This window comes from Chanodichthys erythropterus, chromosome 20 (genome assembly GCF_024489055.1).
Source record: "Chanodichthys erythropterus isolate Z2021 chromosome 20, ASM2448905v1, whole genome shotgun sequence".
Classification (NCBI taxonomy): Eukaryota; Metazoa; Chordata; class Actinopteri; order Cypriniformes; family Xenocyprididae; genus Chanodichthys; species Chanodichthys erythropterus.
In genome coordinates this window covers 7,952,430-8,024,518 of record NC_090240.1, presented here as the reverse complement: position 1 = coordinate 8,024,518, position 72,089 = coordinate 7,952,430, and the positions used below count along the sequence as shown (strand labels likewise).

The window sequence follows — 72,089 nt, the reverse complement described above, 5'->3', positions numbered from 1 at the left end:
GCAGCAATGGCATCGAGCGATTTTTGCAGGTTGTGCAAAAAAAAAACGAAAGTGAGTGGTATTTACACCCAGACGAGCGATTTGTTTGCTAAACTAAAGAAGTAATTTAGCATCATTGAGAGGTTAAAAGGAATTGGATTGACGGTCGTGCGAGAGACGTCATCGTGTTATACCCGCCCAGAGCCATAGAAAGAGCTCTGTACCCGCCAATAGCGAGCAAGGTGGATAAGCCAGTCTGTGATTGGTTCCCGCAAAAGTGTAACAGATGCAGCAGAAATGAATGTACGGGTTTCCAGACTGAATTGCCGGGCGAAATCAAATCGCCGGCAGATCAGGCTGGGTTTACCCAGTCTAATTTCCAACCATCTACAACCGTGATTCCAGTGTACCAGATGAACTGCCACATCCAGAATCTTGTTTCTCATGGCACAGGAATATGTGAGGTTAAGCTTGAGGTCAAGGATTAAAAAGGTGGAACACTGAGAACATGCAGTGCTATTTCATAACAGTGTGTCAAGACCGGACAAAGAGAATAGAACCCATTATAATCCGTGATAGTGATTCTACACTGAACACAAAACGTCACTTCTGTTATGAAGGACAAACGGACTTGCAATGGTCTGTCAAAATGATTGCATCCAGTTTAAACACAGTGCAACATCTGTAGTCCAAATTCTGGCGTGCTGATATTTGTGTGCAGCCCAACTTACCCATCCTTCAAACACATTCTCTGACATTACACTTGCATGTGCAACTGTCACATCCCATTACATATTACTTAACAATTAGTTAATAGTCATGTGCCTCAAATCATAACAAAGTCATAACATACTGATACATTTGCAAATCATTAGTTAATGATTAATTAAAGCAAACAACTGAAAGTTGAAGTATATGGCTTCAACCCATTGTGGCAGTTAACACATTAATTTACACTTTGAGTTAGTAAAATACGTTATTAAGGAATTAATACATTATGACACATTTAATTAAAAACTATTTATATATTACTTAATCTATTAATCATATAGAATCTTTATTAGTTGCTGATGCAATAATCATTAATTACTGGTTTAGTTCTTTATGAGTCATACATGAACCCATGATTATCTGTGCATTAGTTAAGCATGAATTAATGCACATTAATGCACCCGTATTGTAAAGTGTTACCATTAATACTTTGTCAGAACCTCTAGTAAATTACATGTCATTTTGTTTAGCTGTCTTCAGAATCATGGCAGAATCGTGATCTCTCTTCAAAACTAAACAATCATGATTCTCATTTTTTCCAGAATTGTGCAGCTCTATGCTACTTTGAAATATGTGAATCATAAAAAAAAAAAAAAAAAGCTCTCAAAATTGTAATATGGGAGATTAAATTGTGCTTGACTGAAAATATCCTGAAAATAATGGCAAAAGAACACAAGGAAATGTCATTTTCTTTATGCAAAATATAATTCCTTGTAGTAATGTAAATATCATACTAAAACAGATATAAAAGTTTTATGTTCTATATTGTATATTCTTCAGATAAATAGATCGTGTAACATTCTCATATATGTGTGGTTGTATACCTGCTCCCCTCTGGACCGGCACAGTGAGGGAGCTGTTACAGGTTCCATCTGAAGCCTGCGCAGTGAAGTTGTACAGTGTCCCACACGTCAGCCCACGGAGGCTACATGAAGTGCTTGTGGTGTCGCAGTGAAGCGTGTGTCCATCCATGGTTTGGGCCCATGTGAAGTACTGCAGCGAGCCTTGGCTCTCCACCCAGGAGAGTGTAGCAGTCCTGGTGTCACACTGCACCGCTACACTCATGTTTTGTGGAGCACAGGGCACTATGTAGAGCAGATGGAATACAGTGTGTCATAGATTTCATGCCAAAATTGAATGCTTTTCATTTAAAGCCAACGTGTGGCTTTAGCATTTCAAAAAAATGCTAAAGACGTATCTTTTTCGTCAGCACTTGACCCAGTAGTAGTAGCACTTACCTTGACTAATATTCTTCTCCTATCTGTGTATTTATTTATTTAAAAAAAAAAAAAAAAAAAAATTCCCTATGAGCACTTTACTGACATAACTGTGACTTCACTCAGCACTTACATACTGTTGTTCTCATGTTGATTTAATTGATTCTACTACTCTCATTTGTAAGTCGCTTTGGATAAAAGCGTCTGCTAAATGACTAAATGTAAATGTAAATGTGTGGTCTCACCAGTATGGAAGGTGACCTGCTGACTGGCCAAGCTGGTGCAGTTTCCAGCCGAAGCAGTTATGCTAACGTTGTAAATCTGTCCACAGTGCAAATGAAGCAAGGTGCAGTTGTTCGTGATGCTTCTGCAGGTTCGCACATCTCCATCTTTGCCGCTGGCCGTGAGCGAGTACGACTCGGCAACCAGAGAGGGTGACCATGATGCCATCATGCCTTTTGAGTCACATACTGGATTCACTGTGACATTTTGAGGAGCACAAGGTGCTGTAAGAGAATTAAAGAGAGAGGAGGTAGATGTGAATTATGCATATTTTGTGCAGTTCTCAAATCTCACACATATGCAATTCATCTTCATGTGTACCTGTGCGCATCTTAAGAGGGGGACTCCGCAAGCTGCTGCATTTGTCGGAGGACGCAGAGATTATAATTGTGTACTGCATTCCACACTTCACTCCGGTAAGGTCACAGGACGTGCTTGTGCTGTTGCACATCAACATGCTTTGGTCATGACCTTCAGCTGTGGCCACATATAAGGAGGATCCTTCATTCAGCTGCCAGCTAACTGTTATATGGCTGCTGTAACAGTCCGTGTGTGCAGTGATGGAGGTGAGGGCGCATGGAGCTGCAGACAGAAATAACTGAGATCAGTGACTGACAGACATGGACAGTTGGTGGATGCAGCTTGGAAGCTCTGGGAGTTACAGTCTGTATTTTTAAATGGAAGGTTAGGTTGTTTGAGTGCGTTTGCACCTGTCTGAATCTGGAAGGAGTTGCTGGGTCTGCTGCGGCAGAATGAGTTCACAGCAGTGATGTAGAAGGTGTACGTGGCTCCACACAGCAGGTCGGGAACATTGCAGTGCAGATCTGTAGCTGAGCAGCTGGAGTTAGTTCCGCCTCTTTCCACTGCCAGCACAGAGTACGACTCTGCCCCCATCGCTTGTAACCATGTCACCCAGGCTGAGTTGGTAACGCAGTCCAGGTTTCCTGCCTCTCCTTGTGGAACACAAGGAGCTAAAACATGCAAAGGCAATCTGTCAGCTTGCTAGGATGGATCAATAGGCATTTCCACAAAGACATCCTTTCCAGTAAAAAAAAAAAAAAAAAAAAAAATTCTATAGCTTCTGTGACAATACACTACATAGGGTACAATGCATAACTGCAAAACTAATCTATATGAATCAAACAGTTTAGTCCAAACGTTCTGAAGAGACTTGATCGCTTTTTATGATGAACGGATTTCATTTAGACTTTTACTCACATGTAAACATTGTGAATGACATGAGGGTGAGTAATTAATGGCAGAATTTTCATTATGGGGTGAACTAACCCTGGATATTTTGATAATGTTAATGTTATGATAATGTTATGTGCCTTTGTTTATTCGGTAACACTATAGAATAATGGTCCGTCATTAATAAGTAACTATGCAGGAAGTAATGCAGGATTAATGAGTAGTTCTACATTAACACTTCAGCTGCTACTCTTAACTAATATAGAAACAAGCTTAACTAATCAGTAAGTAATATCAAATTTAGGACTAAGATAGCTCATTATTAGCAAATCAATAATTAGAGAATGAGATTGGCATCATTAAGAACTAATAGGTAACTATGACAAATTATAAAGAATTACTAATTAATTACTAATCACAACATTAAAGTGTCTGAGATGTGAGCAGTTGTCTTTTTTTACTCTCAACGTGGTCATAAAATGCATCATTAAAGGTACAATTTGTGATATTTTTTTCCGCTAGAGGTCGCTAGAAGCCTATTCAAAACAAAGGCGTAGTTTGATGACGCCAAGTTTTAGAGCGGAAACTTGGGACATGTGGTCTCCATCTCAACAGACGATGCAAAAGAATAGGGATTGGAGTCTATTATTAACGTTACTGTAGTATGAAGCAGAGCAGGACCGAGTGTTGCGGGAGCTGAACGAGGAGCTGAAGCGATTGATCAACACACGCCTCACGAGCAGTGGTTCTTTTATTATGACACAGTCGCCGGCGCCGCTTTTCTCATGATTTACAAGTAACGTTAGTTGAAAACATTAGAGATATTGTTTGTAATCAGCTGGACAAAATATATAACACTAGTGGTTTTTGGATATTTTACTGCAAAAATGTTACATATTGTATCTGCTTAATTGCTCAACTATGCAGGAACTACTAGTAATCAGCACCATTATTTTAAAGTGAAAAACATCTTTTTCACTTTAAAATAATGGTCCAGATCATTAGTAGTTCTTGAAGATTGTTGTTTTTTACTCTCGACGTAGTCATAAAATGCATTACTAATTAATCAAGTTCCTAGTCATTCTTCAAGAACTACTCGTGATCTGGACCATAATTTTAAAGTGAAAAAATATGTTTTTCACTTTAAAATAATGGTCCTGATCACTAGTAGTTCCTGCATAGTGACTAGGTAACACTTGAGTGATTAATGATGCATTTTATAACTATATTCAGAGTAAAAATTATGACTGATTACGTCTCAGACACGATAAAGTTCTTTACAATTTGTCCGTTAGTTAATAGTTATTAATGATGGTAATCTAATTAGGTAATTATTGATTAGCTAATAAGGAACTATCTTCTAAATTTGATATTACTTACTGATTAGTTAAGCTTGTTTCTATATTAGTTAATAGTAGTAGCTTAAGTGTTAATGTAGAACTACTCATTAGTCCTGCATTACTTCCTGCATAGTTACTTATTAATGACGGACCATTTTTCTAAAGTGTTACCGTTTATTCAAGTGCGAAAAGACGCAAAAAATAGCTAAATTCAGTACCTGTGCGCTATCTGAGAGGCGGCTTTCTGTGTGCACACAGAAAACCAGACTGAATTGAGCTGTCTTTTGTGTCGTCACTCTTCACGCTTTTTCAGATTTATTCATATGTCTGCTCTGCTCTTTCTCCCAGATGTTTAAATTTTTTAATGTTTTGAGACATGCAGCAAGTGTATGCCAAATTATGACCAGTCATATAGATCAGCACCTTACAATTCAAATGTGCACATCTACCACGCAAGACATCAGTCTGACTGGATCTCTTCCCAAATCGTCCCTCCCTATCATTTTTATCTTGCTTTTATTCATTGACGAAAATGTCAATAGATTTTTCTCATAGTTTTTGTCATTCAAAACTGGTTTTTATTTAGTTATTATCTTTTTTTCATCAGTGAAACAATGTCGTTGACCAAAAAATATTCGTCAGCGAAATTAACACTGCCATGGATATAACTGTGATCTGCGCATCACTAATATCTGCACCTTGTATCTTTGGTTTATTGGTAATTTTGTGTTGTTGTGAAAGTTACCTGAGGCAACATTGACAGCTGTGCTGGGCTGGCTCTCACAGCCACCCCTGACAGACGTCACAGTGATAGAATATGACTGTCCGCATGGCAAGCCAGTGATTGAGCAGCTGGTGCTTGTGGAATTACATGACAGCAAAGCTCCTCCACTGGTCGCTGCTCTCACATGGAAAGATTCTGCATCTGGATTGGCTTCCCATGTGACGGTCATGAAGCCAGCAGAGCAGTTCATCTGCACATCTACGGCCTTAGGAGGACAGGGCGCTAAAAAAGAAAGACACCTTTCATACACCTTGTTCATACATCTTGTTTCTATGCATTGCTAAGTGGAGGTTACTGTGTTGTTATGGGGTTGCTAAGATGTTCTGAAGTGGCTGCTTTGAAAGTGCCACAGTGTTTACACTAGGAGTTTCCAACCCTGCTCCTGGAGAGTGACCTTCCGGCAGAATTCAGTTCTAACCCTTCTCTAACACACCTGCCTATGATTTTCAAGTAAACCTGAACACATTTATTAGCTGGTTCAGGTGTTTGATTGGGGTTGGAGATGAACTCTGCAGAATGGTATCCCTCCAGCAGCAGGGCTGGAGACCCCTGGTTTACACTCTTCAAAAAGCTACATGGCTTACTTTAAAAAAAAAAAAAATCACACATCATCTTTAACATAAAGTGTGCATTTTGACAGCCTGAGAGTGCCACTCACCAGTGTGCACTTGTGTGAACAAACTCTCTTCGCTGCTGCATGAATGGTCCATGGACAGCACAGACACATTGTATGTCCGTCCGCAGAGCAGATGCTCCAGGTTACAGTGAGTCATGCTGCTACTGCAGTTGGCCATATGGGTGCCATCCACAGTGATGCCCTCAGCCTGGTAGGACAGTGCCCCACTGGCACTCTGCCATGTCACAGCCGCATAGTTAGACAGGCAAATGAGAGATGCTTGCACGTTGGTAGGTGTACATGGAACTGAGGAAGTGGAGGAAGATGAGGCATAAATATCCATAAGCATGGTGAAGATCAAAGACAGACAATTACATCAGAAAAGCTACTGTCTCTAGATCTGATAGTGGCACAGTGCTGCTGTTGAACAGCAGTGCAGGAAACACTGTCATATTCTGCATTCCCATTTGTGTGATTGCATGTTGATAAAAGAGTAGTGTTATTTATGGGGAAATTCCTAACCTGACTTTAATGTTGAAAAGGCATTTTGGCTGTTGCAGTGGCTGTCCTGGGCAGTGATTGTGAGGTTGTAGGTTTGACCACAATGCAGGCTGTCTAATTTGCAGCTGGAGGTGGGACTGCTACAGTGTGTTTGGTGCCCATCTGGACTGGATGCATAGACCAGGTAGGAGGCAACGTCCTCTCCTTGTTCCCATGACACTACACCTTTGTGGCTGCCACACTCCATTTGAGTGATGATTCCCTGTGGCTTGCATGGAACTGTTCGGTTGCAAACAATATGATCATAAATATAATGATAGGAATGGACAATACAATGAGTTCAAGTAAATATCTGTGAATTATGTGTGTACTGTCATCCTACCTGTGTCCAGCTCTATGCTTAGACTCTGTGCACTGGTACACGTGTGGTCGGAGGCAGTCACGCTGATGCTGTATGTGAGTCCACATAGTAGATCAGTGAACTCACATGTGGTTCTGGTGCTGTTGCATGATGACGCAAAGCCCCCGCTGCCCTGAGCGACAGCAGTGTACGAGAAAGCTCCTTGGCTAGGCTGCCAGGACACATCAACCACACCAGATTCACAGCTCAGGTTTGCTTGGATCTGGTTGGGAACACATGGCACTGGGGACAAAATGGGAATTGATATTTGGCACTGGAATTGTGGTGGAAGATGCTGTCACTTTCATACGGAAAAAGTTCAACTGCATTGTATTGTGCTTTATTAGAGGTCACCTACCTGAATGCAGTGTTGTGATCAAACTCCTTGACACATTACATTGGTGGCCAATGGCAAGCACACTGATGTTGTAAATGGAACCGCATACAAGGTTGGGCACAACACAGGAATTATTTGTGGTGTCACATCCTGTCATCTGGCCACCTTTGCTAATTGCATGAACCTCATATGATTCTGCCCCCGTACCGGTATTCCACTGCACATGAGCCGAGTTTGAAGAGCAGAGCATATTTGACTCCACTTGCTGAGGTGGACAGGGTACTGTTCATATGAGAAAATAATGAAATAATGTTTGGTGTCCTGTTAATTATACTAGTAGTCAATCATATGGACATCTCTAAAAACATGATTACTACATTGGTACATATAGGTGTTGCATTTTAATTAATTTCCCCTTTCATACCAGATGCAACTTCCAGGGCTGTGCCAGGTTGGCTGTGGCAATGTCCATCATGTGATACCATGGTAACATTGTATGTTTGTCCACAAGCTAGTCCCCTCAGTTCACACTTAGTGGAGTTGCTGGAGCAGTTGGAAATAAGACCCCCGGGTGTCCGGGCATCAGCAGTGTAGGAAATGGAGCCATCAGTGGGAGTCCACTGCAGCAGTATGGAATGAGTGTAGCAATCCAGGTGTGTAGCAGTAACTTCTGGGGCACAGGGAACTACAGGAAACAAACATATCATCTGTTATACAAAGAACAACTATTTAAGACAAAAATAATATAATATAGAAAAATCAAAAGACAGAACGGATTTCTTTGATCTAGAACAGTGGTCTCCAAACTCGGTCCTGGAGGGCCACTGTCCTGCAATGTTTAGCTCTAACCCCAGTTAAACAAATCTGAACCAGCTAATCATGGTCTAATTAGGCATACTAGAAACTTCCAGGCAGGTGTGTTGAGGCAAGTTGGAACTGAACTCTGGAGAACATTGGCCCTCCAGGACAGAGTTTGGAGACCCCGATCTAGAACAACAAAACCAAAACTAGATAGACATAACTGTACCTGTGCGGAAGTGTTCTGACTGACTGGGCAAACTTGAGCATTCATCTCCAACAGCAATCACCTGAATAGTGTAATCATCTCCACAGATGAGATCACTAAGACTGCAATGTGTAGCAGGCCCAGCGCTATCACAGGATATGAAATTGAATGTACTGCTCCAGGCGTAAGCAGTGTAGTACAGCGCTCCCATGCTTGCGTTCCAAGACACATATGCCTCAGCAGAGGCACAGTCCAGCACCACAGACACATCTGTAGGAACACAGGGCACTGCAAAAGAGAGAGATACTCAGCCTCATTCACCAAAGACAGGAGCATGTGAAAAATCTAGCACAACTTTACTGAAAAAATGCAAAAGCATATTAAGCTAAAAAAAAAATGATCCCAGGATCCAACCATAGTAACATTACCAGGTTCAAGTTCACGGTAAAGCTCTGACAGTGTGCATGAACAAAATCACGCAATGCCAGAACAGGTACCAGAAAATTTTGATCTGGACTCTTATGTGTGAAAGAGGCTTTAGAGTACAATACAGGGCTTTCGATTGGTTGTCAGTTACTAAGTATCTAGTTGTAACATTCTAACACTTCATAATTTCATACTGTACAAGTTTGGCACCACCATGCAGAGTTAACACCGCAAAAGCAGAGCACGGTTTCATAACCCCAGGTAAAAGCAGTGCTAACTTCATAACTCTGGGTAAAAAGTGGTGCCAACCCCCTACGATAACCTGGGGTTAAGCGCATTGTGAAACGCTCCTTTACCCAGGGTTGAAAGCAGTGTTTAGAACAGCAATAACCCAGGCTTAAGCGCAGTGTGAAAAGCCCTTACCTGTGTTGAGGTTTGTGTATTTGTGTCTAATATTTATGTTGCGGTAGGTCTGTTTGTGTGCATTACCTGTGTTAATAGCACTCAGCGCACTGGGTGTTGAGTTACATTGGCGACTGGAGGCAATAATGCTAACGTTGTATGTTTCGCCGCAGGACAGTTTGGGCATGCCACAGCTCGATGACCAGGACATGCATGTTCCCAGAGGCCCATCTGGGCCTTGCACTGTTGCTGTGTAGTATTCTGCACCATCAGCTGCCTCCCAGGTTACTGTAGCAATGTTGGATATACAGTCCATAAATCCAATGATGGATGTGGGAGTGCAGGGCTCTACAAAAAGACAGAATGACACAATCCAAGTCATACAACAAACGTGACATCATTAAGTCAATAGTCAAGACTGTTGTCCTTTCAAAAGAGTTCGTAAGAGGGTCCTAACCTGTCTGTAGTACTGAAGCATTGCTGGGGTGGCTCCTACATACTTGTCCCACAACTTGCACAGTCAGATAGTATGACTGACCACAGTTGAACTCTGAGAACTGTGCACTTGTGTTATTGGTGGAGAGTTCCATCCGGTGACCACTGCTAGATTCTGCAGACACTAGGTACATCTGAGCAGTTTCAATTGCTTCCCAGGTGAGGGAACCCACTCTCATGTCACAGTTGAAAGAGGACACCAGTTTCTGAGGGATGCATGGAGCTATACACAATACAGGCCATCTCGATTAGCCATTTCTAGAAAGTTGTTTCATTTGTTGAAACATTGAAACATTGTCATTCATATAATTATACCTTTATTTTTATGAGCAACTCACCCATGTTGATGATTGTTCTTTTACTTGGATTACTGCTGCAGATTTGTGCATTGGCAACGACCTGGACCGCATAGATTTCTCCACAATGCAGATCCTCCCAGATACAGAAAGTTCTGTTTGTTATGCAAATGTGCGAGTGGCCATCCTGTCCTTGGGCAATGGCGGTGTAAATCTCTGCACCATCACTGCCAGCCCAGCTGACAGCACCCAAGTTAACCTCACACTCTGCAAAGGTCTCGATGTGGTATGGCACACATGGGGCTATAGGAAAAAAGCAGTATTTGAAACACAACGCAAGGACACAGCTCAAATGTGGTATAAATGTCAGAAACCTTTTCTGTGGCATTTTTGTCACTTGTAAGTTCGGCCTTTCAGTACAGCCTTTATGAGTGTAGGGTCATACCAGTCGTAAAATGGGCAGGAGCACTTGGTATGCTGTCACAGACATCATTTTCCCCCACTGTAGTGAAGGTGTAAGTCTGTCCGCAGAGAAGCTCCGCTGTTAGCATTGATGCAGACGTCTGGGACGAGTTGGAATATCCTAGGTTGCTTGAGATATGCACCATGTAACTCAGTGCACCTCTGCTGTGATTCCAGTTCAAGAGAACTGTGTTGTTATCACATGATCCTGAAACTGTCATTTGGGTTGGCTGACAAGGTTCTGAAGAAACAGACAATGCAAAGGTTTAATTGTAATGTGACAGCAAATGAAAACACTAAAACACATTTTTAGTACTATTTGAATAAAGGGTGAAGATATCAATTTTCCTTTGCCAGACATCAATTTGGCCACTTCTATATAACAAAAATAAAATTTGGAAGATAGAATGATCTACCTGTTTGAATGTATACAGTGCTGCTGACGTCGCTGTGGCAATATGTACTGTATGCCGTGACGGTGAAGGCGTACTCCACTCCACACTTCAAGCCACTTGTTTCACAGCTGTCAGTTGTAGAGTTACAAACTGTAGCCACTTCTCCTGTGCTGAGGGTGGTGCTAACAAGGTAGTATAGCACATCGTCCCTTTGCTCCCAGGTCAGTACAGCTGTTGTAGACTGGCACTGAAAGTCTGCGTTCACATGCAAAGGAGCACAGGGGCCTAGAGTACAAAGGACAAAATAGGTCAGTTTGATAGTCCAGTTATCAGCTACAGTATATTCATTTTGTACTGTTACATTGCGAGTGTTTCATACTTTTCGCAAAATAAAAATATGGTGACTCACGTGTTTGGAAGGTCACTCCCGTCTCCTCTGTAACCTGACATCCATCATTGATTGCTGTGAGCCTGACCGTGTAAGTCTGTCCGCAGACAAGCTCACTGATATTACAGTAATTCTCTTGAGAGTTGCAGGTGGCGATGTAGCCATTGTTACTGATAGCAGTGAGCTCATAGGACTCGGCTCCACCACTCCAGGCCCAGTTGAACAATGCCATTTCATCTTCACAGACCATGTTGACAGTGACTGAACTGGAAACTGGTAGACAGGGGGCTAGACACAAAGACACAGCAGCAAATCACAATTCTGCTATGGACACTTAGAGCTGGGCAGTATGCCATTAGACCATTAAATATTTTAAAATGTATACTGTGGTATATATATCTCTGCAGCTGTAAGTAGGCAGCACACTGTGCTCTAGTGATGGGTGATTTCGAAACACTGCTTCATGAAGCTTCGAAACCTTTGTGAATCTTTTGTTTTGAATCAGTGGCTCGGAGTGTGTATCAAACTGCCAAAGTCTGTTCATACTGTTCAAAGTATGTTTCAATATTGCAATGAATCATCGCTTTTATACATTTTAAGATGTTTTCTATGAGACATTAGTATAATTAAAAGGAATAATAGTTGTTAAAGGTCTCTTATTGGCCTGTTTAGCTGAGCCATCCATGCAACAAACAAAACAAGCCCTGAAAATTGATAAAAGAATACATATTTTACAGACACACTTAAGATGATTAATTAGATAGCATTTGATATGTTTTATTTTCAATAAAGCATTTGAGTCAAACACACCAATTGGCTGTTTTAGGAAATGTGGTTCTCTGGTCTGGGACATGTTCAAGCTCAAACCGGTGCGCAACGTTTTGCTACGGTTTCCGGGTTGAGTGACACGTTTTCTGGAAACGGTGTGCAACGGTGTGCAACAGGTTTGATATATGTTTTCTCTTGTTTGGTGGGTGTGTCAAAAATGTCAGCATCAACATGCATATAAACCACACTGTATTAAAGAAACAGCTCGTAAATGTAATAAACATCAAAAAAATTCACAAGAGCAAGTATAGATCTGGAACTTCTGTCTGTCTAAATGTCATTTAGTAATTGCATGTCTTCCATATCCTTTCCTTAGGAAGGTGTGCTAAACACTGATTAATGTAACATAACAACACTATACTTATATTGCTATATTTATATATAGTACCACTAACTATGCAAATTTGCACTCATGTTTATGTTAATAACTTTTGAACCGTAAGAGCTAGAATTTTTTTTTTCCCCCTCTGATCCTTGATTCGAGGATTTGATTGCACATCATGAAATTTTTTCCTCCAATTTGAATGATATGAAAAACTTACTTTTTCAAACTTTTCCAAGGCTGTTGCTCCAATTTTCACAAAAAAAAATGTAAACACCATCTTCAGACCATGCCAAAGAAAGGTTCAAATAACATGCAAATTTGAGAATGCCAAAATGGATGTGAGGCTATATATCCTCAATGCTTTAGCATACTACCACCAGATTTGGTGTGTTTTATGACACCCATGACCTGAGGCTACCTACACCATTTTGGTGCAGTACCACGTAGTGGTCAGGGAATATGAAAAATGGCAATTTTTGCTAATAACTTCTGAACAGTTTGGCAAAACTGGTCTCTTTAGTCAAACGATACTCAGTTTTCCCATATCGGCCAGCACCGCCTTGTGGTCAGAAGTTACAATGAAATTTCCAGATATGCTAATAACTTTTGATTAAATTAGCCTTTTATAATGAAAGTGGGCTTAACATATTCCTTCAGTCATGCTGAGATAGATAATGTTCAGCCGATCTTCCTGTCCACCATTTTGATTTTCTTTGAAAACCTACTTTTTCAAACTCCTCCTAGACATAGACCGTTGGTCTGATTTTCCCCAAAATGGAATCATATCATCCTCAGACCATGCCCGAAAGAAGTTATGGATTTTGTGTTAATAGATGAAACTGTGTTTGTTTACTGCATCAACAAATTTGATGGCATGATGCCAAAATGACTCTGAGGCTGTATCTTTGTAATGCATTGGCATATTGACAACAAACTTTGCATGTTTCATTACACTGATCACACCACATCAATTTGGTCACAGCACCATCTATTTGTTGAAAGTGATAAACCATTAAATTGACCCCACATTTTGCCTTAAATGATCTTAATGTGTTTTTAATTGCTCATTGTTGCAGTTGGTCTGATTATGGCATGACTTATCATACCTTCTTTGTCCTTGGCCCCTTAATTGTTGCTTGCATCTATATTTTTTTATTTTTTTTGAAAAACAATACCTGGCTCTTAACCTAGCTCTCGCCATAGAAGCTGGCATGGTGTTAAAAAGGAAAGAAAGAAAGATGCCCTAACCTGATGTGAGAAGAACGGTCTCACTGTTCGTGCTGTTGTAAGTTCCTCCAATGGCGCGTACTTGAGTGCTATAAACAGTGCCACAGACCAACCCCGTCACACTGCAGCTGGAGCTTGTGGTGGAGCAAGACAGGCTTTGACCATTACGACCCTCCAGGAAAGCCAAGTATGCCACTGCCCCCAAACTCTCTTCCCAAGACACAGTCCCTACATCACTTGAGCAGTTCAGATGGGTTTGAACGTTCTGGGGTGGGCAGGGTTCTGGTGGAGCACATATAGTTGTTGGACGCATGTGCAGAAAGCACTAAAATCATTGGCATAATGGCAAATTGAATGCACCTGTGTTTAGAGTAGTTGATGCAGACACAGCAGTTCCTTGGCAGACGTTGTTATGTGCTGTCACAGTGATGTCATATGTCTGACTGCAGGACACATTGTAGAGGACACAGGAGGTGTCACTGGTGGAACAGGACAGCACTGATCCCTGATCAGTGACAGCCTGCGCAGTGTATCTGGTAGCACCTCTGCTCCTGTCCCAGGACAGCTGGCCAATAGTCGGGCTGTACTGCACTTCAACATGCTGAGGTACACAGGGACCTGAGTTCATAACGAAGATAAAGAAATTCATCATAATAGTGCAAAATACAGTATTGTAGTGCAAAAGTCACCACAACAGTGCTGGCAATTGTGGGTGGTTGCCTGGATGTTAGATGTTGTTTCTGCTGGTATTGTGGGCAATTGCCAGGAAATTGTTAAGCAGTTGTTGAGGTGTTCTGAGTAGGTAGGGGTGGGAATTGCAGGGTACCTCACAATGCGATACGATCACGACGCGTGGCTCACAATAACGATAATATTGCGATACAGTGATTCTGCGATAATTAATATATTGCTAGACAATCCTATAATGATACATTATGATATCTGTCTAATTATGAAAACAAAATGCCCATGCAGGTTTTCTCTCTTTATTAAAGCCAAAACTGATAGAAATCAACACAAAAAGTTTTTCAGTCTGTAAATTTAATTTAACATTTTAAGTAAATTAAACATTTTATGCTTATACTTGTTAAAAGCTTAAACTTGTCTTTGCGTGTAAACTGACACATTTAGTTAAATGCTTATCGACTTGTTTTATATACTTGTGTATTTTAAAATGTTAAAAATGTGACGATACCAGCATAGCCTAGCATTTTGTGCGCTGTTGAGCGGATTCCTAAACACCTCTGATTGGCCATTGTGTGTTCACGCGCTCAACATATATGTCTGTGATTGGCTAAAACACTTCTAAAACATATTGTAAATAGAGTGCCTCAGGGATGACGCATTTTTGTAGGCAAAACCCGGAAACGAGTTAGCATTTTAGGACTTCCGGTTCCAACGCCGTAAAGTCTATGGGTTTTTTGAATGGGTTTTTGCTAAATCTCCTTAAATAAGGTCTGTGGTTAACAAAGCCTCTAAATACTAAATAAAGTTGTTTTCTAAATAAAGTTTGAAGAAGCTGGTGGTGGTGACGTTGATCCGCGACTATGGTGTGCTGTAGTCCGTTTATAGCCTACTGTTAGCCTTTTATATCTGACGACTTTATTTAGGCTTCAAAATCTATAAATATTGTGTTAACTTATAAAGATTATCTTGATAGAAAAAACATGTAAGTGTCATAACCCTTTGTTAAACACAGAGCTTATTTTCTGCGATTTTTCAAAAGTCTATGGGGAAAATGCATAGGCTTTCAACCGAGGGAACCCGTGTGCCGCTAACTTCCAGGTTGGCCTACAAAAACGTGTCATCCCTGGGGCACTCTATTGGCATCTTTGACATTCTTCACCGAGCGCTTACAGATTCACGTGTGAGCTTTGAAAGCAGGCATCTGTCAGCGGATCCCTAATATATCTGCTGATAGATGCCTGCTTTCAAATGCTCCCATGTATATCTGGGGAAGTGCTCGGTGAAGAATGTCAAAGTTGACCTACTGATAGCACATGTACATCTCGGAGACATCTATTTTATGTCTGTTTACATCTGGAAGATGTATTTTTTAGAGTGTTTGCTCATCTGCAATATGTCTATAGGAAGTTTCATGTCAGATGTCAAATAGACGTTTAGAAGATGTCTTTAAGATGTTTATGATTTAGAATCTATGTAAAACTGACATCTTAAAGATGTTTATCAGATGTTGGTAAGATGAAGTGATCTTTAACATGCATCTTGCAGACGTACGTGTGCTATCTGTACAGTACGTTTGTCACATCAATGGTATAAAAGCCTGAAAAACTTAAGCTTGGCTGAGGCATCTTTTATTGTACTCACACTGCTGTCTTGCATCCTGTTAAAAAAACTATTTTTCTTAGGCTAATTAACTTATGTTCACGTTTCCCTCATTCATGTGTTGAGAGCCGCCTTCTATTTAATCTATCTAATCTATTTAGGCTACGTCCACACGAAGCCGGAGCTTACCCTACCCTTTTCCCCTCATCTCAAGAAATATCTGCATCCACACGAAACCACTGAAATGTAATATACATGCCAGACCAGTATGTGGCGCTGTAATTCTGCCACAGAGATAGGAAGCTGGTGTACAAACTATAGTAAAGATTAGAAATAATGCTTTATTTTGGCTCAGTAGCTTCTGCAACACTAACACAAGCATCTAGAGTCTGCTATTGTTGTTGTTGTTGCTGTTTTGTGCTGATAGCGGCGTCTAACTAGGGTGGACACGTGGGGTGATGACATCATTATTTCTCAAAATATACGGATTGGCTGTCCACACGAAAACGCAAAGATGGCGTTTTCAGATTTATCCACTCTGGGACCCGGTTTCAAAAAATAGCGGTTTCACCTTCTGAAAACGCCGGATCCGTGTGGACGAAACGCCTATCCGATACAAAATTTGTGCGTATTCACAAAAACGCGTCTCCGTGTGGACGGGGCCTTATTTTATTAATTGAAATACTGATATTTGGCACCAGCATATTAATTCTCATATAGCACTGAGAAGGACGATGATATATCGCTGTATCAATATTTTGTCCCATTCCTAGTTTTGGGTGGTTGATAGTGTTGTAGGTGGTTTCTAAGGCATTATTAGGTGTTTGTTAGGGTGATGTTTTGGGTAGTTGCCGATGTTGATGTGTGGATGTAGATAAGTGGTTGTTGAGGCCTTCTGAGTGTTGTTGTGACTGTGCTGCTGTGAGAATGCTAGACTGTTCTGGAGGTTTGCGCCTTAGAGTATTGCTTAGAATCATTCTAGGAGGTGTTTTAAGTAGCTTTGCTCACCTGTCATCAGGGGTCCACTCATGGTTGCAGCACTGCTGCAGGTTTGTCCTTCTGCTAATACCGTGATGTTGTAGCTCTCTCCACATACCAGTCCTGTCAGCTCACAGCTGGTATTGTTGCTTTCACACCTGAGTGCATGACCAGACTCATCCACTGCTGTGGTCACGTACTGCATTGCCCCAGTGCCTGGCTGCCATGACAAAGCAGCCGTTCCAGATTGACAGTCCATTAGTGCCCGAATGCCACGAGGCATACAAGGACCTGAAATACAGACAAATGACATGCTACATCAAAAACACAAAGGGTACCAGCAGGATCCAGATTAACTTTTTGAAAATTTAATTATCAGTGGCTCATAGTATGCCACATTGTATTTTGCATCGTTTATGCAAAAAAAAAAAAAAAAAAGATACATTTAATAAATGTTAAACTAAATCATTGGAATATAATTGACATACTTCAGTCCTGAATTATTTAGCAATTCAGAGAAATGTTACAAGCCTACAAAGATTTTCATTCTGCCATGGCACCATAAGTATTACCATGTCTTTTTGGAATGGATTAGAATCTTTTAGGGGAATTTGACTGGTGTTTGTCTGTGTAAATCCGTACTCATTGCTTTACCTGTATCTACGTCAATGAAGGCACTTGGCGAGCTGTCACAGTATCCGTCTGATGCTATCACACTGACATGGTAGGTCTGTCCGCAGGCGAGGCTGTTAACCGCACAGGTGGTGTCGTCCATGCTCTGACAGTTGGTGAGATGGCCATAACTGTCCTCAAACATAGCCGTGTAAAAGTCTGCTCCTGCGCTCTCCTGCCAGAACACGGACAGACCGTTCCCTTGGCAGATCACATCAGTGCTCACATTGAGCGGCACACAGGGCACTGAACATGAGAGAAGTGACTGTCAGTTAAATCGAGTGATTAGGAAGAAGAAATGTTCAGGTTTATCTTGAGCAACTATGGCAGATGATTTTGCACCATCTGGTTCATCAGCATTTACAATGCATATCACAATAAAATCACACAAACCTGTCCTAATTGGAGCAGCTTGACTGGGTGAACTGGTGCAGATGCTGTCTTGTGCTATTACTGTGGCAGTGTATGGGACACCACACATCAGCATTGTAAGATCACATGACTGACTAAACCCTGAGCAGCTGTCGAAGTGAAGCCCATCATCGCTGATGGCCCTGACTGTGTAGAGCTCACCAACTTCATTGCTCACCCATGACATGGTGGCAACATTATCACTGCAGCTCGTACTGGACACCAGACTCTTCGGAATACAGGGAACTGTGGGTTGAAATACACATTGATGACTGAAAGAGCATCCCTAGGATATATAGTAAGTTTCACAGAGAGGGTACAAAAAGGGTTTGAATCTCTTAGAAAAGTAGTAAAATTCCCCAAGTAAGTGGATGGAGGTACCTAGCTTTGAGAAGTGTGTAGGGGTTGAAATGCGTAGTGCTGAAAACCTATTTTAATTGTTAAGATTTTCAAAGATCAGCATTCTGACCTAAAAGTGATCAGGCAGACTAAACTGTAAGTCGTAGACACTAGAAACTTTGAGGGATGGTAGTATCAACGATGTCTACAATGTCACTGAGGCTTGCCTCAATTGGCCTGACAGTGGCGCTGCAGCGATCAGAAATACAAAATTACTCATATCAAAACATTCAAAGTGGGTGTTGTCACTTTTACTTAAACGGCTATCACTCTTGAACAGAATGAGATCATTGCACCAAACTCGGTACACCTATGTATGGGCTCATTCTGTGGTCTCGTGAAAAAGGACCCGGTGACTGGCCACTTGGTGGCATTATAAAATGAAAAAAAATCAGCTATAGCTACGCAACAGTCAGTCCAATTGACTTAAAAAACAGCTTGCACTATTTCGGTCCAAGATGCCATGATTGTCTATGAGAACATTCACAAATTTAGAAAATGGGCGTGGCCAAATATACCCAAAAGCCTATAAGTTCTAAAGTAAAACACAAAAACTTCATGAAATTAAGTGAGCAAATGCAACTTATTATTCTAAAGAAGCATGCAACTTTTAATGGAGATCGGACCATAGGTGGCGCTATAGCTATTAAAAACCATATATTTCCTTAGTAAATTGCTTATATTGGCTGTAAATGGTCTTTTCCATCTCTGATCTAGGTAGGCACAGGCTTGCAAAATGTAACATAATACCTTTTTACGTATGTGCTTAAAGGGAATGAAAATTATCCCATGATTTACTCACACTCAAGCCATCCTTGGTCTATATGACTATCTTCTTTCAGATGAACACAATCTGAGATATATTTAAAAATATCCTTAGTCCTCAAAGGTTTATAATGGTTGTGAATGGTAGGCCAAATTCTGAAGACAGAAAAAATGCATCCATCCATAAAAAAATTAATCCATATGACTCCCGAGGGTTAATAAAGGTCTTTTGAAGTGAAGGGATGCGTTTGAGTAAGAAAAATATCCATATTTAAAATTCAAATAACGATCTTCCGGCGGACGACCGTACGCATACTGTGCAGAGGAGAGAGCAAAACAAAACACTAGTCACAAATTAGAAGTTTAAAATGAGAAATTTTAAAGAGAAATGTTGGAGGATTTCGATATAAGAGAAGAGGAGCTTGAGTTTGTTGCCCAGCTGTATTTGTTTGAAACACGTTATGATAGTCCTACATCCTGCGTAATACATCGCGTCAGAGGATTACTCATTTGGCGCAAGTCGACTTGTGCGTTCTGCATGTGGTCTTTCGCCAGAGGCTAGTTGTTTGAATATAAAGTTTTAAATAAGGATATTCACTTCAAAAGGCCTTTATTAACCCTCAGGAGTCGTATGGATTTATTTTTTTATGAATGGATGCATTTTTTCAGAATTTGGCCTACCATTCACAACCATTATAAACCTTGGAGGATTAAGGATATTTTTAAATATATCTTGGATTGTGCTTGAAAGAAGATACATACACCTAGGATGGCTTGAGGGTGAGGAAATCATGGGAAAATTTTCATTTCTGGGTGAACTATCCCTTTAAAGGCCTTAAAGCAGTTGAACCCCGATAATTGCTGCTTGCAGCTATATTCTGTTATTTTTTTCTCTTTAGGTTTGTAACCCTGTTAGCAGAATTTGGGACATCAATTCAGTTTACAAATCTGATGTTTGATTTTGTTATTTTCTATATATAAAGGTTTAGAGAAAGCATCTAAATTACATTAACGGTTACAGTAAATAAAATAAATTATACACATACATATCAAATTTAGATAAATATTTTTTTTGATTCATTTTCTTAAAGCAGCATTGGTAACAGTGTTGTATGGTCAGTGTGTATTACCTGACCGTACGATGACCTCAATGCTCTGAGAGCTGTTGCATGTTCGTCCCTCAGCAGTGACTGTCAGGACGTACATCTGGCCGCAGGGAAGGTAAATGACCTCACAGGAAGTTGAGTTTGCCGTGCAGCAGGTGGTCTCTCCATCTGTACGTTCCAAAGTGGCAGTGTAGCTCAATGCGCCAACACTTTCGTCCCATGACACACTCACCGTACCAGTGTCACACCCCACTAATGTGACCACATTCTGAGGTGGACAGGGGGCTGAAAGAGAAAAAGAGACAGGAAGTTTGAAATTATTTTATTATGTTATGATGTTACATTTTAACACTGGAAAGCTTCCTGTCTCACTCCCTCACCTGTTTCAGATTCCAGAGTGTTGCTCATAGGGCTGTTGCATTTACTGTTAGAAGCAGTGACACTGAAGTTGTAAAATCTTCCACATTGTAGCTCTTCAACTGTACACTGGCCCTCAGTTGAGTTACACTGGAACACCTCTCCATCACTGTCAGTGGCAGTGGCGATGTAGAGCTCCGTCCCTGCTGACTCTTCCCATGTCAGCCAAGCTGAATCTGAGAGGCAGTCCATCTCGACATCCAACATGAGGGGAGCACAAGGAGCTTTATACACAAACACACATACCAAAAGTGAATTTTTTGACAGACAAACAGATAAACAAATAAATATTTAGTTATGGAAAAATATGATGCATTAAAATTACATTAAATGTGACTAACCTGCCATAACATACTGGACTGGTGCATTTGCCCCAGTGCAGCCATCCCTTAATGGCACTACAGTCACATTATAATCTATGCCACAGGTCAAAGTGATGTCACAGCTGGTCTCTGTGGTGTTACATGTGTAGTAATTTTGGTCGTTATTGAAATCAAAGGCCTTTGCAATGTAGAGGACACCATCTACACTAGAGTCCCAGGACACAGACACAGTGTTTAATTCACAGTCCAAGACTGCAAAGATAGCATCTGGTGGGCAGGGGGCTGAAGAATCCAGAAAAGAGATGTTCGAGTCATCCAAATATTAAATTAAATACTAAATATTATTTTACAGTGCATATGATATCTTCTACAGGTACCTGATGTGACATGTTGCACAGAGCTTTGGGAACTGTTGCAGGTTTGACTATAGGCAACCACTGTCACACTGTAAGTCAGGCCGCAAAGAATGTGAGGTACTTGGCAGAAGGTTACGTTAGAGTCACATCCCACCACTCGACCATCACTGCTTCCCACTGTGGTGTGGTAGTGATGGGCTAGGCCTGTCTGTTGCCAGGTAACATTGAGAACAGTAGATTGACACTCCAGGATAGTCTGCACATTCTGAGGCACACAAGGGGCTGAAGGGAACACAGAAGTCAAATGTCACTACAAGAGAACCACCCACCTAAAGGCCCAGACACACCAAACCGTCATTAAAGAACTTGCGGTGTTGGAAGACTGTGATGTCGCCTCATGTCAGCTGCATCTGGGCAAAAATGTTGAACACACTGCAAAGACTACAGACAACTAGCACATATGTGAGGTGCCTATGTGAGATGAAATAACTCTCCATACCAGCAGTTGGCAGTAGTCTGTATTTGTCATTTTAAAACGGGAAACCAGAAGAGCCTTCTTGTGTGACCTCTTGACTTGTCATTTTTCTTCTTGTGCCCTGGTCCACTAAGCTGAACAGCCAATCGGAGTGATCTGTCTCACCATTGGGCTCTGCTGCCGATTCAACTTGCTCATTCAGACGAATAGCCATTATGGTTCTATTAGTGCCAATGGTGTGGATCACACTGCAAAAACTGGGCCAACAGATGGTCAATGATGGCCCGACTCTGTCTGACCACCGGTTTGGTGTATCATGGGCTTTAATGTGGTAATTTCAGACCACTGAATGCAGTAGGTGATTTATATGTTGAGTTTTGCCTGTGCTAGGGTGTTTTGGGTGGTTACAAGGGTGTCATTATGGACTTTCACACTGGAGGAAGTTTTCATAGTTCCTATAACTCAGGGGTGGGCAAACTCGGTCCTGGAGGGCCGCTGTCCCTGCAGAGTTTTGCTCCAATCCTAATCAAACAAACCTGAACCAGCTAATCAAGGTCTTCAGGATTACACGCAGGTGAGTTTTATAAGGGTTGCAGCTAAACTTTGCAGGGACAGCGGCCCTCCAGGACCGAGTTTGCCCAACCCTGTTATAACTATTGGCAGAAGTTGTGTTCACATTGCAGGAACTGGGAATGATTTAATTTTTAGGAACACCTTTTGGGGGAACTACATTAGCTCCTACTTCAAAGTAGGGTCTAACCCAGCACAAAAGGAACTACCAGTGACGTAAGTGTATGTTGATTGGCCAAAACCATGTGAAACACTGGACCCACCATTTTTAAAAATCTGTGCAAACACACAGTTTATAGCCAATATATATATATATATATATATATGATGATGACTTTGATGATGACTTTGAAAATCCTGAAGTGTATCCAGGTAAGTGTGACATATGCATCAGATGTTCAGCCAACGGTCTGTGAGCATGATGTCTGAGGCTGAGAATAGTGATGGCTTACATCACTTCAAAGTTCCAACTGGCGGTGTGAATGCCCGCAGGAAAATTACGCTAGGGGAACATTTAGTTCTCAGGGGACCGTCCTTCCTGGTGGCTGGTTCATACAACTTAGTTCCTATAACTACCCGTAGCAAAAAGCCAATATTATGCAATAGATGTAGGCCCGGTTTCACAAACAGCGCTTAGCTTAAGCCAGAATTAGGCCTTAGTTCAATTAGGATATTTAAGTAACATTTATAAAAGTACACTACAAAAAAAAATAACTGGTGTGCATCTCGAGACAAAACAATGGCACTGACACATTTTAATATCTGTCAGTATAAGTTGCTATTATAACAGCTCAAACATGCATTTTAGTCTAGGACTAGCTTAAGTCTTGTCTGTGAAACTGGGGGAAAGTGTTCTAAGAGATTTTTAGCTGCATTACATATTGCTAATGGATGTCAAAAAGAGAAGTCTCACCAGTTTCAAGAATGCGAACTTCACTTCTGGGTCCAATACAGCCGCCATCCACACCAGAAACATAAATTTGATAAGTCTGTCCACACTGCAGGCCGATAATATTGCAGGTATGCTGGTCAGTGTCGCAAGTCACCCTATGACCTCCACTGCCCTCGGCAACAGCCATGTAGGACACAGATCCCTGAGAGGCTTCCCAGGAAACGGATACAGTGTTTGAGTCACAGGATGACTGGATGGATACCTGAGTGGGTGGACATGGTGCTGGAGAAGCAAAAGAACACAGAAGCAAAATGCTAATCAGTAATGTCAACATTTTATGACAATTAAATATCCTTTACTTAGACATCTCATCATGATACACCAAAGTTAGTGGCTAGTGGCTTGTGAGGTTGTTACCTGACTTGAGGGAAATCCAGTAATATGATTGGCTGGGGCAGGTGAGCCCTTCTCCTCTCACACTAACTTGGTAACGGCTGCCGCAGTGCAGGTTGGTAATATTGCAGGCGGAGCCAGATGTACGGCAGCCGACTGTGTGATCTATATCAAAGCCCTGTGCAGAAGCGTTATACATCAGAGTGCCTCTACCAGGCGTCCAGGAGATCAGAGCAGAGTCAGCACTGCAGTCCAGAGTTGCTTGAAGATTGGAGTGTGGACATGGAACTAGTAAAGGGTAATACAAACAAGTAGTAGTTTTGTTAAAGCTGCTGTATGAAATTTGTCAATGTCAACAAAGTAGCATACTACTTTGAAATGTTTAAATGTGCACTCGGTTCTTGCTTGTTTAACTGGCTTTTTAACAGTGGTTTATCCTGCTGTAAGTGTCTGTGACCAGTACCTGTTGTGACCGTGATGGGTGCGCTGGTCAGGCTCACACAGCTGCTGTCCTCAGCTGTGACTGTTAGGGTGTAGTTTTGTCCACAGTCCAGGTCTGAGAAAGAGCATGTGGTATCTGTGCTGGTACATGTGCTGTTGTTTCCTTTGGTGTTCATGGCATGAACAGTGTAACTGTTGCCACCACGGGCAGTATCCCAGCTTACAGTGGTGATGCCAGTCTCGCAGTCTGTTGTCGCCACAACGTAAGTGGGCACACAGGGAGCTGAGAGAGATGGAAGAATGTGTTAGGCAAGACACGGATCCACAAACATGGGAAGAAAAAATATATTTTTTCTTAAAGCAGCATAACAAAAGGTATGTGGCTAAGGTGTTTCCTCTATATAGAAAGAACTGTTGAAGAGTTTGGATTAGTTTTTCAGGAATAAACCCAAGAATCCCCTGTGGTATCTTCATGTATTTTGCCCTGTACCTTTCAAGTGTTTAAACTGAAGTTTACTTTTTAAAGATGGTGTGTGCTGTCAGTTACCACAGAGAGTAGTGTGGACTTGTCCCTCACTTTATAAAAACAAAGGAAAAATGTCTGCAGAGAACTGCACCTTCAATGAAAGTCTGTTGAACAAGTGTCCCATGTTTAAAAAGAAAAAAATATTAAATCACTTTTAAGTCATTTTATTTTCTTTATTATTTTTCATTTAGATTTTGTGCATTGTTGTATTCCCAAAGACTGAAAATCATGATTTCTTATGATGTCGACTCAACATTGTGGTGCCTGTCAGCATCGGCGATGGCAATCGTCTATCGACCCAACCCTAGTTTGAACCCTCGTTTTACTTGGTGTTTGCGTGTACTCTGTGAATGGTGAGCGCCGGTGCTGAGCGTGCCTTCTGTAAGATCAGACATTTGTCAAGATGCTTGGGCTCTTTTGTGCAACAAATCCTCCATCATGGTCAGTCTACTCATCATGTGACCAGTGAACTCTGATTCCTGCACTACATACGACTCTGCTGCTCGTGTTAGATGTGCTGGATGGAATATAAGCTACTGTTATCCAACTGGCTTTTATTTCTATAAAAAGCAAAATGACAGTGGTGGTGTATGACTTCTATCTGCTCCTTCTGGGTATTGCAGATCCAGAGATGCTGTACTAATTCAGAAGATGTGTAACAGCACTCTCTACCGTATAACTGTGAAAACATGGAAAGCCGGAAAACTCAATGGTGGGGAAGTGCTGTGTCACAAATGACGAAAAATCTCGTCAATGGCAGGGAAAGAGTTAATAAATCAAATATAGCAATCGTCACTCTGGTGAATGAGCAACAATTTACCTCCGATTTTGGGCTTTTGTCTGCGGTCTCCATTAACTAACTGTGAGCGTAAAATCAGGGCTAAAATCGTGTAGTGTGTAAGTGTATTCAGTGCAATACATTGGACAAATACTCATGTCTTCATTTGATTTCATAAACATTTCTGGCATGTTATGGTTAGACTTTTGAAACGTGTGTGCAATCAACATGTTTGGAATATTTATTGGCGGTGCTGTACACTTGTATGCTTCCGTTGTAAGTGCACCACATGCATTTAAAAAAATTATTTTGCCAACTGAAGTTTTACTTTAATTTAGCATATTTCTTTATCACATTTTTGCAAAAAAAAAATAAAAAATCCTCAAAACTGTTGATTATCAGCTATATCAACCTCAGACTTTATTATCTATATAAGTCTCAGGCAGTCTCAAGTTTGAAAAGTATCCCTAACCTGTGAGCAGCTTTGTCTCACCTGTGTCAAAACCGAAGTTCTCACTGGGATCACTGGTGCAATTTCCATGGAATCCAACCACACTGAGTGTGTACGACTCTCCACAGCGTAACTGTGTGAATGCACAAGATCTGTTTCTGCTGTTGCACACTATCACATCACCGGTAAAGTTGAGCGCAGTCACCATGTCAAACTGATCCGCTTTGTTATTGTCCCATGTGACCGTAGCAATATTAGTACTGCACTGCAGTTCAACAGATGGGCTCTGTGGTTGGCAGGGGGCTGATGGGATACAAATGATAAAGGGTAATAATTCAGCTTTTTTTGGGTTGGAGTTGGTTTAGGATTGTTAGTATTATTCTAGTCGCTTTACCTGTCTCGATATGGTAGTCTGAACCCTCAATGATTCCACAGTTAGTTTGGGATGTTGTCACAGCAATGCTATATGTATGGCCACATCTCAATTTCTCAATGGTACAGGAAGTAGAATTTGTGTTACAGGAAATCCGAGTGCCATCTGTACCAATGGCCAGGGCTGTATAGGAGTCAGGGTTGTCTGAACTGGGATCCCAGTGTACAGCTGCAGTGTTGGCATTACAATCTAACTGCGCCATCACATTACTTGGCAGGCACTGCGCTGTGATACACATGTGGAGGTAAAACAAGGAGGAAAATGTTTTACCAATTTTGTCAAGTTTGTCCAAAAAATTGACTTTAAAAGTTTGATTGTAGATTAATGTTTTAAATTACCTGAGTCAAACTGGATGCTGTTGTTAGCGGTGCTGTTGCAGAGGCCAACCGTGGAAACCACAGTGGCCATATATCTATGTCCACACTCAAGCCTCACTGAACAGGAAGTGGTGTTGGATGAACAGGAAACGGTGTGTCCATTGTTGTCCACTACATTGGCAGTATAGGACTGCGCCCCTGATCCAGTCTGCCAGCTGATGGTGCCCCTGTTTGTGCCACAGCTAGCAGCTGCTGTCAGGCTACTGGCTGGACAGGGAGCTGTAGATCAAGGGATGAGACTTAGATCAATACACTTTTTCAGCGGTCGTGGTAATGTGACCTTATTTAATAATATTAATGAAATATTTAATATTTTTTCTTCATTCTTTTCCACTGAGAGTTGATGGTTCACTATTCTGAACAGACAACTGCAGTCTATTTAAAACAGTTAATTAATTTGAATTATTTGTTTTACAAAAACGGTTTGAATGAATGATTCAATGACTGACTCATAAATACTTCACTCGTTTCATTACTTGGAGAATCAGCATTTTTGAGTGAATCTCTTGACTGAATGATTCAATGATAAAATATTTAATTCACTTGTCGCTACCTACTGGTGTAAAGATGTAATTGATACAATTGTTATTTGAAGCTCCAAGTTACTTTTAAAAGGTTATTTACTCTATTTTGACTGATTCCCTAGACATCAGTGTTTATATCTGAACTATAATCTTTTCTCCCAGTAATTCTGTGATAATTTGAATGATTGAAACACAAAAATAATGATACTATGAGGTTGAAAAGACTGTTTGTGAAGCTGTTTCACACATGACAACTGCTCTCTCTGGAACAGCGGCAGCGCCGACTCAGAGTTGAATGTTCCGCTGTTATTTTTTTTCAAAGGTTTCATAGACATGGTCGAATCGCAATCTTTCAATGGTTAATCGTGCAGTTCTACTGAGGCGTGACACAATGTGGAAACTCCTGTTGTTCCAGGGATAGCGATTTCCCACATAACTGTGCTAGTTTCTTATCTCTCATACCACTCCAAGGTTTCTTCATGGGTTCCTAACCCTAAACAAAGTTCTTTTCAAGGAAAGTGAGCTCATTTGGCGGCCATATTTGCAAGGAACAGGTCAACGATTTCAAGTAGGATTGGACGATGTTTTGAAACCCAATTGAAATTCACATTTCAATAGCATATTGCAAATCAGCAATAAATTCTTAAATTCTTGTCTGGGATTATTTGCCATAATATCTGGATTACCATACATTATTTATTACATATTTGATTATACAGTAATAGACCAATGCTGTGTGTAGCATATAACTGTCCATTTTTTTTATTTATACCTGTGTATATCTGTGTTGGGCTTCCGAATGGACTGGTGCAGGTGCTGTCCTGAGCAGCCACTTGTGCGATGAAGCTCATTCCACAGTGCAACCCTGTTAGAGCGTGGGATGTTTGCGCTGTGCTGGAGGTGGAGTTCAGCCCATCCACCTGATGGATGAACAGGAAGTAAGTGACTCCAGACACTGAGCTGGGGTCCCATGTGATGCTGATGTCATTAGTAGCGCAGTTGGTATGACCGGTCAGATTGGAAGGCGGGCAGATAGCTAGAACAATGAGAAATTGGGTCAAAATCAAACACTAGTGGGACTTGATAAGGTTTGTTTGTGTGTATGGCCTATGTTTGAAAACAAGGACAAGACAAATCCTACAATACTATGCGTCCAGTTTCCCGACCTGATCTTAGATTGACAGGTGTGCTGGGTTGACTCTGGCAGCCACGTTCCACCGTAGCCACAGTAACGGTGTAGTTCTCTCCGCAGTGCAGATCAATGAAGGTGCAGTTGGAGCCTTTGGAGGTGCAAGTGTGGGTGTGGCCATCCAAACCCTTTGCCGTGGCAATGTACATTTCAGCATTAGTGGTGGCAGTCCAAAGGACACGTCCAACATTACCACTGCATAGCAGAGAAACGTCAACGTGACTGGGAGGACAAGAACCTGAAGGGATTATTGAGGGAAGAAAATGGTTTTCTTAGTCCCCAAAGTAACAAATTTATGGTTACTAAACTAAAGCCCCTTAGTGTGTCCTTTATAACAGGAACCCTTCACAGATAGGGTACACAACTGGACTTGAAACTCTTAAAAAAGTCATCAGATGATTAGTAAGCACTGCTCAGAAAATGTTGTTCATCCACAATTAAGCCGTCACTCAGTAGTGGCCAGCACCAAATAGAGAAAATGGAATTATATAATTTACTGGTGTGTTAGTGCCCTCCCCCTTTTTCAGCGTCGCTGGTCACGGAAGTATTTTTTTAATTCATTTTTCCCATAGGGATTTTTAAAAAGTATTCGTTAAAGAGTTATAGGCAATTAACCAAACCAACCAGCTACAAGGAAAATCACTACACTACAAATTTTGATTTGAAGCAAAAAAGGTTTTGAAAATTGAACAAAAAGACAAAGGTACAAGACTGTGAACTTAACGCTTTAGTGAGAGAACGAACTACAATCCCATTAAGCACTGCGAACAGCATAATCGAACTTAAAAACGATGGCAAAACTACTCATTCACAAATGTTGATTATAGTACGTATGAAAACAATATATTTTTAGTTTATTGCAAAATATGCATATATATGCAAACATTTCAGTATTTTGAGAGAATAGGAAGGTCAACTCAATGGGGGCGGAGTTAAAGAGATCTTTTGGTGCGTTTTGCTTTTTTGACTCTCTGATTGGTGGAATTTTCTGTACAGCATCATGGGGAATGTAGTTTTTTTCACCAGGAATTCCACTGTTAAAAAATAAGTTGAAATAATGCAGGCTGACAACTTCAGCAGAAGCAAATATCGATTAACAGCCTCACAGCTCACAGTAGGGCTGTCTTTAAAGGTTTATAAGTTATCATTCAAAACCAATTTCCAAATGGAGAAATGAATGGATTGTTAAAAAGCAATGGGACAGCAATTTGTAGCACATTTGTGGAAAGTGCTTATACACACCTGCACTGAAAGTGTAGGGAGCAGTAGGGAACCCTGCACACGTTGCAGAGAAGGGTGTGATTACAATGTCATAGGTCTGAGAGCAATGCATGTTGGGTAGTTGACAGCTGGTGCCAGTGACAATGCTTTTTCTGACATCGCCATCATGGCCCACAGCAGTGACGTTATAGCCCACGGCACCAGGACTTCCCTCCCAGGACACATAGGCGGTGTTATTTGAACACTGTAGTCTTACACTCACATTCTGTGGGGCACAAGGGGCTGAGAGACAGAGAAGTGTCATTATTTTCTTCCATAAAGTGTTTCTTTCTAAACATTTACTGAAACTAATTTCATATGCAATAAGGGAACATTCATAGAAATCTTAAACGTGTAAAAAAAGAGAGTGGAAGATGGTTATGAAAAAATAAATTACTAGTTTGGTGCAAGTAAACAATAAAATGAATGTAAAACAAGGTAAAGGTAAATGATCAGAAGAAGAATTGCTCATGTTTTTGAGGTGCATCCTGCATTAATGCTGTTTACGTGTGTTCACCTGTCTGCAGTTGCATGTGAGCTGCGTTGCTGCTGTTGCAGTGTCCAGAAACTGAATCCACAGAGACATTATAAAGACTTCCGCACCTCAGCGTATTGATGGAGCATTGGGTTTGTGCTGTGCTGCAGGAGTCCGAGTGACCGCTCGTCTCCACCCGCACACTGAAGCTATCTCGGCCCAGGCTCTCGGTCCAGCTAAGCAGAGCAGTGCTGGTGCCACAGCTGTAGTTGGCACTCACTGCAGCAGGGGTGCACGGCGCTGCAAACAGTAACAGAATACGCTTTTACTTGCCGCTAAAAGTTAATATTGAGACTATAAAATCATATTAAACACCAACTGGCCTAGCTGATTTCTAAGGCTATCAATAACACAGTAGACAGACAATCTAAATTAATACATGACTAATAATTCATTCCTTAATTAGAGACACGATCTAAGAGTAATAATCATTTGAAATTGGAGTCAGATTGAAGTAAAAAAGATTAAAGTAAAGTAACTTCACAAGGGCGCTAAAAACATTAAACCTTCGCCCAGGCCATCGGATTCCGTTCATTGGGCCGATGGGGGGTTCCTTACAGTGCCTTTATAAAAAATATTACTGGTGTGCATCTTGAGACAAAACAATGACACTGACATATTTTAAGATATTTCAGTACAATATGCTTTCTGTTAAAACAGCTCAAACATGCATTTTAGTCTGGGACTAGACTTAAACCTTTTCTGTGAAACCGGGGGATGAAGTATTAAAACAAAAAAAGACTGTGTCCACGTCAGTTCCAATATACATTTTCATGCTCTAAGCCTTTTTTTTTTTTTGCGCAAAAAAATTATGCAGAATTTAAGCCACATTACCTATTTCAGCAGTTTTGATAACTTCTGCCAGAATTAACCATCAATTCATTTTTAAAAAGGCTATCAATAAGACAGTAGACAGTTCACTTTCAATGTAATTGTCAATTAATCATTTATTAATTTTATTTATCAATTAATTATTTATTCAATTATGTCATTTAACTAAAATATGTAAATATTGTATATGGGTGTCAACCATTCAGCTGCCAAAATATTTTAAATACTATGGTAACACTTTATTTTAGTGCCCTTGTTACATAGTAATAACAGTAAATTATGCATAATTACAAGCAACTAATCCTAATTCTCTAATATTACTCAGTACTTTTTGTGTAATTACACTGTAAGGGCAGCTTAAAACAAAGTGTAACAAATATCATTTATTATATTGAACTGTCAGCTAAATATTCAAATTAAATATATTTTTTGCACACATTAAATTAAATATATCTGATATTTTAATAAGTAAAAACATACCGTGTAGGTATACATATATAGATTTACACAACAGAAAAAAAAAATATTATAGAGTTTGTTCTGATTTTATGTTAAGTTATGCAAGAAAAAGTGTTTTTTTTTTTTAATCCCTATAAACAACTTGGTTCATTGACCAGTGATATGCAATGGAATGTTAAAATTACTTGTTAGGACCATAAAATTACTGATATAGTGAAAAATGTTCAGAATTTAGTTTGTTAGTCCAAAAAAAAAAAAAAAAAAAAAAAAATTGAACGTACCCTTGCTTTAATGGGAGCATTTTATGAATATGGATACATTGTGATTTTGTCATGTGACACCACATTTATTTGCATTAAAGCTCTTTTTCTAGAAAAAAAAAAAAAAAAGTTTTTAAATTACTTTTTGTAACATCTGGGCCTGGTTTCACAAATAGGGCTTAGATTTAGCCAGAACTAGGCCTTAGTTTAATTAGGACATTTAAGTAGCTTTTATAAACGTGCTGTAAGACTTGATTTTCCTGCTAAGACAAAAGATGAGATCAAGCACCCTCTGCACAAACCTGGGGTGTGTGACTCTAAGTGATATTGAGTCTGTAATGAACGGACAATTGAAAGTACGAGATACCCAGAATAATCAAATATCTAAATTAATACATGACTAATAATTCATTCCTTAATTAGAGACACGATCTAAGAGTAATAATCATTTGAAATTGGAGTCAGATTGAAGTAAAAAAGATTAAAGTAAAGTAACTTCACAAGGGCGCTAAAAAGACACACACATTAAACCTTCGCCCAGGCCATCGGATTCCGTTCATTGGGCCGATGGGGGGTTCCTTACAGTGCCTTTATAAAAAATATTACTGGTGTGCATCTTGAGACAAAACAATGACACTGACATATTTTAAGATATTTCAGTACAATATGCTTTCTGTTAAAACAGCTCAAACATGCATTTTAGTCTTGGACTAGACTTAAACCTTTTCTGTGAAACCGGGGGATGAAGTATTAAAACAAAAAAAGACTGTGTCCACATCAGTTCCAATATACATTTTCATGCTCTAAACCTTTTTTTTTTTTGCGCAAAAAAATTATGCAGAATTTAAGCCACATTACCTATTTCAGCAGTTTTAATAACTTCTGCCAGAATTAACCATCAATTCATATTTAAAAATCAGACCGATTTAATGCTGAATTATGAATATGTGGTGTACCTACCTGTGATAATACTGACTAAAGCACTAGGAGTGCTCTCACACTGAGGGCCCTGGGCCGTCCCGTACACACTGTAAGTCTGACCACACAGTAAGGCACTCAGGGAACAGTTGTTTGCCGAAGAGCTGCAGGTGGCAGTGTGTCCCAGGGCAGAGGTGGCATTGACACGGACCCTCACAGCATCTGGGTCCTCTGCCCAAGACACCAGGGCCAAATTAGTTCTGCAGTTCAGGGAAGGAGACCTCAATGTCGGAGCACATGGTTCTGAGACAATACGTGGAAAGAGAAATGGAGGGAAATTAAATCAAATTAGGCTTAAAGTTCATTAAACGCTCTAAACTGGACTCTAATCTCTCCGTACCTGTCTCCAGTGTAGTGTTGGCCCGTGCTGAGCTGTTGCAGGTTCCATCATCAGCAAGCACTGTGACATTAAACACCTCTCCACAGTGGAGCTGTGTGAGGTCACAGGAAGTGGTCGAGGTGCGACAGGAAGAGGAAGGAATGCTCTGATTCTGTGTGAGTGCCAAAACAGTGTACATGCTGGCACCAGCGCCAGCACGCCATGACACATTTACCGTACGCAGGTTACAGTTGAAAACTGCTGTCACGCTCTCGGGGCCACAGGGAGCTGGAAAAGGTCAAAGGTTAGTCCAAAGCTCTACTTCAAGGCCTAGTGTGCTGCCTACCTATACATTTTATGCTGCAAATGCATAATTATGTTGCTTTCTAAGCATCTTTTGGTCAAATTTTAAGGCAACGTTGCTCTGCATTGTGATGAGTATAGGGAAAAAGATCTACACCGCTAGAAAGTATCAGTAAAAATAGATCAAGATAATTAATTACAATTATTGCATCATTAGCTTAGCAACATGTGATGGCAAACTATTAACTTTAAGTTTCAAATCTGCATTCTAATTTTTAAAAATACATTTTAATGATTAATTATTAAAGGCCTGTTCACAGCAAGATGAATATTTGCGATAATTTGATGCAATAAACAATTATATTTGAATGAACGGCTGATTTTTTTCTTAGGTGTTCTTATCGCTTTTACATACTGCAAAGTAAACTTGCCAACCAGTAACATTTGTGCTTGTGGTCACATGCTGCTACATGAAACTAGGACTTGTTGGCACTAACAAACAGAGGATTTTGCAAAGCGACAGTGAATAACAGAGGAAGATTTCGTAAGCGACTCTCTGGTGTTTGATAAACACCATAGTGAATACAAAAATCTGAACAGCTATTTGAAAATGACTTACAGTACATCTCTACCAAGCAAGGTTCGAATACACTACACAACTTTTGCTCAGTTTGTAGCCCCAATTTGCTCTCTAAACGAATCAGCAATAGTTGCCTAAAGTCTGTGCCAGACTGCAGATTTTGTTCAGTCGGAGTTGACAGATTTCACAGAACATGGCGTAGTTTATGATGGGCACAGACTTCAGATTATGATTCAATCCAATCGGAGGATATCAAAACATGTTTGATATTCTGAGCCAATTTCAGAACACAAATCTGTTCAGATTTTAAAAGTCATGTAGTATATTCCAGCCTTTAGCTGCTTTGTGTACCTTAGTAACTGGGGTAACCGCTGTATTTCTGCATTTCTAAGTGCCACCTACTATCAGAAACTGAATGCATGTTCATTAAGCCCATCTGCCGTTTTATTGTTCTGAATAGACAAACAGAGTGCAAAAATTATACTGAATTTTAGACTGAATTTTTGACATTTGTGTTGATGTGAACAGGCCTTAAGGTCTGGGTGTGCTTCATTTTCCATGTTCCACTCGGTCTAATTCACAGTTGAATGTGACTGTGTTCTGTCCGCACACTGGAACAAAACACGGACATGGGAAGTTTACTTTTGGCTTAAGACTGTTGGATCATTAGCTTAGCAATGTACTAATGGTAAACTATAGCAGAATCAGTTGTGAGCATCAAATGTCTTACCTATGAGGCTAACTGCTTAGAAGGCAGCTGCCTATGTAGGCAGTAAAGACCAAGGCAGCACACAGAGGACATGTCAAAGTCAAACGGATTCCTACCTGTTGTCACAGTGATGTTGGGACTGATGAAGCCGTTGCATTGACTGTCTTGAGAGACGACATTTAGAGTGTAGGTCTGTGCACAGGTCAGGCCCCTGAAGGAGCAGGAGAGGTCAGAGGTCATGCAGGTTTCTCTGTAACGGTCTGGGCCGGTCAGAACACTGATGTAGGACAAAGCTCCAGCTGCTGGACCCCATGATGCCTTCACTGTGTTACTCGCACACTCTACGTTGGCTTGGACTGATGTGGGCATACACGGCACTGCCAGAAGAGATTACTTATATGTAATTTTTTACTTTAATTTTGATTTTTTTTTTTTTTTTTTTTTTTTTTTTGGTGAAACATAACTTGGAAATCTCTCATTTTAAATGCAGTCTTTCTGCTGTTCAGTCATGTTGCGATCTGATCTCACCTGTTTGGACAGGACGGGTTACGCTCGATGGCCCTTCACACTCTCCATTGTTTGCTGTGATGACAGCGGTGTAGTTTTGACCACACTGCAGGCCAGCGACGATACAACTGGAGGTCGTTGTGGTACAGCTGAGTACAGCGCCACCTGCTGTCCTGGCGAGGACGGTGTAGTTAAGAGCTCGGAGACCAAGAGCCCAGCTTACGTTCAGGCTGTTAAAGGCACAGTTCAGAAATCTGGACACATTCTGAGGAGCACACGGTGCTGGAAAACAACAGAAAGAGAGAGAGAGAGAGAGATGTAATGTAATGTTCTGGTTTCAAAACAATGCTGGTGATTGCCACAGAAAATGTAATGTTACATTTTTATTTAACCAGAAATCATATTATTTTGTCTTAGCTTACTGAGATCCTACTTTTCAACTACTTACATTTTACCCCTGTTAAAAAGAAGTACACTTTAGCATTAAAAAGAAATTAATATACTTTAAAAGAATATACTTACGTTTGAACTGAACTAAAGCATAAACATACCATGATATGTTTGAAGATAATTAGGGAACATGCTAAGTTTTTTACATACTTGTTTCTCTGAAAAAAAAAAAAAAAAAAAAAAATCTACTAACAGTTATTCTACTTTGAAATGCCCTAGTTAGCCACTAGAGGGCACTCCAACATGGACTATTGCCTCACTTCAATAGGACTTCATTTCCCAAAACCCACTTCCCGTACTCGTTATTCCATCATTGCACTCAGCTGTTTTGTGTTTGGTGATTAGTGTCTGTCTATTTATACCTGGTTTGTTTCTGCTTTTGTTATCGAGGTTTAATTTATGGTCACTGGCTTCACTGTTGGTTTTTCTTGTTTTGTGTGGACTGTTCTGTGGATTTTGACTCTTGCCTGAATGGATTACATTTTTGGATTGCCCTATTAAAGCTGCATTTGGATCTTACCTTCTTGTCTCTGTGCCCTCCGTGACACAACTAGGCTTAAGGTATAAAACCAGTCTGTAAAGGATCTCAAGCTGACTAGCTGAAGACATTACTGTTGCTTTAACCATTAATAAACACATACTTCTTTGAAAATAAATTCCAGCACAGCACTACAACAACCATAATGAAATGAGCCTTCACAATAGATAATGCTTTACATTGAACTCTGTTAGAGAGCTTCATATGGCGATTTATCTGGTCATTAAAATACCTTACTGACCTGTTGAGTAATAAAAGCACCATCTCCACGTCGCTTTTACAACATTTCAAATCCCTCTGTTCTTGCCATCTCCTAAAGCCAAGCCAATTAAATTTTATTACGAGCTCTGTCACGGTCTCTTTTTGCCAGCAGACTCTCCTCTATTCGGCGTTTGTTTAAAACGGGTGATTCCCCAGAGGTTGGAGATTTACAGTATCCATGTCAACCTTTCTTGATCTTAGTGACAACTAACCTCTGCCACTCCCACATCAGACACTCGTCATAGCAGCTGGAGCAACTTTTCTCTATTCACTGAATAATGGCAAGTGAAGCATGTACGCAATTTTGCAAGAAAAGCATCCCGTCAGATCTAAAATATGAACACTTATAACAGGCTTACCATAGTGAATCAGGGTCTGATGGTGTATTGATTAATTATTTAAATGTTAATTTTGAAAAAAAAAAAAAAAGTTGCATAGTGCTCATTTTAAGTGGCCTTTTATTTCATTAATATTATGCTATCTGTAAGTACAGTTTATAAAAAAAAATATTTGAAGTACACTACAAGCGCACATTTAATACACTTAAGTGCACTTCTTTTTCACAAGGGTTACTCGGATAAGAGAAAGAAACAAGTGAAAGATAAAGACAATCTGAGTTTGTTTAAAAGTGATACCTGTCTCATGTCTGTACTCCATGCTGTTTGGACTTTCACAACTACCATCAGAAGCAGTTACGACAAACACATACTCCTGTCCACAGTGCAGGCCGTTTAACTGGCAACCTGGAGTTTTGACATCACACGTCACATTGTGTCCATCTCTGCCTAATGCCATGCCTCTGTAGGACACTGCGTTAAGACTGGCAGTCCAGGACAGAGTGGCGGAGTTGGTGCTACAGTTCACAGTGCTCTGGATGTTAGTTGGTGGGCAGGGAACTATAGAACAGGAGAAAAAAATAAAAGGCTACCCTTTGAGCGTACATAGACTTTCAATTACATATACATAAAAATGTAAATTCTGAGTAAACATTTTGTAGGAAATACAATATAATAAAATAAAGTACAAAGTATTTTTGTATAAATACAAATATTAATTTCTCACACTGCAGAACCACATAAAAATGGCCCACACTCTTAAAAATAAAGTTTCTTTATTGGCATTGATGGTTCCATGAGGAGCCGTTCATGGAATCTTTCTCTTGCACAAAAGGTTCTTTATAGTGGAAAAGGGTTCTTCAGATTATTAAAATGATTGTTAAAGTTTCATCAAACTTTAGCCACTGTTTGCTAATTGTGGCATGTTGCAAAACATTCCCATCTCTTGAGTTTTTATTAATGACGTCATCAGCTATTAGTCAACATCAACTCGACTTTAATCACAAAACAGACTACTTCAAAAAATCTGAGGTCCTTCAACCCTTACCACTCAGACAGCCTCACCTGTGCGCAGGGTCACGCTCTGACTCTCCAGACTGGAACAGTTGCCATCTACAGCCATCAACCTGATGGAGTACACACTGCTACAGTGCAGGTCAGGGATGCTGCAGGTCGTTGTGTTGGAGGAACACGTTGTACGGTGCCCGCTTTCCCCCACCGCAACAGCAATATAGGACTGAGCACCACGGCTTGCATGCCATGATACCTCTACTGAGCTTCTGCCACAGGTCCGTTGAGCTGTCACATTAGTAGGCGCACATGGCACTAACGGGGCAGGGTAGAAAGCATTAGAATAACACTCTAGCAGCAGTACTGAAGTCAAATGATGATATGAAACTAAAGTTTTGAGAGTGAATCAGCACCTCACCTTCTCTTATCACTAGAGGTTGACTCGGCATGCTCAGACAGGAGCCATTGTATGACCTAACCTGCACAGAGTATGCATCACCACACTGCAGATTGCTCACGTTACAGGCAGGCGAGGTAGAGTTGCAGTAAACCATCTCTCCAGTGTTTGTGGAGACCACAGTGGCGATATACCCTTCAGCATCTTTTGTTCTGTCCCAGCTTATTGAGAGAACACCTGAGAGGCACTGTACCTCACTCTGAACATGTGTTGGGCCACAAGGCACTGTGGAGAGATCATTTTATCTAGTTTATTATCTAGGAGTTTGAAAGGTCTTCAGATATTTGGCAAGAGAAGGCATTTAGTTGAGAAAAGTTAACATGAGAAAACACAACAGCAAATCAAGATTTTGAGGGTGCTTGTCCATGAAAAGATGTCCAACCGCAATGCTTAGGGTCAAGGGTGGGCCACTGTCCTGCAAACTTGTCTGCCTGTAACTTAGATATTCTGAAGACCTTGACTAATTTCTTCCAGTGTGTTTGGTTAGGGTTGGAGCTGAACTCACTGCCGACCACTGTTGCTAATGCTAACATAGCAACTTTGCTGCTTGATTAAATAACAATTTTAGTTAACCAATTTTACCTTTAGCGACTTTTTTCAAAAAAATGACTAGCGACAAATCTAGTTACTTTTTGTCACCTCTGATTGGCCATTGTGTTGACATGCTTATCGGCTATGTCTGTGCTACAATGATCAATGCACGACAGCATTTGAAAGCACACAGAAGTGTTTGAATTTGAAAGAGTTTTGAAAGCGGGAGTATAAAGATCTGTGTAAGCGCTTGGTGAATAGATTCATTTATGATTATTTGCAACGTTTTTACTGCGTTGATCATTGAAGCCAATCACAGACATATTCGATGAGCCGTGAACACAATGGCCAATCAGAGGTGTTTACGAATCTGCTCAACAGTGTTCAAAACGTCCAATTTTTAACATTTCAGTACAGACTAAGTACCGAAGTCGGTACTTTTGACAACTCTAATAACAGCTGTAATTACATGCAAAATATACGTGTATGTACACAGTAAGTGCATTTTATCAAATTATTCATTTAAATGTTAGGACAGTTAAAGACACTTAATATGGAGTGTGTTCATTTGAACTATTTGAGTAAGAACATCCACAAGAAACCAACAGCTCAGAGACTGGTGACCTCTAGTGTTTTATTCCTTATTAGTGCAAACGCCCCTTCAAAGATCTATAACAGAAGTGAAAAGCACTAATCCTTCCTTACCAGACTTCATTTGTATGGCATGGGAAGGCATACTGGGACAGATTCCATCATGGTGAATGACACTAATGGCGTAAACTTGGCCGCACTTCAGGTTGGGGATCTGGCAGCTGCTGGCAATGGTACTGCAGCTGAGAAGCCCGCCGACCTGGTCCTCCATGGTGGCAGTATAGGATATCATACCCCGAGATCCAAGCCAGCTCACCAACGCCTGGTTCTCTTGACAGTCCAGCAGGGCTTGTACATCCCCAGGGGGACAGGGAGCTGAAAGAGGGGGCAGGTTGTTTAGGAGTTGGTTATAAATTGTCAGTCGTCAAGATAATTACACTGTTGTATATCTGCAGGTGTATTGTACCTGTTTCTACACTGATGGTGTCACTGAAGGAGCTGTTGCATATGTAGTTGGAGGCGATCACAAAGGTGCTGTACATGGTTCCACAGCTAAGCCCAGTTATCTGGCAATATGGATCCACTGATCTACAGGTGTGCACAGTCCCGTTCTGATCCACCACCGCAGCAAAGTATAATAAAGCGCCTACTGAGGCTTCCCATCTCAGACTGATGGAATATGAGCTGCAGTCTAACACTGCAGACACATTTTGAGGTGCGCAGGGGGCTAGATAAAAAAAAAAAAAAACAACATAAGAATATTTAAAGCATGTGGAAATTGTCACATAAACTGTATACAGCAAAAGATCAGAGCACTCTGCCAATCAGAAAATGTATCTGCATAGCAATCATTCAATATAATTCAGTGGCTAAGTCTGGTGCAACTTAGCAAAATGTCATTATAGCATCTAAGAACCACTTGTCGTATTGATTCTACAATTTAAAGTCAGGGACTTTCTTGTCGTGAACCACTGTGCCACCTATTTCACAAATGATTTATTGTTAATTTTGCTGTGATAGACTAATCGTGTGTACGTGCCCATATTGTTTGTCCACCAGGGTGCGATGTCACTCACCTGAATAACCTACTTCTCCCAGAGACAGAACACTGGAGCACTCATCGTCAGCAGCAGTGATTATCATGGTGAGACTCTCCCCACAGTGAATGCTCGGGATTGTGCAGCTGTGCGTCACTGTGCTACACGTATAGTAGCTCTGATTTTCACGGTTACCAAAGGCCTCCACTGTGTAAGTCAGCGCTCCATCTGCACCTTCCCATCTGCTGGTCAGAAGACCTGTCTGACAGTCCGTTGACGACATCATGTTCCTTGCTTGGCAAGGTGCTGAGGGGTGAGATTATAGTAAAATAACCACTATAGGTGTTATACTGTGAGTTTAGTGAAGTCTACAGTTAAGATAAACATATATACACTTTGACAGCAAATAAGTATTGTTACCGGTTCGTATTTGTATTGATGAACTGGTTGCAGTGTTACACTGATCTATAGCCAGCGATGAAGAACCAAAGACCGTGAAGGTGTAAAGGCGTCCACATGTGGTGTCGGTAAAGAAGCAGGATGTGTCTGCGGTCAAACATTCCATTACCTTGCCGGTGGAGTCAACGGCCCTCCCAAAGTAGTAAGTTGAGTAATTATTTGGAGCCCAGGAAAAGATGATGACATTGCTGCTGCACTCCCGGTACAGCATCAGATCGGATGGAGGGCAGGGAACTGCAAGTGTGCGTGGAAAGAGAAGGATTAAAGTTTAGTTTGATAGACATGAAAGGAACCCCACTAGAAATTTTACGTTCACAGAATATTCTCAGAACGTCCACTGGTATTAAGGATGTAGTCTAGTAACGTTCCCAGAACGTTCAGGGACGGTCACAATGTGGAGTTCTTTTAAGATTTGGGGGACGTTATTTGGTGGACTTTCAGGGAACATTCAAGATGTTCTCTGAGCATTTAGGGAGCCATACTTTTTTGGAAATATTCTTAGAATGCCCCTGCTGCCCTTGTCCAAAAATTTAATTGAAAATTAGAGCTAAATTGACTAACAAAATTGGCTGTTCAAAAAAACTATTTTTTCTTAAATGTCTTACAAAAAACAAAAAAGCTCTTTATAGGTAATTCCTGGATTAACTTTATAAAACCATTCCTTTAAAATGCATATCTATTGCAGTAAGTCAGGACGTTCTATTTTGGTTATTTTATGGTCACGCGAGAATATTACAAAGAGGACATTTAGGAAGTTAACAGAATGTCCTATAGTAATAGTCCCCTAAACATTCCCAGAACGTCCTGAATGTTCCCTGAAGGTCCAACAAATAACGTTCCACAAACCTTAAAAGAACTCCACATTGTGACCGTCCCTGAACGTTCTGGGAACGTTACTAGACTACATCCTTAATACCAGTGGACGTTCTGAGATTGTTCTGGGAACGTAAAATTTCTAGCGGTGTAACCTGTCACCTAGTAATGTTCCCAGAACGTTCTGAGACAGTCACGATGTGGAGTTCTTTTAAGGTTTGGGAAACGTTATTTGGTGGACCTTCAGGGAACATTCAGGACATTCTGGGAATGTTTAGGGAATGTTGCGCAAGTTCCTGAGAACATTGCCTTCTACATGGAAAGAACAAAGAAACTGGGCAATACAAAGCAAATATTAGTCCCTGGTGTCTTCAATCTTTTAATCTTGTTATTTGAATTTCTGTAATAGGTTTCAGTGTATTGTTACTCCAATTCTTGCTGCTCTGAAAAGAATCATGCATGTAACGTAGACAGCAAAACTCAAAAAACGATGTTCTCCAGGGACTACATTCTCCCTGGCAGAGAAAAGGGTGTGTACCAGCTCCGTGCCTGGGATCACACAACACCTGGGATAGCTCTTGTCTGATTTTGAAAAGAAGAATCTTTAATTTTGAGAGTTAACTGAAAGTCTACTTACACTGCCTTTCCTCAAGTTTCAAAAAGGGGAACAATGCACAGGCCCAGTGGAATTTTGTCACGTTAAAGATCAGTTTCTCAGATGTAGAGAACTGAAACCATAGCCCAGGTATAGGCCCTGGCCCCAAACATACTCGTGCATGAACATGGTTCTAACTGTAAGCTTCTTAAATGTGTCTAAAAAATGTGTCTAAATGAGTACAATTTGGAAGTATTGCTACATGTGGCACTCTAACATTTTCTCTATTATAACACAGCAACAGTTTGAAGAAAATTTGTTGGAACTGAACTAAAAAAGTGAAATATAAAAATGTAAACATATAGTTAAACATCTTTATTGATAGCTTCTTGAATAATTAAACCTCCAGTTTAATTGCACAGACATTTGAAGAAACTTATATCGCCCCCTTGAGCACTGGAGTTAAATACCACACTTTCAGCACCTTCTCAGATGATGTGCCACATCCATGACTTCACAATCAAGATAAATGCCAACAAGCATCATATCTTTCATGTAACAAATACATCTCTATTGAATGAAGAGCAATTTCTCGCTTCCCACCCAAACTGTGACCTGACTCTTTGTCTAACAACACAAATCTAAAATGGGTCAGCATAAGAGAAGAACACTTGCTGTTGTGAGACTATTCAAAACAATACAGCAGAGACAATGCTACCTCCAGGGAAAGTGTGACTTCTTTATATTGGATCAGGTGTCTTTAAACAAAGTGAGTGAATAGAGGGCATTGGCAATCAGAAGTGCAGGGTTATAGATATCCAGGATGCACACAACAATGCAGGCAAAATGCTGATTCTAGTTCAGATTAGTTTACCTGAATGCCACCAGTAAGGTTATGAAAGCTGAATGAGAGGAAAACTGGTTGGAGATTTTGTTGTCCCAACATCTCACCTGTTTGGAAGGATGTGGTGGCATTGCTGGGGCTCTCGCAGTTATTGGACAGGGTTGTGACATGTACTGTATAGTTCTCCCCACATGTTAGATTTCTGAGTTGGCACTTTGTACTGTTGGAGGTGCAGGACAGAATTGTACCACTCTGACTTGTGGCGGTGGCACGGTAGGCAGTGGCTCCTAACACAGCTGTCCAGGAGACCACAGCAGATTCGCTAGGACAGCTGTAGTCGACCGAGACTGATGTCACTGAACCCAGAGCTGAGAGAGAGAGAGAGAGAGAGAGAGAGAGAGAAGAGCTTCTAGATTAATTGACAATTAACTTAACCATTTTTATAGTTAACACACAAAAAGTATGTGGGTTCTATTATACCAGGCTTTATTTATTCAAAGCAAAGCATTCTTATGGCCAATTCACACCACACAGACAGACGCCAACAAACACTGACAGACTTTGTCGGATCTGCGCATTACCCCTGTCGGTGTTTGTTGGTATTGGTCAGGGTTTGTTTTCACCCGACTGCCGTTTGTCGAGGCTTGAAATATCTGAGCAGTGTGAAATGATTTTCCATAAAACTCTGATATACTCTAATGTAAACATCCTTTGTTGATATAAAAATACCCCAAACCTTATTAAAATCACATACAAATTATATACTATCATAATCATGTGTTTATTAGCTTTGTGTTTCATGCATAGAAACATTTCTCTGGGAATTGAAAACACAGTCAGCGTAGGAAGCCGCCAAAGATCATCAGATCGCATAAATCAGGAATAGAAATGATGATTCTGTCTAATAAATATTAAACTAGCTTGTGTAAATATATATTAATATTTCTCCAAGTATGTACACTTTTGGACTAAAAGCCCTAATGGGCGCTGTTCCTTGCAGCTATGATAAACCGCAGCAGACAGGACTGAATATGAATGTGTTTCAAAATGTAAGTGACCAATTGATTATTTTGCACTCCTAACATAAGAAATTACTGTCACTGCAACATTTTATCAAAAAAAAAAAAAAAGTGGACAAACATCGAAGCTGGAGTATTTAGCCTTTCTAATGAAACAGTTCGTCTAGATCAACTGCATAAATTAAAGTATGCACCCCCTTCGCAACAACCATGGCTTCACCCACAACCTCTTTCGTTTTTTTCCCCCCATCTTTTCAGGCGAAAATAACACATAAATACATTCTGACTCAAAGTGTGTCTGTGTCTGTTGGGGTGGTGTGAACATAACAGCTATTTTTCGTTAAATTCTAAATCCAACACCTAACTTGATTGTGTTTGTTGGCATCTGTCTGTGTGGTGTGAATTGGCCTTTATAGTTCCCCACAATGGCTTTATCTTATCACACTACCATTTCAAGCTTAACTTGATTTACCAAAGTAGGGCAAGTTTGTGGAACATCCTTGTTAGTGCTGGAACAACATCGCTATCAAATGATCAGGTTTAAAGATTATGGTTAGGTTTAGGGCTGGGGTTGGGCTTGAACAGCATTCTTTTCAACCTACCAGGTTGTGGGGTTTTGTTTAGGGTTTCTATAGTTAGGCGAAGGCAAGGATTTCAATGGTAATCCAAAGGAAACATGATGATCTCAAGAAGTAATTCTTAATAAAAAGAGTCAATCTACCACCACATAAGACATTGCCAAGTAAGACATGTTCCTGGATCAACATATTTGTTGATCCTCGAACAACATTCCAATCAACCAATCAGATTTGAGGGACAAGTTTACGTTTATGTCAAGTTTAGGTTTACAACCAGGGTTACGTGCTTTTACATCAATGTTATTCACCTATCTTTCCCCTCTGATTTTAGGGATAAGTTATGGGTAGGATTAGGTTTAGGGGTAGGAATAGGGTTAAGACTAAATTTTCAGACTGGAATGTTGTTCCAGGATCAACAAAATATGACGAAGGAACATGTCTTACTTGCCAAAATCACGGTGACCCTACCACCACAATAGGAGTGCTTTTCTTGTTCTTTATGCCTTTGTAGACTTAATAATTTGGTAAGAAGGCCCCTCAGCTGTGTTCAGTCCCTGGTCTCTTAGTTAATAACACACCCAGGATCTTCTAGAATATAAAATCAGATAATCATTATGTGGCATACATAAAATCCAAAGTTAGAGCTATGTTAAATTTAAAATCAGGCTAAGCTTGTTAAAGTTTCAGGGCCAAAATAAATGAAGCTACAACTGAATTATAACCAGGATTTGACTGAAGGACTAAGTCTTAAACAGCCAGTCATATTTTAAGGTTAAGATTGTATTTATAGCTGGGGATGGGGTATAAACAACAGATTGAGGTTAGTTAGGTCCTGTTTCCACCTAGTATTTCAGTGATCCGATCACAGGTCAACCAAGACAAGCCGTTTCCACCTGGTGTTAAAATGTGTCTCCTGTGATCACTTCCTGAAGGCACCCCACTTTTATTTTGTCACACTTTACATCCCTTTACCAGGACTACTATTGGTTGAATGAACCCATGTTACGTGGACTATGAGCCACTGAGAAAAGAAGTAAATTGATAGGATAAAGCAGCTGTCATTTCAACCATGATCTGTGTGATTCTGTACACTACTGCCAAGTGTGAAACACTTGTTTTGGTGCGCTTTCTCACAACATGTCCCTCAATGCTTACATATCAAGTCAGTAGGTAGAGAATGGCATTCTTTAGTGGCCGTTCAGACACACTAGACCAGGGGTTCCCAACCACATTGTGTAAACATGTAAACAGAGCATTAGGGTTATGGTTCTTGTTCACCTATCATCTCCCTCTGATTCAGGGCTAGATTAGGATTAGGATTTTGGTAGGGATATTGTTCCTGGACCAAGAAAAGGATGTCCTATTTGTCAAAACACGCTGAACACCATTTCCGTTATCAATTGCATCTAGAGTACCATCAGATCTAACAATGTGATAACTATAAATGTCTGTTATACAAAATAAAAAACAAATTCTTTTCTTACTGTTTGTTGTATAGTTGATCTGCTTGGGTTCTCCAGGTTCCAAGAGGGCATTAATTGAAGACACTGAGATTTGGTATGAAGAACAGGGTAGTATATTCTGCACATTCAATGTCGTGCCGAACACATTGTTTGAATATATTGTACTGATTTGGGAATTCCAATTTTTGACCGTAACTTGGTAGACCAGAACCTTGTCTACAGGTTGCCAACTGATGAGGGCAGACTGGGTCCCCGTCTGTTGGACTGTGATCACTGCTGGAGGCTGTATTACTGAGAGTCAAGACATTGATCAGTACATGGGGGTTTCATATTTGTCTGAGTAGTGAGGTAATAATTAGATTTTTTTTAAACTTTCAAAGTGAAGAAGTGTGAAGAGGTTCACTTACATGTAGTGACGGTTCTTATATTGCTTCTTGCTCCTAGACCTCCAGCATTGGATGTGACCACATAACAGTCATATGTAGTTCCCGGTCGAAGATTTCTAACCACTGCGCTATTGTTTGTAAAAGACAAGTTGTACCGTTCCCCGGTCAGTGTTGAATTTATCAGCAAAAAGTATTGTAGTGCTGTTTGCACCGAATCCCATTCTAGCCAGATGGCTGTACTTGATATTGCCTTTGAAGAGGTTATCTGAGATGTACTCGGTGCTACAGCAAGAACAAAAGGAAAAGAGTGTTGTTATCATATCATCTGCACACAATTTATTGCTGTGTTGTGAAGAAGGCTGAAGAAAGCCATATCAAATTGTATCTTAATATTCTTAACAATCTATTGTCTATTCATTGTCAACATTATTTTTCCAGAAAATGATGGATTGTGATTGTTGAATCACATATGTTTAAACATTGAAAAAAAAAAAAAAAAAAAAAAACAACAACAGCAAATTACCTGTCCTTGCTATTTTTACATCGACACACACAGGAGTATAAATCTGAAACCCTTTAACTGTGACAGTGTACAATGTTCCCGTCTTCAAACCAAAGACCTCTCTCCTTGACATACTCCCAGGTACCGACGCTACAACTGGAGTGATGCTTGTGTCGTTCACAACCCGAAGGTCCAAAAAATAATTGCTTACTCCCTGGAATCTGTTCCACTGAACCAACAGTGATGATGCCGTAGGAGAACTTATAGAAGTGATGCTGCATTCTGAAAAAGAAGGGATCACTCATAAAAGCCATGTTCTAGTATAGGCCACTAATCAATAAAAATATTTTTGTGACATTAATTACATGAACCGATTTGTCAAAAAAAAAAGAAACAAAAAAAAAAGAAAAAAAAAACAGATGTTAAAAAACAATTGCTATAGAAAACGACACGTTTTTTTTTTATTAATAAATATATATATATATATATATATATATATATATATATATATATATATTTATATGTATGTGTGTGTGTGATATAATATATATATATATATATATATATATATATATATATCACACACACACACATACATATATATATATATATATATATATCAAATTAGATAGAAGAAAGTTTAAGTTTTGCTTACACTTTGCAAACTATTAGTTTATAGTTAATTCATAGTTTGTTAATAGATTAATAGGCTATATACAAATAGCGAGTTCTTAATTTATTGTCACTGTAATTAACATAATTATTACGGAGAGTTCCTGTAAACAACATATGCCAACATCTAATTACTCCTAATAACCAATTAACATTTCCTTTACTATAAGCTAATTAAACAATAATAATTGTGTTCATTACAGTGACAATGAATGAAGAACTCAATAATTGTTTAAAGGCTATTAATATTAACAATGTACAACAATATATTAACTATGAATTAAAACTAATAGTTTGTTAATGATTTGTAAGTACTTTATTACTGTATACTTATTTATAATGTGCTACTGAAGAGTTTTGTATTTCTTGATAGTCTTATACATCTACATATTTATTAACTAGCTCCATTAGAGCAACAATATATTTTTTACTATCACTACTTCATACAATAATAAATGTAGGCCCCATAAAGATCTGAAATGGACCCCCGAATGGCTGCAATGAAACAAATGTTCTGTTCTAGAGAAGTTCCCTTACCTTGTGCCTGAGTGCTCCATATCTGCGCCAAAAATGAAAAACAAAATGAAAAACAACAAATCAATAAAATAATTTATAGACATGTATAGACATTTAAAAAAAAAAAAAGCATTTATATACAAATATTTTACTTGTATAGAATCATAAATCTACCTGAGTTAGAGTCACCAAAACTACAACACCTAGTGTCTCCAGCACTCTCATCTTTGACAATACCTGAAATATTACAAAAAGTGGTTTACATGGTAGTCAGACACAAAAGTTGATGTGGATTCTTTTGAGCTATAGAGCAGGAACACCTGTGGCCAAAGAGCCAATCAGTAGAGCCTGTGGGGGCCGATCCTCTCTTAATTCCCTGAGGAATAGTGAGATATGGGAGGATAACAGAGATAAGGTGAGGGAGGGACTGATGGGAAGAAATACATAGAGAGAGGTTGGAACTGAGACAAAAACATGTCCTCCAACCAATACGCACATACAGGTCGTTTGTCACTTCCGTGAAATATGACCCATAGGACCCTTTACTAAAGTTGCGCCCCTATCGACAACAGGACACTTTCATTTTAATGCATTGTTCCCTTTTATCTGCGTCATATTTTAGGTTTTGCGTAGCTCCATTGGTAGAGCATTGCATTTAAATTAACACGCATTTTGATTGGTAACGACTGTCATATGTAATTTCCTGATGACAGACATAACAAGAGCAAGAGGGTGCATCATTTTAAAATGTAAATATAGCTCTTAATAAGGTGCTTGAAAAAACAACCTATAGGGTCATTTTTTGGAGGACAGTCTTGACAAAAATGTCATTGTCATGAGAGTTAGTCAGCTTTCGTAAATTGCCACTTAGTTCATGTGAAATCTGATTAAAAACTTGTGTGAAATTATTATTATATATAGTTACGTATGCTGCTGAATAGATGAGGCGAATATGGAAATCCACAATATAGGCTTTAATAATAATCCAGGAAACAAGAGACAGCTTAACATACATGTAGCAAACAATCAAGAACAGACCAGGAGTACAGGGAAAGTGTCCAACCTAAAGGGAGTGCTGACGAGGAACAAAAGGTGCAGGGAATCCGGGGAGATGGCGAGAAGACTGATGATGGGAGTGTTGGAGTCAGGACGGGTGCGCGGAACAGGAGGATTCTGGGAAATGGAGTTTGGGACAGACATGAATGTAACACACACACACACACACACACACATACACACATACATATATATATAATATATATATATATATATATATATATATATAATTTTATTATTTAAAACTTGTTCTGAGATTAAACTTGTTCCTACAAAAGGTACATAAGACAATCTAACATACAATTTATTTTGGTAGTCCGCTTTAGACATTCTACTAACTATAAGTAAACTACGTGTCAACTAGCAGTCATTAGAGGATTAGTAGACTGTCCCAATATGTAGTGAACCAGGGTCCTTTCTGTCCTTACTAACGCCCGAATTCATGTACACGATATACTGATTCACAAGCTTGGGAGGTGATTGAGACGCAACAATGATATGATTTTTATTTTTATTTTTTTTTTCCTTTTTGGGTGAACTAATCCTTTAATAATAAAGAAGCTGTTGAGGTACTTCTACTGTAACCTATAGAACATATAATAAGGTCTCTTGTATTCAACCTGATTTTTATGTATGTAAGGAAATGTAATATTCTTGACTTGGCTGACTCATTTTTTTTTTTTATCAAGCTACAATGTTATGTAAGGTTGTCTGCTTTTGTAGTTATCACAGATGTTGCATGATATACAGCTTCACAAAGACGAATATGACAGTTGAAGTCTGAGCTTCCCTCTTTTCAACACACTGTGTCACATACTTGTGAATTTTATGACCATGGGTATTCAACCTAACCCAGAAACAAGTGTTGTGTAAAACATCCTCAAATAATTTCCTCAAAGCTTCTGTGTGAAATTAATATGGCAGGTGAGAGATCCTTTGCTCTGGGAACAAAGGCTGGGAACAGAAGGACTTGACCTGTTAAAGATGCAGATAAACGAGGGGAGGAGCTGCCAGCCTTTGACCAAGGTTATGGTGAAACTAAAGAAATCTGTGTTAACTTTGGAAACTGAATCTCGGAGAGAACAAATACTTTCAATTTATGTCACTTTCTGGGCCCTCCTCGAGCCAGGCCCATGGACAAAAACGTCCAGTTGGCCCCCTTTATTGGTGGCCTTGATTACAACCATGTTGATATGCAGAACAATAGCATGATTGCATGTGTGGTAGTGTTTTTAATAGTTCAATAAAAAAGACACAAACCATATTATTATTTATGATACCACAGTTCTGTAGTCAAATGTTATTGGTTTAGCAGTGAAAAAGAAGCTTGCTTAATTGTATTGAATGTGCACTTTTAGTGTTCTTCAAATCTTAAAAGTTTATAGTTTAAACCTACATGCAGATAATATAATCTGGTGGAAGTCAGGTAGTTAAAAAACACTGAAGTGGCAAGGCATCGGACGAGATTCACCCTGAGATACTGAAGGGCCTGGATAAAGTCGGGCTGCCTTGGCTGACATGCCTGTTTAGCATCGCACAGGAATCCGAGACAGTGCCTGCCATCTGGAAGACTGGTGTGGTGGCTTATGACCATGTTCCCCGGGGTGTCTTGTGGGGGGTGCTTAGATAGTATGGGGTAACAGGCTTGCTAAAGGTGCGAAAACTGCGTTCACATTCTCAGCAGCAAGTCAAGCTTGTTTCCAGTGAGTGCTGGACTCCACCAGAGCTGTTTCTGGCCACCGATCCTGTTTGAGATATTCACAGTCGGGATCTCAAGGCACAGCTAGTGGGTAGAGGATGTTTAGTTTGGGGGCCTTAGAGTGGCATCTCTGCTCTTTGTGAATGATGTTGTCCTGATGGGCTCATCAGCGTTTACTTGGGTGGTTCACGGCCAAGTCTGAAGTGGTGGGAATGAGGGTCAGCACCTCCAAATCTGAGGCCATGGAAAATGGTGGACTGCCTGTAAATAAAATGTCAGGGCATGTCAAAACTTCTCCAGGCCAAAAAGTCAGCCTCATACTCCAGAGGGTTAAGGTGGGGAGTGAGTTGCATTCCCAAGTGAAGTATCATCTCGGGGTCTTGTTCACGAGTGAGGGTAGGTCATAGCATGAGATCGACAGGTGGATTGGTGCGTTGGTAGCATTAATGCAGTCATTGTACAGGACCATCGTGGTGAAGAGAGAAATGAGTCTGAAGGCAAAGCTCTCGATTTACCAGTCGATCTATGTTCCATGGTTATGAACCAAAAGAACAAGATCAGGGATACAAGCGGCCGAAAGTAAGTAACTTTTTATTTTATTTTTTAGCCTGGTACAGCATGGCACACTTATGAACTGTTCTTGGCCCGGAATTTTCAGCATGGATAACCGTACTGCTAGAATGCATGTAGTGCGTCACAACTCTGAATTAGTCACTTGCCTGTTGCCTGGCTAACAATTTTTATGTAGCTGGCTAAGTGCACTATTTGAGCGATGTAAACACATATTAATAATACAATTAAAAGAATATCTGATCATCTTCCCTAATGCAGTCGCTATTTACATCTCATATCATCAGTAAACCATTGCATTACCAAGGCAATGGCTGACGCATTTGTATTACATTTCAAAGATCAGCCGTTATCAGCCCTACAGTGGAAAATGAAACCATATCCATACCGGCTGGGCCAGATTGGCACGGGATGGAAGAGTTAGGCAAAATGAACGGTTAGGCCCGATAGTGGAAAAGCGGCTTTCTCCGTAGGGTGTCTGGGCTGACGCTGAGAGAAAATATTTGGACACCCGGGAGGCTGCTACTGCTCTGTGTTGAAAGTAGCCAGTTGAGGTGGTTTGAGCATTTGGTCAGAACTGTTCAGGGCATGTCCAACTAGGAAGAGCCCCAGGGCAGATCCTGGACATGTTGAAAGGATTATATCTCTTAGCTGGCATGGGAACACCTTGGAATTCACCACAAGGAGCATGAGGAAGTTGCTGATGAGTCCCTGATAAGGATGGATGGATGGAGACAGTGGTGGACAGTATTTTTACTTTGTTACTGTACTTAAGTACATTTTTCAAGCATCTGTACATTATTTGAGTATTTTTATTTTGAGAAACTTTACTTTTACTTAATTATATTTTAAAGCATAATATCAAACTTTTTCCTCCCAAGAATATTTTTTTATCAATAGCATTTCATTTTTGTGTCTGTGTTTATTTCATGAAACTTTGCCAGGTATGTGAAAAAAGCTTTAGTATAAAAGCTATAAGCCCCACAAAGTCGTGATTTACTATGAATTCAGAAGTGGGTTTTAGCTGTTCTAAATTCAGTGTAAATCATGGCTTCACAGGGCTTATTGCTTTATTACCTGTCTGAATACATTACATTAATTTCACTCTTAAGTACCTGTATATTCTTTTAAACTGTTTTCATAATACGTATTCTTTTTAAAAGTATGCTAATGTGTAGCCTACTTTTTACTCACAAGGGGGCCAAGAGTGCTGAGATAACAGCACTGGAGCACTGGAGCACTGGGCACTGAGCACTTTTTTTTTTTTCCAATCTCTGTTTCAGACTGGGGACATGCTGATTGTTCTTCCCTCCCTCCATATTTCTCAAATCCAATTGGAAGTTGTGTGTGGTCATGAGACATTAAAACCAATGGCGTCTCCAAACACTAATGAGATTCATGAGCTTAGGCAAAGAGGGTCTGTTTCTTACACAAAGACTTGGAATGTAGCACACAAGTCAAATGAACTACTTTTATGATAGCGCCTTTTCCCCTTTTTGAAATTTGTCAGTATAAATCACCCTTTACAGTTACAGTTACAATTCTTTGTGTGTGTGTTCCTCAGAAGAAAGAAATTCATACAGGTTTAGAACAACATGATGGAGAGAAAATTATGACAGAAGTGTCATTTCTGAGTGAACTATTCCAAAGTTAGTGGAAGAACTTTTTCTTTTACTTCCTCTCTAATGGTAGAAGATAATTTGTTTTGAACTTCTTTTGAAAGTGTTTTTTTTTTTTTTATTTTTTTTTTTTTTACTTAAAGCAAAGCAATTTGAGAACTGGTTTTCAAAAAACAAATAAAATAATAACTAATGAACCTTATTGTAATGTTATTATTAAAAGTTAACTACATTAGTTAACATGAACTCATAATGAACTGCACTTATTAATCTTTGTTAATTTCAAAATTTACTAATACATTATTAAAATCTTGTTAACATTAGTTAATGCACTGTGAACTAATATGAACAAACTATGAACAACTGTATTTTTCCTTTCCTAATGTTAACAAAGATTAGTAAATACAGTAACAAATGTATTGCTCATGGTTAGTTCATGTGAGTTAATACATTAACTTTAACTAATGAACATTATTGTAAAGAGTTACCAAGAAATCCATATATTAAGCTGTTTCGTGATATAAACCGTTTATTTGTATTATACTTCAGTCATTGTAAACAAAAAAAAAAATGTAAATTTCTGTTCAAAGCGAAACTGAATGCCAAAGACAAAAGGCCTCATGACAATGAAAGGTGTTTAATGTTGAAAGTATACCATACATGTGACCATGAATACCTCTGTTATATGTTGCCTCTTTCTTGCTTTTTTCTTTGCTCCAACATGTCAAAGGGTTTAAAAAACCTTCGAAATTGAGCTTCGACATTGAGCATTCTGTTCATGAGATTGAATGTCGATTAGCTACTCAAATGGTCCACATTCTGTTCAGTCTGGGAAACATGATTTGGTTGATTGTTAAGTGTCAACAAAGATACATAAAAAGTCAACATGTTTACTGATGTGATTTGATACTCATTGCCACACAAGAGATTCATAAAGAATCATGCTCAATTTGACCTAGAAACATTTGTTGCTGTATTTGATGACTGGGTGGTCCAACATTCTCTGTATGTCCAAACTGCAGCCTGACTTGCAGGAAGTTTTGGGGGAAATAAAGTCCTCCATTTATAGAGGACATGCACAATGAGTGCAGAATAGAAATAGCCCTCAAAACAACCTCTATTAAAATTATTGGAGAATTATAAAGTTGCTCTCAATAATTTTAATTTATTTTTAATAATATAATGTAACTAGTTCAGTTAGGTATCAAAATCACATTTCATCAATAGACACTCAAGACATTCCCTGAGGCTGATTGTTTCCTGATTCTCAGTCCCAGAAAGGCTCAGTTAGATCCATGATGATAATAAGAGCAACACTTTATTGTATTAAAAGGAGACAAACACAAAAGATGGTTTCATAGGTGAATGCTGTGGAAGATGTGGGAACCATTGACAGATCTCTAGGGGAACATTTACGACACAAAAGACAATTTGTTTACTGTCATATTTCTCATGCCAAAACACTTAAAAGTAGCACACAACAACAAAGATAATGCCATTCCAGTATTACATGTGCAGGATGACACATGATGATGATGATGCATCATCCAAATTATTATTAAGGCATGTAAATAGATTTAGTTCAAACTTATCAGTCAAATTAATTTGATTTTGGGTTAATATTAATTTTATTTAATATTAATTTTTTTCAAAGGAAAAAAAACATTCACATTCATATATAGTAAAAAAGGGATTATCAATAATTTCTTTATGAATAAGCCAAAATGATACCTAATGTAGGTGTCACAGACACGTGAGGTTCCACCTCACTCCCTTACCCGCGCACTCAATCACCGGAATTCTAATCACCGCCACCTGCAGCTCATCACCACAGTCATCAGCCTCACTATAAGAACCCCACACTCACACACACACATTGTCCGGTCTCGTTCGTGATACACCCCGTTGTTCACTTACCTCAAGGACTCTCAAAACGATACTTACCTGTCTACATCATCTCCTTCGTCTCCATTGTCTCCAGTACTCCTCGTGTTCCTACCTGCTTGTGTGTGTGAGTGTTCCAGTCTACCATCTCCAGCGTCTCCTTCCACCATCACCTGCAATACAAAGAATAAGGACAGTATTACCTCTCATTCACCTCCAAGACCTTCATTATCACCATTCACTTACCTGTTTGCTCTGCTGATTGTCTCAATAAACAACCCAACTGCTTTTATCTCTGCTTCCGGTGTCTCTGTTGTAACAGAAGACCGGACCATAACAGCCATACATCAGCATGAGCTACCATGACCCATTTCAAGAGCTCGTGGACGCTTTGCGACGAGCACTCACCCCTCAACCACAGTCACCGTCGCCAGGACCCCTCACCGCTGCCACTTCCGCATCCACTGTCACCGCTGCTTCACCTGTTTACACCGCCAGTCCCATGGCCAAACCAGCGCCCTACTCAGGATCGGCGGAGGATTGCAGCGGATTCCTTCTTCAGTGCGAGTTGGTCCTGGAGATGCAGCCGCACCTCTATCCCACCGAAACGGCGAAGATAGCGTTCATAATCTCCCAACTGCAAGGTAAGGCCCTTCAATGGGCGGATTCCCTCTGGACTCAAAAAGGCTCAGTCGTTAAATCCTATCCAGCGTTCGTCTCCCACTTCAGAGAAGTCTTCGGAAGACCTTTGGCTGACTCTTCTACTGGTGAGAAACTGTACAATTTAAAACAAGGAAACCAGACTGTTAACGATTATGCCTTGCAGTTCAGAACGCTCGCCGCAACCAGCGGCTGGAATGAACAAGCCCTCATCACCACCTTTCGACAAGGTTTGGAGCCTAATGTGCGGTTGCATCTCGCTGCATACGAGGACTCCATGGGACTCGAACAATTCATCCAACTCACCATCCGTGTGGGTTCTCGTATGCAGTCGTGTCTCCTTGAGCACCAGGGCCAACCACTGACCACCACCCTCCTCCGTCGGTCCGAACCCGTCAGCTCTCCAGAACCAGCCACCGAACCCATGCAAGTGGATAACTCACGTTTGTCTCCAGCAGAAAGGCGGAGAAGGCTGACCCTGAATCTTTGCTTGTACTGTGGATCCCCTGGGCATGTCATCTCCACATGCCCAACCCGTCCTCCTCGACCTGTGGTGAGTGCTATCATTCCTTCAATCCAAAAGATGAAACCACTCACTACTATCGTAAGCCTTACTGCTGCTAATGCTTCCGTTCCAGTGGTGGCGCTCCTCGATTCAGGGTCAGCAGGAAACTTCATCTCCGGCGCCCTCTGTCGACACCTCGGGCTCAAGACCTCGCCTTCTCCGGTTAACTACCAGGTCCACTCCATCACGGGCAAACCCCTAAGCCGAAAGATGGTTCGTCGCGTCACTGGTCCTCTTCTACTGCAAGTGGGTATCTTCCACTCTGAGACCATCCATCTGCTGGTTCTGGAGGAATCCACCGCTGACGTGGTTCTAGGGCGCCCGTGGTTGGAACTCCACAATCCCACCATCTCCTGGCGCACGGGCGAAGTCCTGAAGTGGGGCGACCACTGCTTCTCCAGCTGTTTCCCAGAATTTCCTGTTCCAAGATCTCCTCTCTCCAAGAATATCTCCGTGAACGCTACCTCCATCGAAAGTCCTGTGGAAAAACGCTCCGTCGATGTTCCACCCGACTACGCCCCCTTCAGTGACGTCTTCTGCCCGCAACGCGCCTCCAAGCTTCCTCCACACCGGCCATGGGACTGCGCCATCGATCTGTTACCGGGTGAGCCAGTGCCTAGGGGACGCATTTACCCCCTATCAGTACCGGAGGAGAAGGCCATGGAGGAATATATTAAAGAGGCCCTTAACCAAGGATACATCCGCCCGTCTACTTCCCCTGCTGCTTCAAGCTTCTTCTTCGTGGCCAAGAAGGACGGAGGCTTGCGGCCCTGTGTCGATTATCGCTCACTGAACAAGATTACCGTGAAGTTCAGGTATCCACTTCCCCTCGTCCCAGCGGCCCTGGAACATCTCCGCGGTGCCACTGTGTTCACCAAGCTGGACCTCCGCAGCGCGTATAACCTCATCCGGATACGCGAGGGGGACGAGTGGAAGACCGCCTTCGTCACGCCCACCGGCCACTATGAATATCTTGTGATGCCGTATGGCCTGGTCAACGCCCCCTCCGTATTCCAGGATTTCATCCATGAGGTGCTCCGGGAGTTCCTCCACAAGTTCGTTCTGGTGTATATTGATGACATCCTCATCTACTCCCGGAGCTTGGCCGAACATCGCCACCACGTTGCGGAGGTCCTCAAGCGCTTACGGCAGTTCCAACTCTTTCTAAAAGCAGAGAAGTGTTCCTTCCATCAGTCCTCTGTCCACTTCCTGGGATATGTGATTGACCACAGTGGCATCAGGATGGACGAGGGGAAGGTTTCCGCCATCCAGAACTGGCCAACTCCCACTACCATTAAAGAACTCCAACGTTTCCTCGGCTTCTCCAATTTCTACCGTCGCTTCATCAAAAACTACAGCACCATCGTCAGCCCACTCACCAACCTGCTCCGTAAACAGCCCAAGTCTCTGTCCTGGTCCCAACCTGCCACAGAAGCTTTTGAGACCCTCAAGAAAGCCTTCACCACCGCTCCCCTCCTCGTCCACCCCAATCCAGAATTACCATTCGTCGTGGAGGTGGACGCCTCCACCACCGGAGTGGGAGCGGTCCTCTCACAGCAGCAGGGGAATCCAAGTAGGCTCCATCCATGCGCCTTCTTCTCCCGCAAGCTCAACCCGGCGGAGGTAAACTACGACATTGGGGACCGTGAACTCCTGGCTGTCAAGCTCGCCCTTGAGGAGTGGAGGCATTGGTTGGAGGGAGCTAACCACCCTTTCCAAGTTCTTACTGACCATAAAAACCTTGAGTATCTGAAAGCTGCCAAACGACTCAACCCACGTCAAGCCAGATGGGCAATGTTCTTCTCAAGATTTAATTTCACCATCTCATACCGCCCTGGATCAAAGAACCTCAAGGCCGATGCTCTCCCACGTCTCCACGCTCCCGAGGAGAAGAATGATGACCCTGAAACTATCCTGCCCGAGTCTCTCTTCATGAGCCCCATCGAATGGTCGGAAGAGACCTTACCCTCCTCCAATGCCTCCTCACGCACTCCGCCGGGTTGTCCCCCAGGCTTGCGTTACATCACCAGGACACGACGCACTCCACTCCTGCACTCCGTACACTCATCACTTGGCACTGGTCACCCGGGGGTCAATGAGACCCTCTCGCTGCTCAAACAGCGCTTCTGGTGGCCAAACATGGCCAGCGACGTCAGAAGGTACGTGCAGGGCTGCAGGGAGTGCGCCATCTCCAAGAGCCCACGCCATCTTCCAACCGGCAAGCTCAATCCTCTGCCCGTTCCTGAGAGACCCTGGTCACACCTGGGAGTAGACTTCGTTACCGACCTCCCAGAATCTGATGGTCACACCTGTATTCTAGTAGTCGTAGACCGTTTCTCCAAAGCCTGCCGTCTGATCCCCCTGGAAGGTCTACCCACTGCCATGGCCACAGCAGAATTAATGTTCAACCATGTCTTCCGTCATTATGGAATCCCCGAAGACATAGTCTCTGATAGAGGACCCCAATTTATCTCTCGAGTCTGGAAGGCGTTCTTCTCCCTCCTGGGTGTGACCGTCAGCCTATCGTCTGGATACCATCCTCAGTCGAACGGGCAGACGGAACGGAAGATCCAGGAGATTGGGCGCTTCCTGCGTACCTTCTGTCATGGCCACCAGGACTCCTGGAACCAGTACCTGGGCTGGGCCGAGTACGCCCAGAACTCCCTCCGTCAAGCTACAACAGGATTAACACCTTTTCAATGCGTGCTCGGCTTCCAGCCCCCACTGTTCCCCTGGGACGGGGAACCCTCCAACGTGCCAGCGGTCGACTACTGGTTCCGGGAGAGCGAGAGGGTATGGGACTCAGCTCATCACCAGCTGCAGAGAGCCCTGCGCAGGCGCAGGATGACAGCCGACCTTCGGCGCTCCCACGCTCCTAATTACCAACCGGGGCAGAAGGTCTGGCTGTCCACCAGAGACATCAGGATGCGCCTGCCCTGCAAGAAGCTGAGTCCCCGCTTCATTGGCCCATTCACCATCCTCCGACAGATCAACCCCGTCACCTACCGGTTACAACTTCCTGCACAATATAAAAGAATTCATCCAACCTTCCATGTGTCACTCCTAAAACCTCACCACCCTTCTGTTCTCCCTTCCACAGAACCTGACGTGGCAGCCGTCGAGCCCCCCCTTCCACTCATCCTGGACGATGGGACTGCCTACGAGGTTCGAGAGATCCTGGACTCCCGGCGCCGTGGTGGTCTGTTAGAATATCTGGTGGATTGGGAAGGCTACGGTCCCGAAGAACGCTCATGGGTCCCTAAGAATGATATCCTTGATCCTACTCTGTTACAGACTTTCCACACCAACCACCCGGACAGACCTGCCCCACGACCTCGAGGACGACCACCACGACGTCGGGGTCCTCGGCCCTCAGGAGCGGGCCGTGGGAGGGGGGGTACTGTCACAGACACGTCAGGTTCCACCTCACTCCCTTACCCGCGCACTCAATCACCGGAATTCTAATCACCGCCACCTGCAGCTCATCACCACAGTCATCAGCCTCACTATAAGAACCCCACACTCACACACACACATTGTCCGGTCTCGTTCGTGATACACCCCGTTGTTCACTTACCTCAAGGACTCTCAAAACGATACTTACCTGTCTACATCATCTCCTTCGTCTCCATTGTCTCCAGTACTCCTCGTGTTCCTACCTGCTTGTGTGTGTGAGTGTTCCAGTCTACCATCTCCAGCGTCTCCTTCCACCATCACCTGCAATACAAAGAATAAGGACAGTATTACCTCTCATTCACCTCCAAGACCTTCATTATCACCATTCACTTACCTGTTTGCTCTGCTGATTGTCTCAATAAACAACCCAACTGCTTTTATCTCTGCTTCCGGTGTCTCTGTTGTAACAGTAGGTCAAAACAACAATAATAATAATAATGATAATAGGCTTTTTACAACTTAATCTCACCATAAAGCTTAATTATTTATAAAATCAAAGTAGAATTTTCACTTATAAATAAGATTAAACTGAAAACATTTTGTTAGTCATTGTTTAAGGGTGTACTCACACTAGGCACGGTTGCCTTGAACCGAGCCCGAGTGCGATTGTCCCCTCATTATCATTTATGCTGCGCAGCGATTTTCACTTGCATGTATCAAAAGATTATTACAAAGTCAGCTGACGTTAATTGAGGAATTTGCAGCTTTACTCTCTACAATTTCTTTTCATCAATAAGGTGATATCCAGACCCGCTATAAACTGAAATGCACTCAAATTAATTACAATCATTGAAAAGTGTACTATCCGAGTAGTAATAAAGATATTTGCCATAGTAATGATGACAGTAGCACACACAAAAGTAGTAGCTGTAGTAGCTCACACTGCAGGTGTACCACGCTTCAGCCCACCTCTTCCAAGTTGGCCAGGGACGGCTTATTGAATCGCACCCGGGCATGGCACGAAGCAATCACACTAGTCAAACGACCTAGGCTTTGGGGGTCAAACACGCTCGGGCACGATTCAGAACGCCTAGTGTGAGTACGCGCTAATTTAGTTAACTTGCTTTAAATAAACTAAACATTGAAAGTCCTTAATGTTTATTGTAATGTAGAGTTCTTCACGGGTCCAAAAATTCGAAACCCATAAATATGCTACACTGAACCAACCCAGACCCATCTATTATTTTGAATGTTGGACCCAGACCAATGTAGAACCAAGAAATACCATACCCGGAACCAACGCAAACCCGTCTATTATTTGAAAGTTTATTTGGATCCAAACCCAGCTGGGAAGACACCGACCCGACTGGACACGATCGGCACATAGGCCTATTCCACAGCAAATTGCTATTAACAAGTCAATAAACGTTGCGAAAATAAAACTTTTTTTCTTACCTAATGTTAGTAGCCTTCTAACTTGTACCTGATTGATGTACAATCCTCCTTGCCAAGAATGTTCCATCCATGTTATTCGATTGCCAATTGAAATGGTTAATCCACGCTTCCAGCTTCAAAATTCCATTTGCTGTCACGGTGATGGATGACAAATGCAACTTTAAAGTTTTGCATTTTCTTGAATCTCGAGTCAACTCACATAATAATATAACTTCGACTGTTTGCCCTTTTGAACTACAATAACGATTGCCCATTCAGTGGCATGGCCGCTGACGTTAGCATTACTTATTTACAATCATTTCTGTGATGTCTGAGCCAAGTCTGACCAAAAGACAATTCATTCATAATATTATTATAAAAATGGGAGAAAGAAAGTGCACATGCTTGAGACTGCACATGCACGTTAGCTGGAGCAACCTGAAATATAACCATTTTAATACAATTTGAGCATCATAGAAAACATTACTGTGACAGTTCATCTCAGATTTTGTTACTGATTTGAAATATGTTTTTTGAATGTGAGTGTGTGAGGCTGCAAGCAGTTAAGCTATTGAGATTTGATGTTTGTTTGCATTACTGTTGCGCACAATATGAACAGGAAAAAGGATGGATGAATAGAGAGTTGTTGGCAGACTTGGAATACTTTATATTAATATTGAGCTTGTCTTACAGTTTGCAGAGCACACACTCACAAGGGCACAGACGAGAAGATGAGGGATGACTGGATGGTGACTTGGATGACTGGATCAAAGTAACAAAGCTGGTAGAGTATCTCAGGAACTTCTAGCCAGTAAGTTGCAAGGTAAGTAAGTCTATAGGATCAGATGAGGCCAGACAAAGACTGAGGTTGTGTGTATGCTACTTACAGTGTTGGTGATGAGGGCTGATGAGTGACAGGTGTGCATAGTTAATACTCTGGTGAGTATTCCAAAGGCCGCACCCGAGGACTATAAACCCCAGTGCCATGGCCGGCCCCGTCCATGTGGAGCAGGTTAGGGTCAGGGTCAGATCCAGGATGTCATCTCGAGGTACCTAGGAGCATTCCCCTGGCCTGTATCCTTCTCAGTCAACCAGGTACTCAAGACCACCCTCACAGCACCATGAGTATAGGATTTCTTTGAGGCCATAGATGGGTCCATCCTCCTGGAGCATCAGTAGGGGGGTTCTTCTGATGGGTCAGGCTCTGTGGAGGAAGCAGATAAAGGTGAGTGGAAGGCTTTGAGGAGTGAATAAAGAAAAAAAATGATATGATTATATAACTTTATTGTCAGACAAAGTTCTGAAGTTTTTCTTGCGTGACAGTATGTTAATTCACAATTATTACCCATAAATCCCCAATCCCTAACAATCCACAACATAATACAATCCACAATACTGTACAGTGACATAAAAAGTAAGAACAAAATTAATTAGTGTAGACTACAAATGCATTATGCAGTACATGATTCGGTTCAGAAACAATATTATTTGCCAATATTAAGAGGTTCTTAAAAGTGGGGTGAATTCTGTAGTGGGAGGGTGACTGTTACAGGATGGTGAAGGGATCAATGTATCGGATACTTAGTTTCTTGCTGGGCAGGCACATCCTGATGTCCTTGGTGGAGAACCACACCTTCTGCTCAGTCTGGAAGATGGGAGTCGAGGATCTCCAGACATCAGTGTGGCTCTTATGTTGGCACACTGCTCGCTGCACATGATGGTCGGCATCCCAGACCTTCTCGCTCTCACAGAACCAGTATGTGGCGAGGGGGGCGTGGTTTAGCGGGGTCTGCAACAGGAGGGAGCGTCTGGGGAAGCGCAGTGATTGAACGGGTTGAATGCAAATCACGAACACCTGTTTCTCGTTCCAGTAATTGGCGTGGAGACAGGATAAAACGCCAGGAGAAGCAGGAGCGGAGGAGAGAGAGAGAGTCTGCTGACAGTCGATGTGTGAGCCGTGCTCGTTGCTTGGAGTGAAGCCCGTCCTCGGATGTGGAATTATTGAGTGTGCGTTGCACCGTCCTTTTGTTTGTTTTGTTTGATATTTTCTCTGGTGAGAATAAAAAGACTGTCAGCAACCAAAGCCGATCCCTGTCCTCTTCCTTCCCACTACACAAGAACCTTACCACACAGAACTTCTAGAGCTTCATAAAATTCTCCATCACAGGAGTACAATGGTGGCTGGCAGCAGAGTACGCACTGGGATGATATTAATCCAGCCTAAGGTTGGCAAAGTGAGTTCTGGGCATACTCGGCCTATGCCAGGAACTAGGAGGTCTAGTGGCTGTGGCAGAAGGTTCAAAGGATAAATTCTACTTCCTGGATTTTCCTCTCTGTGTGCCCGTTTGTCTGGGGATGACGAGAGGCTGACGGCTACACCAAGGAGTGAGAAGAAGGCTTTCCATACTCTGGAGATAAATTGTGGTCCTCTATCAGAATCAATATCCTTAGGAAGCCCGAAGTTCCAGAATACATGGATAAAGAGTAATTCTGTGGTTTCCATGGCTGTGGGCAGGCCCTTCAGAGGGATCAGGTGACAGCCTTTGGAGAACTGATCTACAATGACAAGAATAGAGCTAAATTCAATAGATGCAGGTAAATCTGTCATAAAATCACCTCCCAGGTATGACTATGGTCTTCTTAAAATGGGCAATGGGAGGAGTTTCACGGCCAGAAGGTAGTGAGGTATCTTTGCATGGAACATTCTTCACAACCTTGGACAAACCTTCTGATATCAATAGCCATTCTGAGCAACCAGAATTGTTCCTGGACAAGCAAGAAGGTATGATTGGTCCCAGGGTGATCAGTGCCAGAGGAGTGGATGTATTCAATGAGAGGAATACGGTGTGATGACAGAACAAAAATCTTGTTGGGTGAGCAGGACTAGCGAGCTGGCAGTGGTGACGGACGCATGAGCGCGTAAGTGTTTTGCTTAATATCTGTTCTGGGTCAGTTGCTTCGTTTATTATTTGCTGCTAGGAAGGATTTAATTCGTATCTATGTTTGTCCTATTTCCTACCTCGACTATAATTGTATTTTGATTGTACTTGTTTAGAATAACAGCCGCGTTTGCAGACTTTACTGGTGTTATTGCCCGCACTTAAGCTTTAGTTAGTTTCGGTTTTCAGCCATTCACGGGTTTAGGCTTTTGCAGTGCTGATTTGCAAGGCGGGCCTGGCGAGGCTAAGCATACTTAAACTCGTGTAATTCAGAAGTGAGCAGGACTAGCGAGCTGGCAGTGGTGACGGACGCATGAGCGCGTAAGTGTTTTGCTTAATATCTGTTCTGGGTCAGTTGCTTCGTTTATTATTTGCTGCTAGGAAGGATTTAATTCGTATCTGTGTTTGTCCTATTTCCTACCTCGACTATAATTGTATTTTGATTGTACTTGTTTAGAATAACAGCCGCATTTGCAGACTTTACTGGTGTTATTGCCCGCACTTAAGCTTTAGTTAGTTTCGGTTTTCAGCCATTCACGGGTTTAGGCTTTTGCAGTGCTGATTTGCAAGGCGGGCCTAGCTCGTTTCAATCACGTGTTAATAAGCAGTATATTAATTGTGTGTGCGCGCTGTCGCGGAAGCGTCAGCGGGAGCGTTCAGCCTCCTCGTGTGAAGACCGACTCGGGTAAAGACTTGCGACTCTACCTGCGCGACTCCACCGAGCAACGACACCGGTAGGCACTTAAGTTTCTTCCCTCCTTTCACACTTGTCCTTCTTCCTCAGCATGTGCTTTCAACTCATTCCTGTTGTCTCTCGGCAACGCTCCACTAACCCACGTAAAAGGCAGCGCAATGCTTCCAACCTGCGTCCTGTTTACTCCTCTTCTAACACTAACACTCCTCTCTCTGTCTCTGTGGGTCTATGGAATTGTCAGTCAGCAGTTAACAAAGCTGACTTCATTCCAGCCTTTGCTACTAATTCTTCTCTTAATATCTTGGGCTTGACTGAGACCTGGATTCGTCCAGAGGACTCAGCAACCCCTGCTGCTCTCTCTAACAACTTCACTTTCTCTCATACCCCTCGCCAATCTGGGAGGGGTGGGGGCACAGGTCTTCTCATTTCTGACAATTGGAAATACTCGACTCATTCGTCTCTGTGCAACTACAATTCATTTGAATTTCATGCTATTACAATCTCAATTCCTGTCAAAATTCATTTTGTAGTAATTTATCGCCCCCAGGCCAACTGGGTACCTTTGTAGAGGAACTGGACATGCTGTTGTCCTCATTCCCAGAGGATGGCAGCCCACTTGTAGTTTTTGGCGATTTCAACATTCATCTAGAGAAGCCTTATGCTTCTGACTTCCACTCTCTGCTAGCCTCATTCGATCTTAATCGGCTCATAACCACAAGTACACACAAATCTGGCAACCAACTTGATCTCATTTACACTCGCAACTGCATCACCGACAACATTCTGGTAAAACCTCTGCACTTTTCTGATCACTTTTTCATTACTTTTAATCTTCAACTCCCCATTTGTTCACCACCAACCCCGCTACCAGTTACCTTCAGACGAAACCTGCGCTCTCTTTCTTCTTCTCATCTTTCCTCTACTGTATCATCCTCCCTTCCCTCAGCCTCACAATTCTCATCTCTGGATGTGAATACAGCAACAGACACTTTATGTTCCACATTAACTTCTTCTCTAGATAGTATCTGTCCTCTGTCATCCAGGCCTGCACGTGCCACTCCCTCTAATCCCTGGTTATCTGATGTTCTTCGTGAACATCGGACCAAACTCAGGGCTGCAGAGAGGAAGTGGCACAAATCAAAAGATCAATTTGACCTTTGTAGCTATCAGTCTCTGCTCTCATCCTTTTCTGCTGAAATTCATGCTGCTAAATCCTCCTATTTCCACAACAAAATCAACAGCGCTTCAAACACACGCACACTTTTCAAAACATTCAACTCTCTCCTCTGTCCCCCTCCACCACCACCCACCTCATCCCTTACTGCTGATAATTTTGCTACATTTTTCACTGACAAAACATCTACCATCAGCAGTCAGTTCTCCGCTCCACACACACAGGAACTCAGACCAACCACACACACAGCCACACACCTCCTCTCTTCATTCTCTCCCCTCACTGAGACAGAAGTATCCAAACTTCTCCTCTCCAATCATCCTACTACCTGCCCTCTAGATCCCATCCCCACACACCTTCTACAAGCCATCGCTCCCACACTTTTACCAGCACTGACACACATCATCAACACATCTCTCCAAACTGGCACTTTCCCTAACACATTCAAACAGGCTCGGGTAACCCCACTGCTTAAGAAACCCACATTAAACACGTCTCTTGTAGACAGCTACAGACCGGTTTCTCTCCTACCATTCATAGCAAAAACACTTGAACGAGTTGTTTTCAACCAGGTGTCATCTTTCCTCTCACACAGCAACCAATTGGATGTCAATCAATCTGGTTTCAAGAGTGGCCACTCGACCGAGACTGCACTGCTGTCGGTCACTGAATCCCTGCGGATTGCAAAGGCTGATTCCAAATCATCAGTCCTCATTCTGCTCGATCTATCAGCTGCCTTTGACACAGTGAATCATCAGATCCTCCTGTCCACCCTCTCATCACTGGGCATCACAGGTACTCCACTTCTCTGGTTTGAATCCTATCTCACAGGAAGGTCTTTCAGGGTTGCCTGGAGAGGGGAGGTATCCAAAGCTCATCAGCTGACCACGGGTGTTCCTCAGGGTTCAGTTCTTGGACCCCTCCTCTTCTCCATTTACACTACATCACTTGGTCCCATCATTCAGGCACATGGTTTCTCCTACCATTGCTATGCTGATGACACACAACTCTTCCTTTCATTCCATCCAGACGATCCCACAGTAGCTGCTCGAATCTCAAGCTGTCTGGCGGACATCTCGGCATGGATGAAAGAACATCATCTACAGCTCAACCTGGCTAAGACTGAGCTTCTCGTCTTCCCTGCCAATCCGACTCTAAATCATGATTTCAGCATCCAGCTAGGCACATCCTCAATTACCCCATCAAATTCGGCCAGAAATCTTGGAGTAATCCTTGATGATCAACTGACCTTCAAAGACCACATTGCAATGACAGCTCGGTCATGCAGATTTGCACTATACAACATCAGGAAAATCAGGCCCTTTCTAACAGAACATGCAACACAACTTCTGGTCCAGGCTCTGGTCATTTCTAGGCTTGATTACTGCAATGCACTTCTGGCTGGACTGCCATCATGCACAATCAAGCCTCTACAAATGATTCAGAACGCAGCAGCACGTCTCGTCTTCAACGAGCCCAAAAGAGCCCACGTCACGCCTCTCTTCATCTCTCTTCACTGGCTACCACTTGCTTCTCGCATCAAATTCAAGGCGTTGACGCTTGCTTACAGATCCACCACAGGCTCAGCACCCTCCTACTTCCACTCACTCTTACGAGTCTACACTCCTACCAGAAACCTGCGCTCATTAAAGGAGCGAAGGCTTGTGGTACCATCACAGAGAGGCACAAAATCACTTTCCAGAACATTCTCATTCACTGTCCCTTGCTGGTGGAATGATCTTCCTGCCTTCATCCGGAATGCGGAATCCCTGGCAATATTCAAAAGACAGCTGAAAATCCATCTCTTTCGTGAGCACTTAACCTCATCTTAAAAAAAAAAAAAAAAAAAAAAAAAAAAAAAAAAAACTACTTATTCCTATCCTTTCACTTCCTCTAATCCCTCTCTATTGTAGTTTAGGATAATCTGAGCACTGCCTATAACTTGTATTATGAGCACTTCTTGTCTATTTGCCTCGTCATAATGACTCGCTTGTTGTATTCCTCACTTGTAAGTCGCTTTGGATAAAAGCGTCTGCCAAATGAATAAATGTAAATGTAAATGTAAATGGACAGTCCGGTGGTGCTGGCTCAGTGGCGGCAGCCTCAGTAATCCTACTGTACAGTGTCCACTGGATGGGACTGACCACCAGAGTGGGGGCAGGATGGATTCAGATGAGATTGGTCAGAACTTTCCTCAGGAGCATGGAGTCTTCATAGAGCATCGGCTTTGCAGATTTTTGACCCTGGAAGATAGGTGATGGAAAGTTAAACCGGGTTAAAAAGATGGCCCACCGGGCTTGCCGCAGATTCAGTCTCTTGCCATCTCTCAGAAATTCCAGATTCTAATTATCAGTTAGGACCAGGAAAGGATGACATGCCCTCTCTAACCAGTGTCACCACACTTCAAGAGCTAGTTTGATGGCCAGGAGTTCTTTGTTGCTGATGTCATAATTTTGAGAGAGCCGGGCAGAGCTGGGGTGACTTTCTTGGAAAAGTATGTACATGGATGGGGATGGGCTGGATTGTGAGAGGATGGCACCCACGCCCTTGGTGGAGCCAACAACCTCTGCAATAAAGGGTTTTTGTGCCACAAAGAAGGCACTGGAAGTAGCAGGGGAAGTGCACTGTCTGATGGAGCCCTGTTTGAGAGCCTCAGTCACCTACTCCTCCATGGCTTGCTGTTCTGGGAGAGATAATGGATATATTTTACCTCTGGGCACTGGTTCACCAGAAATCAGATCAATAGCACAGTCCCACGGTCGGTGTGGTGGTAAGTGAGAGGCTTGTCTCGGGCAGAAGACATCCTGAAAGTGGGCGTAACATGGATAGGACTTTCAATGGAGGTTGAGTAAATCTTCAACACAGATGAATGGATGACACAAAGGCAGTGAGTGTTACAGAAGTAGTAAGTGGTTTGCTATTAATAGAAGGTGAAGAAACAACACTCACTACCGCAGTGGAGGTCAAACTGGACAAAAGGATTTAATGTGTTCCTTAGCCCCGCAATACAGACAAAAGTGCTGGGTCAGCCAGCAAAGTTGTTCTGCTGGGGAGAGGTGAAACACATCCACTTGCAAGGGCTCTGATACTGGTTCTGGAGGAGCTGATGGAACTGGCTGGCAGGTAGTTGGAATAGACTGCAAGGCTTATTGGTCTTCCAGACAGCTACTCATTCGATAAGCCACTTGAATAGATAATTGGATGAAGTGCAATGCGCTAGCCCAATGGTGTTTTGTTTTTGATTTGATTTGTTCCAGCCAGGTTCATCGTCATGTTCTGGCCTTCTGTCACGTACAGTGACGAAAGTGATATGACGTCACTGTAAGTGACAAAAGGCCAGAACATGATGATGAACCCGGCTGGAACATATCCTGAAATCCTTACAAATACAGGCTTAGATACAATGATGGAAACAGAGATGGATCAGTTAAAAAAGGAAAGTTTATTTATGAAGCCACAGGAACTCAGTCCATAAACCGGTAAGTGGATGAATAGAGAGTTATTGGCATTATATTAATGTTGAGCTTGTCTTACAGGTTTGCAGAGTACACACACACAAGGGCACAGACGAGAAGATGAGGGATGACTGGATGGTGACAGCGATTCATATCGATATTGAACGTGATATTGCGTGGCTTGTCAGTGAACTACGGCTCTGTCTATTAAATGCCGCTCCATTTGAAAGCAGGTGATGGTGATTTAACGGTAATCAGGGAACCGGCTTTACTGACGAAATGTGCATGATAAAAGCATTCGATATATCACCCAGCCCTAAACAGAAGGCAAAAATACAGACACTCCAAACCTGGAAACTGGCAAATAGTCCACATAAAGAAACAGGAACATAATCCAAAGATCAAAAGAAAGAACAAAACATCCAGGTACCCTGATGAAGACATAAATACAAACGACTCATGACCCACGACTAAAGCACAAGAGCTTAAATAGGCAAACTGTAACCAGTAAATGATGGGAGATGATGGGAACACATGGGAGAAATTAAACTATAATGAGTCCAGGCATATGATTGTAGGGAATGTAGTTCATAATGGGAGATCAACAAAGCTGAAAGTCCCCTCTGGAGGAATTCATGGGCACTCCAGCTGATTGTGACAGTACTTACTCAAGTACTGAGTAATATTAATTAACTACATGTACTTACTATAGAGTTATGGTTAGGGTTTGGTTTAGGGTTAGTTACTTGTACTCTCATTACTATAGAAAGTACATATACTGTATCAACGTGTAACTATGTCACCTTAAAATAAAGTGTTACCATTCTTTTTGTTATTTATAATCATGCCAGCAACAATATGTCACCAATAACAAACAGATGTCAGGCATGTTGTCTGAAATGCAAAAGCAAAATGTAAAACTGTTATGAAATAACAGTAAGATTTCACACCATTTGGGAAATATGCAGCAAATGTAAAAGGTAAAAAACAAAAATGTTTTGTAAGTAGTCAGTTATCAGCCATCAAAATTTATAGTTGACTCTTGTCAATGTGATTTTATTTTGTTTACATGTCCCCTCCAGGTCACCGTACTAACTGTCCAATGACAGTGAGTGTTACAAGTGAGAGAGGATTATCACTCAATAGTTATTACTAAAATAAGATAATAGTGGATTTTACTTTTATTATTTTACTGTTACTAATCTAACCACAACACTGTTATGATGCTTATTGTGTGTTTTGGGAGAACATTTTGATTTTGTGTTTAGCCCCCTTGTACCCTGTCCTTTTAAAATGTTCAGTATAATCAAAGATAATTTTATTGAAAATATATATATATTTAAATATCATACATTTTCATTTGTACCCTTTTCTTTTGGCCATCTGTATAATGCAAAGTGACTGAGTTGATAAATCTGTAACTATACTTGTCCAACACTTTCTGCAGTGCTCATATGTGACCACAAGAGGGCATCTGAATACCTGACTAATCTAGCCCTTTTACTGAGCTCTCAAAATAGTCTAATATAGCTGGCTAAAATGTGTCCTTGACCATAATTCTAGATTGTTTAAAAGTGCAATATGTAAGAATTTTGCAGTAAAATATCCAAAAACCACTAGGTCAGTGTTATATATTTTGTTCACTTGAGTACTTAGAATATCCCAAATGTTTACAACTATTTGTAAATCGTGAGAAAATTGCAATTTTAACCAAGGCTCCGGGACGTGTGAGGAGTCGCCCGTCAATTGCGTCATACCCATGTTAACCTCGGTTTCCGGTTTTATTTTGTAGAAACCATGGAAACACCAAAGACGCTTTAATAATAGACAAGGAAACAATGGCTTGGTTACATTTAAAGACAGAAAACTAATTGTTATATAGCTCAACAGGTTTAGTCTTATTGTTTAAAGGTGCCCTCGAATGAAAAATTGAATTTATCTTGGCATAGTCAAATAACAAGAGTTCAGTACATGGAAATGACATACAGTGAGTCTCAAACTCCATTGTTTCCTCCTTCTTATATAAATCTCATTTGTTTAAAAGACCTCCGAAGAACAGGCGAATCTCAACATAACACCGACTGTTACGTAACAGTTGGGGTGTACGCCCCAATATTTGCATATGCCAGCCCATGTTCCCAACATTATGAAAGGAATTACACAAGGGCAGGAAGTCTGGATCTGCACAGGTGAATCATCAAACTAGGTAAGCAAGCAAGAACAATAGCGAAAAATGGCAGATGGAGCAATAATAACTGACATGATCCATGATAACATGATATTTTTAGTGATATTTGTAAATTGTAGGGATGGGCATTTTTCCAAAATATTGTATTCGAATATTTGGGCTCGCAAAAAACGAATATTCGAATATTCGTTTATTTAAATGAGGTTAAACGAGAAAGACGTTATTGTTTCATATTCATCAATATTTTGTAACCATTTCTGAACAAGCTTACGATTAGGCAATATACACAACAAGCTTACATTATATCTCATTATATTCTTTTAGTTCAAAGCATTAAACAATATTTGTAAACAGAAAATATTAAGAACAAAAGCATTTAATCTCAAGCAGCGCGAGCGGGAAAATACTAATAAAGCAGACAGCGCCAATTATTGTACAAAATGTAACATAATGCACTCGAGTCAGTATATGTTTATCGTGTTTATATTGTTTCACATGTTCATGTTGAGAAAAACAATAATATCCAC

The 72,089-nt window shown here is 41.3% G+C and overlaps 2 protein-coding genes across 2 annotated transcripts; both read right to left on the bottom strand.

Moving 5' to 3' along the window:
- Positions 1-34,504: 34,504 nt before the first annotated feature.
- Positions 34,505-39,887, bottom strand: LOC137008753 (fibronectin type III domain-containing protein 7-like). The gene is made up of 8 exons (XM_067370472.1): positions 39,812-39,887; positions 39,460-39,720; positions 38,185-38,448; positions 37,821-38,081; positions 37,056-37,316; positions 35,193-35,453; positions 34,781-35,041; positions 34,505-34,566 (listed from the first exon to the last, which is right to left on the bottom strand). Exons 1-8 carry the CDS (start codon positions 39,885-39,887, stop codon positions 34,505-34,507), a joined length of 1,707 nt encoding a protein of 568 aa, XP_067226573.1.
- Positions 39,888-40,560: 673 nt separating this feature from the next.
- On the bottom strand, positions 40,561-43,671 carry LOC137008751 (fibronectin type III domain-containing protein 7-like; the record flags this gene model as incomplete). Its single annotated transcript, XM_067370471.1, has 4 exons — positions 43,650-43,671; positions 43,201-43,461; positions 40,803-41,075; positions 40,561-40,688 (listed from the first exon to the last, which is right to left on the bottom strand). Coding segments are annotated over exons 1-4 (684 nt in total), but the record flags the coding sequence as incomplete, so codon positions are not given.
- Between the last annotated feature and the right edge of the window lie 28,418 nt (positions 43,672-72,089).

Bases quoted from the DNA above. Each gene is read 5' to 3' on its own strand.
- LOC137008753 (XM_067370472.1), bottom strand. From the start codon at position 39,887: ATGTACAGCACCTTTGTGATCGCCTCCAACTACATATGCAACAGCTCC. The intron at 38,449-39,459 runs GTAAGGAAGGAT...ATCTCTCCACAG, and splicing joins TGCCATACAAATGAAGTCTG to TGCCTTGTGGCCCAACACAT. The intron at 34,567-34,780 runs GTAGGAATCCGT...GTTTTGTTCCAG, and splicing joins CAACATCACTGTGACAACAG to TGTGCGGACAGAACACAGTC.